The 72,089-nt window shown below is 45.7% G+C and overlaps 2 protein-coding genes across 2 annotated transcripts in view; both read right to left on the bottom strand.

Moving 5' to 3' along the window:
• Positions 1 to 22,871, bottom strand: part of LOC129385379 (uncharacterized) — a 23,445-nt gene extending 574 nt beyond the window's left edge. The window contains exons 1-5 of the mRNA XM_055072016.2: positions 22,771 to 22,871; positions 19,573 to 19,702; positions 8,099 to 8,251; positions 6,503 to 6,634; positions 1 to 19 (exon numbers count right to left, since the gene is read on the bottom strand). The exon at positions 1 to 19 is cut by the window's left edge and continues 574 nt beyond it. Of these exons, the coding sequence (XP_054927991.1) occupies positions 1 to 19; positions 6,503 to 6,634; positions 8,099 to 8,251; positions 19,573 to 19,683 (415 nt within the window). The 5' untranslated portion in view covers positions 19,684 to 19,702; positions 22,771 to 22,871. The remainder of the gene's footprint in view (positions 20 to 6,502; positions 6,635 to 8,098; positions 8,252 to 19,572; positions 19,703 to 22,770) is intronic.
• A 3,247-nt stretch (positions 22,872 to 26,118) lies between these two features.
• LOC129385542 (uncharacterized) lies at positions 26,119 to 69,926 on the bottom strand. The gene is made up of 6 exons (XM_055072187.2): positions 69,691 to 69,926; positions 69,138 to 69,245; positions 47,631 to 47,699; positions 35,578 to 35,791; positions 27,063 to 27,234; positions 26,119 to 26,142 (listed from the first exon to the last, which is right to left on the bottom strand). The coding sequence occupies exons 3-6, from the start codon at positions 47,653 to 47,655 to the stop codon at positions 26,119 to 26,121; spliced, it is 435 nt and encodes a 144-aa protein (XP_054928162.1). The 5' UTR covers positions 47,656 to 47,699; positions 69,138 to 69,245; positions 69,691 to 69,926.
• Positions 69,927 to 72,089: the final 2,163 nt, after the last annotated feature.

Raw genomic sequence — 72,089 nt, 5'->3', positions numbered from 1 at the left:
TGTCAAGTCTTGACTGAGCCTGCATGGAACGGCACGTGGTTGAAATTATTGGGAGAGAAATATGCCTATTTGACGAATTGTCGCTGAATCATCAATACTAGCTGAACACACGGCCGGTTCCTGACGCGCTCCTACTCTGATCGCAACGGTGCGGAGCGTGGTCTAGGCAGGTGCCAGAGAAGGCATAAAAAAAGTTCAAGTTTAAGCAGCTTATGATTGCAATATATGAGACCAGAAGCAGAAACGCGTAGGCACTTTCCAGATTTTAACAAATATACCACATGATCTAATGGGGCACTCGCCGTGGTAGGTACCGTGAGAGGAACTGAAGTTGGAGTAACCACGTGACCCGAAATTGTGTCAGGTCTCAGAGCTGGGCTAATAGGTTTGCATCCATCATAAGCAAAGCAGCGCAGAAGGTATAAGGACAAATATGGTAGTAATCTGTCCGTGGCTTCTTGCACGACTTTTCAAATTATGGACCTGAACTCGATTTGGGTAGCAGACTCCTGCCTAAGGAGGAAGCTAGTGCCTCTGAATGTTCTGAGACGGGTATTGGGTCCTCGGATAGAACCAGCATATTGCATTGCGAATGCTCAAATTCGTCAAGTGAAATGTAACGCGCTTGACGAGTGCGCTATTGGGGCTCGAAATACACGAACGAAATCGACGTTTGTCATGTGGCAGTTAACAGACATACATGCTCGTGTTAGTTGGTTGTACATAAAGGGCTTTAAGGCTTAAAGGTATTCTAAACTATTTCCGTTCCATTTCATAAATGTGCTTTCTACGATGGGTGACGCAGTTTTCGGGCCGCGCCCACATCACTTGTCAGTTAAACGGCATCTCGAAAACCAGGAATGCTCCCCACTTGATAGGATTTGGAACCAGTAACCACACATAATTTGGATGAAGGAAAGAGAACTAATTATTTGGGATTGTACATTTCTTTTTTGGCCATTACAAAACCGCGAACCCTAACTCTTGAAGCTGACGATCCCGCATGTAAAGATGAATCATCATGCCGTATGAAACTGAATTGCTTTCGTAATAGCTGGACACTGCCCAGTTCCAAAAGAAATAGAACAAGGTTGTCCGCCAATCCATCTGGCACTGGCTGCTTGAATCTGCCGTGGAAAGTAGTTTTATTTGCGCGGAATATTTTTTTATAACAGTATATGGTTATCGAGCCCCTTCGGCCACATATGCAACTTTGCTCTGCCAACACATCCTTACTGAGGACCTGTTTTAGTAGCATTTATGAGCTCCTGTTCCATGCCGCCGCGATTTCCCACCCGACACCGTAAGCTAAACAAGGGGAAGCGGACCAATCGATGCCGCCGGCAGCACACCTCCTCATTCGGTTATCTACTTTCACTACGCTAGTTTGACCCACAGAAACGCTCTCCAATTCTGTGCACTTCTCGCCTGTTGTCAGGCAATTATTTGAGAAAAACCAGTCAAAGCAGGAAATTCGTATAGTTGTGAATGCAAGCAATAATTGCCTCCTATAACAAGGAGAGTATTTGATTGGACTCTTCATACAACACGCGGGTCACCGCACGTTGCTCGCATCGGCGGGCACGTAAATTGAACCTCAACAATTTAAGCAGATTAAAATAGATTTATGTTACAGCGCGCCAGGAGCAGAACAGCAGCGCGAAAATAGGCGAAAGGAAGCAGTGATTCTGCATGGCTTGGATCTTCCTAAAGTTTATTGAGCTACTTTCTCATTCTTAACCTACCTCGCAACACTTATGCTTTAATTAACCATACACTTTCACATAGCGTCCCGAAGTGTCACACTTGTGGGGTGGGCACTGCGCAATCCACAACTCTAAGGCGTGGAAGCAGCGTTGCGAATTTCACGACAAGGCAACCAGGATGATTCCGCTGCTTGAATATTTTTGCTTCTGAGCACGAGGGTCACCGGTTCGATACCCGCAAGCGGCAGCGCAAGTTTTAGGGCCTGAGAGCTACGGTTCTGTGAAAGTTCCGCAGATTGTGTTTTTTTTTTCTCTGAGTGGGCAGGATATGACGACTTAACTACGATATGCGTGAAATTTAATCTTGCAATGTGGTGACGTGTTGACAGAAGGCTAGAAAATCGAGCCTAGAAACATTAGAAAAGGTACTGTGATGTCTATGACACACAGCAATATGCACCTTTTCTCAATATCAAGTTAGTATTGTTAATATAATTGTTGAGAAAATGTTCCTGTATATATATGAGTGTGAAGCGGTAACGCGTAATAAGGCTTTGTAGTATAGCAGCTCCTTTATTCAGGAATCAACGCAAGAGCTTCTGCCACGTCTCTGTTTGCTGAGGGGCATTGCAGTCGATAAGGTACCAGTTTTCAATTTTACCGAAACGATGAAAGGAATAAAAAAATGCGAAATATTGAAGAAAAGTTTTTTAGTGACTGGGGCTTTAAGTTTATTATCCTTAGGCCTTAAGCTTAATACCTGAAGCCTTAATAGCTGGGGATTTAAGGTTAATGCCACGACCCCCTACGATTTGCTAAGTACATGTGAAAAGCAGAAATACCACACCACACAAGAGCTGCTGCATGAAAAAAAAAAGTATCCTACCGACTCTATGAACGAAAATTTTGATTTAGTTCTGCACCATTTATAAAAAACTGGTGAAACTTGGTAACTTTATTAAAAATTTACAAATGCACAATAGTACCAAACCAGCTACCTCAGTTATATAACTGAATCTGTTAGATACTCGTAAGCGAACATCTTATGGTATATTAGTTTGTTCACAGATTAATGGAAATTGATACAAGATGCTTACACGAAGATTTTCAATATATTCTGCTATGAAATAATTGGAATACTTGAAAGCAAAGTATAATATATCTGTTTTCTCTGCTTTAAATGTCTCAATGACTGAACCTTACAAAATTCAGATTTCTTTTTATTGCTGGGTGCGACGGTTTCAAAGATGGCGTTGCGATTTTCTCAAATTTTGTTATTTTTATATATGGTTAAATGGAAACCGCTGGGCAAGATTAAAGATCTGGTGCGTGCTGCTGTTATATTTAAAATATTACTTTACATTTAGCGAACATCGTAATACTCGGTTCAGTGGATGCCGAAAAGCACTATTTTTCCGTGACAACGCATTTAAATGGGTGTTCTTGCCGTGATGCGCCTCAGAGGGGTCCTACACCTCCTTTCGGCCTCGGCAAAAAATAAAGGTCACCCATAGCGTTCGCAGCACCGAACATCTCAACCAAATTTGGTCACCGTGCGCGGCACACGGAGCTAGCAAGCGGAGCGCGAAGCTAGCTTTTTCCGGATCACTGTCTTCAACATAAGCCTTCTCCTCCCTTTTTTCGGGCTACCTCTTGTTACCCTAGGCTCACAGGCAATACAATGTTCAATAGAATCACAGGCAACGCAAATATTCCCTTTGGCGGCTGCTATTGGCCAATGGATGACATCAATCACGAAGGGCGCTTGGATCAGTGCACTTCTTTGTTATTTTAATGCGTATATTTGTTGACGCAGTTTAAAAAAGAGGCTTAAGAGAAAAGGAATCAGTTTCGAATTTCGGTGGGAATCGCGTACTTCCGAAAGTTCGACTATCGTACTATCGGTGACTATCATCTACTAAACATTGGTCGCGCCCGGCTTCGGCGGGAATGAAACTTCGGCCGCAAGGCTTATCAGTGACGTAGCTGTCCCGTCACGTTAATTTCTATTTGCTTTCAAAGCTCAACTAGTCTCGAACCACACGAAGCATGTCACACCAGACGTAGGCTTGCCAGTGCGCTCTCACTCCTGGCCGCTCCTGGCTAGACGTCTTGGCAGACGTCGCTTCTTGTCGAGCAATTGCGGAAGTTGCGAAAGTTGGACGCCACTTTGGTTCAGCTGGCGCAGGACAAAGCTGGTTCGCACGACATGATTCGGCCAGACTGGCATTCGGCCAGCGCCAGCATTGACGAAAAGGCCGTCTGCTTCTCAGATTGCACATCATGCAGGTGTTGCCATCATGGCCGAGGTTCCCTACGTTGGGAGTACCCTTTCGAAGCGACTCCGTAGCGCGGCATTCATTGCTAAAGCGATGTACAGTCGCAAGCAAATGTTTGGGGTCCAAAGGTGCCGCAATTTTTGTGTGTGTATTTTCTTGAATTTTTTGCCGCTTGGGCATTCGGGCTGAACTCTAGAGCGCAGGCCTACGTGTGCGTGTTTGACTTATACAATGTATTAAAGAAATGCAGGCCGCGGAGCTGTCTTAGAAGATGTTTAATTTTTTGCGGATACCGTTGTCTCCAAACTATGTTTCCTGACTGTACGCGATGGTGGCATACTCGTACGAGCGAAAACGAAGATTGAAACTTGTTCGACCATTGGAAATTATGTTAATAACTTATGTTATTGGGTTGTGTTATTGAGTTAGCTTATTGATCATATTACAGACAAGTGGGAAAGGAAATGTGCTACTGATGTCACTCGGTGGGAGAACAGCTGCGGGTAGCTATTTCGTACACAGCTCCACAGCAAAGGGACGACACACCCTCAACTCAGCCGCAAGCTTAGGTTGTAGCCCCTGAGCTTTGCGCATTGCCGTCGCCAACATGGGAAGTAGTGGCGTATGTGCGAACATCGAAAATCAAATTTGAACTGCACGCCATGGTGACATTCCGTACGCATGGATTTGTGGGGACCACCACGCTTTGCCCCAGCCTCCGCAGTCGAAGTCCTTTGAGAAAGAGCGGGAACATCGCAAGGGGATAAAAGACGATCTTTGATTCCCTACAACTCCGCTTTTGCCGAATGCATTGAAGGACTCTTTTGCTGCAAAAGTATATCAAATAATACCTTTCACCGTAAAACGTAATTCTCAACTTCGATAAAGAATGATCCGGAACCCTTCATTGCATTACTATGATGAACACCAGGGTCTCGGAACGGAACGAAAAGAAAAGAAACAGTGCGATACTTTTGACCGGAACAAAAACGTAAGAGAAACTCACGTATCATTTTGTTCCGGAGCGAGACAGACATATTTTTTGTCAGTTTCCGGTTCACGGCGAAAGTCGGCCATTGGAAACAACCAACGTTAAGCAAAGTTTGCAATAGCGCGTATCTCAGGTAGGGATAGTGCGAGCAAGAGCCGGTCGAGTGCTCTATTCCGCTGAGCCGCTACGTGCACTACGAGATTGGGATCGCACCGAAACCCCGGGCTTGCCCGCTGAAGAGCTTATGGTTTCGTTTTTACAGGTTCAACGCTTTGTTACGGAAGTTTTATCGTTTGTGTACGCTCGTAAAAGTACCTATTATTGAAACAGCGGCCTTGCATTTCGGCATGTACACTCGATGACGTGCAGCTTCCGAGGCGATGCTGAGTGCCGTGACTCGAGGCACCGAGCATGATCTCAGAATTCATAATTCATTTATTGAGAAAACAACGAGGGTGAGTCATGAGACATCTGCCCCTATTTTTCAGCAGCCAATACAATGTACATAAAGGTAACTCCAAATATACCTATTAGTTTATGTACTTTACACTATTTTTCCATGTAGTCGCCGCACCTCTTCAGACATTTGTCCCAAGGCAGCTGTAAATTTGAGGTGCATCTGTCGTCAGTCAGCGATGCACGCAGCCTCCTCGAAGGCTTATCGTCATGCAAGTTTTTTACGGGTTTTTGCGAACTCAACAGCACCACCTCACGCTTCCGTCAGTGAGACACCTTTCCCCATATATGGGCTGCATTTGCCTGCGGATATCGATGGGCGTTCGTTCCTTGCTCCACAGAAAATTAATCACATTTTGTTGCTCGTACGCAACAGACGTGTGAAGCACAACCACCATCTTCAACAACTGGCAGCAGCGCCGTGGCGCAGAGCTGCGGGTCGATAAGGACGAGCCGGTCCAAGAAAGGTGAATTGCTGAGAATGGATATGCTGACTTCGCATTTAGACCTCTATTTGGCTAAAAAAGAAGGGGGGGAGGGGAAGACTTTTTAAATCGCCCTATGTGCAACACTGAGCATCCTTGCTTCGAACATTGTTGCGTGCGAACAAAAACGTTATGAAGCATTAGGGATAACTTTTTTTTCTCGTTCCGGAGTAGAACCGGAACGGTACATTTAGTTTCAGTGCAACGAAAGTGAAACCAGAACGAAAAACTTTTCGCTCAGACACCCTGACGAGCACTCTCCCTAGCTAGACAGGACTCGAGCCGCACTACGCAACACGTCGTCAAAAGCTAATGGCGAACCTCTTGTCGTTACAATCGTTTCTTACGCCGCGGTTACTTGAGGACTGTGCTGGTTCAGGTGTTGAGCACGCTGATGCGAGTTCTATTACCAGAAAAGTCGCGCGTATTCTGACTGGAATTTCTGAAAAAGTATGTTTCAACGGGAAATGCCTTTCTTGACTTCGATAAAAACTTATTGAGGACCCTTTTAAGCTTGGCGGATATTGGGTAATTGGTACAGTACCGAGCGTCATTAGAACACAACGTTGGTAGAAGGGCATTCACCTTTTTCTTTATCTGCATGGTGTCGTCAAAAAATGTCAGCGTGTTCTGGCCCCAACCAAATACTGTCGCATCCACTTTGTCAAAGTCGCCACCCGTGCGTCGTCCACACTCTCCAGCTTCGCACTTGCATACCTGAACATGCAAGCAAGAAAAAATTATATCGACTGAAATACAGGCGACCTTCGAGTAATTGAAGATTTGGTCACTATAGGGGACGTGAGTTCCCGATTAACAGCTGGCCCCGGGACCTAATGTCTTCTGGTACTTACTGACACTGCAGCACGGTTCGTTGCTGAACCTCATCGCAAGGCTGGTAGCGTCCGCTTGCAGGGCGCATTGAGAAAGTCATCCCCCACGTGTATTGATCATTACTATGCAGAGCAGAGGGCTCCAACATGCTTACATATAATAAAGAATTGCAGGCTCTAAGTGCACTAATTGCTGCCTCTAACCCGCTGCCACAGTCATCTAGTGATGGCCCTTTCGACATGAACTGTGCGCATCAAGTAATGCGACGGCATAGATCATGTCATTTGCTCTGAAGCAGTTTGTTGCCACCAACGGACGTGTTGCTCTGCATAATACGGCCCCCAGTGGCGAAGATTGCGCTTCACGGTGAAATTCGGCACGCTAATTTATTTACTCCCACGATAAACAGTAGGAGCCTACCGCCGGGGCCTATATGAGAAAAATGGACACCGCGTGGGGCCATGACGTTTTCAGGGTCCCGTGACCGCTCTCTGCTGCTTGCAGTATACGAGATCAGGCGGCGTGCCCGTAAGCAGCGCCGTATCTTGCAGGTCGTGTTTAAACACAGCAGCTTTCTCCAGCATCCACTTTTGCCGCTACATAGGACGAGTAGCGCTGCTAAGGGCCGGCAGAGTATGCAGCCGCAGTGGTCGCGTGCTAGAGGGGCAACCTGAACAAATGAACTTACTTCCCTGCCACACATTCCCTCGGCACACACACACTAAGCGAATTTTGGTGCATACGTTTTGTCGCGTGAACACTGGCGGCTGTTACTGCGTGATATGGCTGCCTGATGTTACTGCTTGATATTCTTCGAATATTTGGGCACACCACGTGTACGCCACGTGTATGCACGTGTAATGTACGAGAACACTTATTATGCCATTCATTTTACTTGTCACTCTTACGTACTTCTTACTAAATATTCTCTACGTTACTGTAAGGTTGTTTCTCTTGTACCAACGTGTACTGAAAAGGAAAGATAATTGCAGGAATTGTAGTTGCTGATCCTGTTCGACCCCTGTTGCATTTATGTTGACTCCATCTTTCAATCCTTTTTTTATGCTATGCACATAAGGGCTCCGGAGCGCCCAAGTGAAATGCTCTCACTTTTTCACGAGTAAGCCTGCATCGTAATGATGGAAATGGGCAGAGTTTGAAGACGAACCATTTCGTCAACTGCTGTAGTGATTGAAAACTTTCCCTTTCTCTTCTTCAGTTTCTATCCTCCACATTCACAAAAACGGTTGCAAACTGATCCTTTTTCTCTGCGATGCATATACAGATGGTATAAGACAATAGAATAAGTACATATAGCTGGTATAAGTATCAGGATGTTGCACTCACCGAAGGGTAGTCCAAGACGACACTTTTTACAGCGACGCCAATAGTTTCATTGTTGGTCCAATAACCACGTGCGAAGAGACCCAACGAGAGCATCAGATAATGACCTTGCCTGGTGAAGGATTCCAGGGAATTCAGAAGGCCCGCGACATCCGCCTGTAGGCACAGTGTTAAGATACAATCGCCGAGCGATGCACACATTGAAGTATTGGTCTCACGCGAACTAATAATTTTGCACTCCTTTGGCCATCCAGCTATTTACAAAACGCACATCGAATTGGAGCTTTCTAGAAGGAATACTTCGGAGGCCTAAAAGACATTATTCCATTACATAAAATAGATACAATATACCGTTATTATTACCAAAGCGGATTAGTGAACGATTTACAGTGCCGATTTGTCATAGCAATTTCAAAGCCTAAACTAAGAAATCGCTGACAAAGACTCTTATGGAATTATTAAATTTTAGTTATTCAATAGATGCTTATGCCATACAATATAAGCACACAACTGCCAGCCTTTATTTGCTTTCTGTTTCTTTTTCTTTAGTGAAAGTTCTCATTTTATTAGTTCAAAGGACACATATGTGTGGTTCTTAAGATTACGTTCGTCGAGTAGTCCTAATTTCAAGAGTCCGAGAGGCCTTCGAGGTCAGCAAGGAAGAGACGGGGAGAGAAATAGCAAAAAACTTATACTGAAACAGAAGAATAGCGAGCTACTCGAACGTAAGTCGTTAGGCACGGGAGAGCGATGCGAAGCGTCCCTACACAACGGGCATTGCACGCTGGCCATTGGGCGTTCTACGAAACTGACGTGACGACGTCACTGGATGAATTGACCCAGCAGACACGGCAGATAGCCATCTGCTGGGAGACGGGGGCGGAAAGCCTGTCGCTTCCAGGTTACATTGGGCGTTGTCGCGCAACCGGGTCTCACAAATAGGTGGTATTTCGAACTTTGGCGCCCGACCAAGCCAAAGCGTCTTCGCTGCTCTTTTCAGCGGCATCTCCGCTAGGCGATTTGGCAACTCGACAGCATGGTCACATGTGTTCCTTGTTATCCGGTCAAGTGCGTATTTTGTTCAGAATGCGTTAAACGTAGTGATAGAGTGTCGCACATGGCGGCAATGTAACAACTCGAGGGGAGAGAGTCCTAATTTGATGTGGAGCATGCGGATATGCGAACAGGAGATGAGTAAGATATATCTGTCACGGCGCATTGGCTGCTATTGCCATATATTTCACAGAACATTCGTTTCTGCACCCCATTGAAACGATGTACAAGGCCATTGTACAGACTCTAAAAACAAAGAGAGTTCCGGAAACTCCCTTTGATGAGGTAACTTCTAGTCGCATATTTCACTCCCTTTTCGAGAGTAGATCGACTCCCTTTGAGAGAGAGTAGAATAACTCCCTCGACAGAGTTTTAAACCTCCTCTGCAAGGGAGTTTACTCTTCCCTAGAGTTTTAATACTTTCCCCATAAGGGTAATAGCACTCACCCAGGCAAAGAGCTTCTACTCCTCCACTCCAAGTGTTCGCACTCCCCATAAGGAGTGCTTGCACTCCGTATGGGGAGTGCACTCCTCCAGAATTGCACTCCTTCAGGACAGAGTGCTAGTATTCCTCCCAATATTGTGAAAGTGCTCACAATGTATAGCCATGGTCAGGTTAGAAGGTATTCATGAAACTTACATATGTGGAATATTTCATTATTTCATTAGCAGCTCGTTCACTTATGCTTGGTGAATCGGATGTAATCTGTACTCGCCAAATTACTCAAATGAAACATCTTTTTCTGTTAAAACGTCAAAATCTTTATTGCTCAGTCAAGGTATACTGAATAGTAGGTTCAGAAACATAATGGCCGCATAAAATCATATTACAATGATGCCCATAAACTTTACAACAGATCTTGTAGTAATGAGTATATGCTCTAGAGTTTCATCCGTATTAGTGTAGAAATAACCTTTATTTGCAATTCGCTCTATCTTTTCATTAATAAAGTATACAATGGGAGGTTAAACATAGAACTCAGAAATATTAACACTACGATCGAGGAGAATTATGCGCCAAATTACTGAACAGCAAGCGCATTTCTAGCACAAAACGCATGCACGTATATGGCGGGGGTTACCTGATGAGCTGCTAAAAATGAAGCCGGAAACATAGATAAATTGTGCAGAAAACTTTTTGGTGCCCCATACTAAGACAGCAGCTCATTTGATAATGTCCTCTACAACGTATGGATCTTCCTGGCGGAGAGTACAGATCATTCTGAAAAAGGTGTAGTTTATTCTCATGTGAGGTCGCTTCTACATTTGGTTAAAATATTTTACATCAAAATATTCATGTATGGCCTGCACTCCATTGTTTCTACGCGTGTCTTGGGGTTCTGCAGCTGTATCCCACCCAGTATCAAAGTTGTCCAGAGGCGTATCATATTTTCTATTCTGATGGCGTCCTCACGAAAGTAGTGTCCTGATGCTGTTGGATGGATTCGTTACACTTTCTCACAAATTAGTAAAATTAAATTTACAACATTATCTAGTGTGTAGCAAATGAGTATAAGACTGCAAGTAGCATTGGTATAAAATGTTGTGCATCAGATTTCTCGTCATATATTGTAGCTTTTCATTCGGTATTACGGTATGAACACTATACTTCTGAGTAACAGCTTGCAGAATTACGTGATCAATTATTGTGACTAGTTGAAAATGTAATCGAAGTAAACTATAGCATGGCTTGAGATGTGAACCAAAAATCAGCTGCGATGAATATCGTCCATCAAAGGCGACATAAGCATAAGCACAGGCAGGGCAGTGCAGAAAAAAGAAAAAAAAGCAAAGCATAAATCGGGAAAGGCACCATCCCGATTTACATATCCCTTTCATGCACGTGGATTTCGCATGCGGCTATGCATATAATTGCACAATGAACCGACTACCTGTAATCAGAATGGTATAAAATGTTGTGCATCAGATTTCTCGTCATATATTGTAGCTTTTCATTCGGTATTACGGTATGAACACTATACTTCTGAGTAACAGCTTGCAGAATTACGTGATCAATTATTGTGACTAGTTGAAAATGTAATCGAAGTAAACTATAGCATGGCTTGAGATGTGAACCAAAAATCAGCTGCGATGAATATCGTCCATCAAAGGCGACATAAGCATAAGCACAGGCAGGGCAGTGCAGAAAAAAGCAAAAAAAGCAAAGCATAAATCGGGAAAGGCACCATCCCGATTTACATATCCCTTTCATGCACGTGGATTTCGCATGCGGCTATGCATATAATTGCACAATGAACCGACTACCTGTAATCAAAGTTTTTTTTCCTAATAAGGTGATTAAGCTGTGCTAAAGTAAGAAGAATTATCGCGCTTCACCGAGTGGTCGTCTTAAATCAAGTACATGTATGTCTGCGAAGGTGAAAACAGCGACTCACCCTGCATGCCATCTTAAGTCCAGATATTTGCTCTGTTTAAAAACTATGCTATTTTCCAGATATTTACTGTTTAAAAATTATTTATGTTATTTTGTTCTATAAGAATTATGTCTGCAGGAGCTATTGAACTAAGGGGATTTTTCTTGATTAACACTATATGTTCACATCGACGAAGTGGAGAAGTGTTCCACGCAGATGCTCCCAGTTCTTTAATTGAACCTATCCTTGCCTCCACTAGCATACTTGGTTCGCAAGTAGGCTGAGTCACCTTACTCAAAATCTAAATACCTGCCAAAAGTACACATGACTATTTCACAGGAGAAACCACAATTTTACTTGTCAAATTAATTTTTCAATTCCAAGCGACTCTGAGGCTTCTAATTAAGATGTAGGTACGCACCGGCGCCTACACAGTTAAAGGCCTTGCTCCCGCTTCGGGAGCCGCGAGTAGTTCTAATGAACTGTTTTCTTGAGCATGCACGTAAACAATAATTGCTTCTCAATCCGAGGTACTCTGCCCCCAATGCTTTCCTTTTCTGGGACCGATGAGGAAGCCATACTTCTAAAATTAGGTGTAAAAAACACATGAAGGCGAAGATAACAAAATCTTTCGGCTTCATGTCAGCGTTTAAAATATAGAATGATAGTGGTTTGCATTTGGACCCTTGCATCTACATGGTGTTAAATTATGTCAGCAAGTAACCAAGCATGAGCTCTTCTTATTTTATAGTGAACGCAGGTACCGTGGTCACTGGAAATTTGTAATATGTCACTAAGAAAATCTGCAATGTTATTGTACTATTATTTCTTTTTTATCGCATGGATATATCGGAAGAGAGGCAAGACAAAAAGCAGTCACTTCTGACAAAACTAGTCAGCTTTTCTTCAGAACACATTTCTAACTATTCAGTGACATGTGCTCCCATGTGCTTGTCTCCATAGAGCATTGTTGATCTTGACTTTCCCATCAAATACATTGGAAAAAAATACAAAGTTAGGATGACTGCCTAGAGCACGTGAGAATTTTCATCTTGGTGTGACATACTGGACGTATGAAGCTTGCTGACATTTAGTCAAACCGTACGCGCATATACTCATATTCGAGTTTTCTCGTCCAAATTGCATGGCGGCAATGTATTTTGATACTTTGGAATGCGCTCCTCTGCTCCACGTGGAGTCGTGCCGGGCTGGCTCTTTGACATTCTTGTATCCTTGCAGCAGCCTTCCTGCGTTAGATAAAGCGGAGGCCTGAAAATATCGTGTGCAGAGATCAACACGAGGACATGGCGCAAAAAACATCAAGACTGTCAAGAAATAAGGTCACTGCACTAGAAGAAAGTCGTAGATATTAATCTTTCTACTGAAATGCATGCAAAACGTCTAAATGTGTGCAATAGTCAACTTCTAAGGTAACTTCAACTTTTAGATGTAAAGAAGAAAGAAATAACCAGTTTTACAATACTACTACTCATAATTACAATATTGGTCATTGTCAGATGTCAAAAGTCTGATTAGTCCAGTGTGTCACAAACACAACTTGTGAAACTTCCTAAGCACGTGCGCAGTTTGCTGACGCACCATCTCTTCTGTCACTGCTCAAGACATAATTTGAGGATTGTATCTGCGAACATGATGCTCTGTAGGGATGGAAATGTAGTACTCTAGTTCAAAGGATATTACTCGATGTGCCTATAAGAACAGGCAACAAGGCTTGTTATGGCAAGCTTACCCCCATTTCCCGAATAACAAGAATCGCTTCACGGTGGCCTGCATCTAAGCGTACTAAAAGGCATGAACACATATCCATGTATGAGGTGCGCAATGGGGTTCATTTTTGAAAGACTCTATTATTGCTCGTTTAATGGCCGGCATGGTAGTATCGGCCTTTATATTTTAAGTGTTCTAATAATGGCCGACATGTTAAACATTACGAAAACTCAAGTTCATGATATCGTTACAAATGATATCGGCATGCGGAATATGTGCGCAAAAATGGTTCCAAAAGTGCTCAATGACGACCAATAGTCAGGCTGCGTTGAAACGTGCCAAGAAAACCTCTGCATGTGCAAACGTGATCGAAAATTTTTGGACATCATCATTAGAGGGGACGAGACTTGGGTATTTGAATGGGACCCCAAGACAAAAAGTCAATCATCAGAGTGGCACACGCACTCGTCTCCCCGACAGAAGAAAGCCAGGATGAGCAAATCAAAGATCAAGATGATGCTCATCATTTTTTTCTAGATCCGCGGACTGCTTCATCACGAGTGTGTGTAACCTGGAATCACTCTTAACGCCAAATTTTATATGGAAGTCCTCAAGAGACATTTAACGCAGGGCTCAACGCATCCGGAAGGGGTGCAAACGATCGCCCAGCCCCAGTAGAGATCTGACTTGGCTGCCCCCAGCTTTTTCAGTTTCCACGCTTTAACACACCGCTGAAATGGAAGCATCTTGGGACAGTGGACGGGATCAAAACAGCTTGCACCGCAGAATTGAAGGCCATTCTGGAGAAGAACTACCGCAACGCATTCTAGCGCTGGAAACCTCGCTGGAGCCGATGTATCGACGAAAAAGGAGAGTATTTTGAAGATATTTAAACGCTTGTAGCAATACATTGAATAAATGATTTTTAATAGCCTTACAGATATTACTTTCAGGACAGACCTTGTAGAAGCAGAAAGTGCTCGTAAGGTAGAATTCACTTACCGTGGAGGATTTGATATTATATCCAACGAATGACGAAAGGCTGTCCTGCTTTCGGGGCGACGTGAGATGGCTGAGAGAAGGTCTTCCTTGGATGGCCTTCCTTGCTCCTCGCTGTACGGATCACTTTTCTCCGGCGCTGTGCTGTTCCGCGATGTCGTGCGCGAACGCCGTGAGGTAACTCAGAGTGAAAAAATAGATCGCTGGCTCCGCTTCGCATTGCACTGTGGCTGCCCGTTCTCTTTCATGCAAAACGCTGTTCTCCTTGATCAGGGTGCCTGACTAATACATCGCCATGTACGGGGCCAGCCTCCTAATGTTGAAGCAGTAACTTACGCTACGTTTTGTTCTCTATTGCCCCAACAGTAAAACGGGTATTCTACTCTCCCTCAGAAGTGTGGAGTGAAAATAACATTTCACTCTCTGCTTGAGTTTGGAGTGAAGAATTCATTTCACTCCACTCGACATTCTCAGACACTAAAACAATGCTTTCAAGAGGAAATCGGCCCCTTTACTGCTGCGATACCCTCCCTAGAATTCAAAGTGTATAGGTTGATATGAGTTTGTAGTTATCTGATCGATGAAAAGTAAGGAGTTTGTCTCTACCATTAATTTCGAATTAAATATTCTGCTCCCAAAGCTCGAAATATATCGAGGGAAGCTGACCCTAGGAAGCATTTGTAGTAGCGCCCCTGCCACTGCTTTTATTTCTCTTGCTTGCAAAGTTACAGCATCAGTATATTGCTTAGCAAGTCGACCGTAGTCAGAACATGCTTTTTGTCACTCTACGAACATGGCACACACATATGATCTTGATAGCTGTGTATTAATCGGTCGTCTTACTAGGGGGATTAAGAATGTGGACTTGGTGCTCTGAATCGGCGCCCATCATGTGGTCATGGCGGCAGTGACGATGCCCTGGTGGTCGCTATGGTATACATTGATCGGCTCTGGCAGAACGTCACAAACATTCTTTGCCAGGGTGAGAACTATGCACGACCATTGGTGTGTGGTTGGAGTCGCACAACTTGTGTGGCAGTCCAAGCCAAAGCGTTCGAACGCAAACTGTGGAAGCCACTTCCTTTCCGCCTCGAGTTATCGATGTTGTAGTCGCCGACGACGATAATCGGAGAGGTGTTATCTTTGCTGAAGGAAGCAAAGTGCGACGACATGAACCTCTCGATGTGGCATTCGCTTGCATCCGGGGAAATATACACAAAGTGTATGCCACGACCCCGTCCGTTGTCCGCACGGCACACACAGGCACATTTGGTGACACTGTCCTGCGGTGGTTCATGGAGGCTGTATGGTCGCACACCCAAATTGTTCTTCGCTCCTTTGAAGTTGCGCAATGTATCTGCGGGGTACCGACGTCTTTCTGATGCAATCTGCGCCTGACGGCGTTGGGCGTCTTGCCTGTCTTGCCACATGCGCTTTGTGTTTTTGCACGCTCTTCATCGGTGGTATTTGCCGCTAACCGCCGCCGATCACATTCTTGTTTTTGTTGTCGTCGTCACTCTTTGTAGGCGCGCTGTTCCTCGGGAATGCGCACTATACGCGGCCTCACCATGGCAAGGAGAGAAGACACGCGAAATTGAAAACGAAGAACGACAGCTTGTCTTTGTGGTTTTGATCATGTACCCGCGCGGTGAGACTGGCCACCGGAGCCAAGTAGATACGACGCGTATGACGGTGCCGCCGATTCACCAGATCGGAAGGAAACGAGGTGCACATGAGCTTAGAGCGATGGCCAAGAGACGGCGGTGTGAGCATAGGTGAGGCCGACCCGCGTGGCATAGCGGTAAATGTTTCATAAGCATGTATTATCTACCTGAGAGTCTAGTGAAAATGAAAATGGTGCCTATTGATAACTAATTAACTCAACATGCATATGCAAGTGATGAGGCATATATTATTTTGCATGGAATGAAGCGGTTTCTCTTCAATTTTGAGACTAGAATTCTTGCTCACACTTATGAAAATTTCACGAAAGGCTCTCACTCTCAGCTTCATTGTAAAAGTGTTTTAGGGACATTTCATCATCATCATCATCATCATCAGCCTGGTTATGCCCAATGCAGGGCAAAGACCTCTCCCATACTTCTCCAACTACCCCGGTCATGTACTAATTGTGGCCATGTTGTCCCTGCAAACTTCTTAATCTCATCCGTCCACCTAACTTTCTGCCGCCCTCTGCTACGCTTTCGTCTCCTTGGAATCCATTCCGTAACTCTTAATGATCATCGGTTATCTTCCCTCCTTATTACGTGTCCTGCCCAGGCTCATTTCTTTTTCTTGATTTGAACTAAGATATCATTAACTCGCGTTGGTTCCCTCACCCAATCTGCTCTTTTCTTATCCTTAACGTTACACCTATCATTCTTCTTTCCATAGCTCGTTGCACCGTCCTCAATTTAAGTAGAACCCTTTTCGTAAGCCTCCAGGTTTCTGCACCGTACGTGAGTACTGGTAAGACACAGCTGTTATAAACTTTTCTCTTGAGGAATGATGGCAACCTGCTGTTCATGATCTGAGAATGCCTGCCAAACGCACCCCAGTGCATTCTTATTCTTCTGATTACTTCAGTCTGATGATCCGGATCCGCAGTCACTACCTGTCCTAGGTAGATGTATTCCCTTACCACTTCCAGTGCCTCACTACCTATTGTAAACTGCTGTTCCCTTCCGAGACTGTTAAACATTAATTTAGTTTTCTGCAGATTAATTTTTAGACCCACCTTTCGGCTTTGCCTCTCCAGGCCAGTGAGCATGCATTGCAGTTGGTCCCCTGAGTTACTAGGCAAGGCAATATCATCAGCGAATCGCAAGTTACTAAGGTATTCTCCATTAACTCTTGTGCCCAATTCTTCCCAATCCAGGTCTCTGAATACCTCCTGTAAACAAGCTGTGAATAGCATCGGAGAGATCGTATCTCCCTGCCTGACGCCTTTCTTTATTTGGGATAATGTTGCTTTCTTTATGGAGGACTACGGTGGCTGTGGAGCCGCTATAGATATCTTTGAGTATTTTTACATACGGTTCGTCTACACCCTTATTCCGCAATGCCTCCATGACTGCTGAGGTTTCGACTAAATCAAACGCTTTCTCGTAATCAGTGAAAGCTATATATAAAGGTTGGTTATATTCCGCACATTTTTCTGTCACCTGATTGATACTGTGAATATGGTTTATTGTTGAGTAGCCTTTACGGAATCCTGCCTGGTCCTTTGGTTGACGGAAGTCTAAGGTGTTCCTGATTCTATGTGCGATTCTAAGGCAACGGACAGTAAACTGTTCGGTCTATAATTTTTCAATTCCTTGGCGTCCCCTTTCTTATCGATTAGGATTATATTAGCGTTTTTCCAAGATTCCGGTACGCTCGAAGTCCTGAGGCATCGCGTATACAGGGTGGGCAGTTTCTCTAGAACAATCTGCCCACCATCCTTCAACAAAGCTACTGTTACCTGATCCTCCTCAGCTGCCTTCCCCCTTTGCTAGCTCCCAAGGCTTTCTTCACTTCTTCCGGTGTCACCTGTGGGATTTCGAATTCCTCTAGACTATTCTCTCTTCCATTATCGTCGTGGGTGCCACTGGTACTGTATAAATCTCTATAAAACTCCTCAGCCGCTTGAACTATCTCATCCATATTAGTAATGATATTGCCGGCTTTGTCTCTTAACGCACACATCTGATTCTTGCCAATTCCTAGTTTCTTCTTCACTGCTTTTAGGCTTCCTCCGTTCCTGAGAGCATGTTTCATTTTATCCATATTATACTTCCTTATCTCAGCTGTCTTACGCTTGTTGATTAACTTCGAAAGTTCTGGCAGTTCTATTCCAGCTGTAGGGTTAGAGGCTTTCATACATTGGCGTTTCTTGATCACATCTTTCGTCTCCTGCGATAGCTTACTGGTATCCTGTCTAACAGAGTTACCTACCGACTTCTATTGCACACTCCTTAATGATGCCCACAAGATTGTCGTTCATTGCTTCAACACTAACGTCCTCTTCCTGAGTTAAAGCCGAATACCTGTTCTGCAGATTGATCTGGAATTCCTCTTTTTTCCCTCTTACCGCTAACTCATTGATCGACTTCTTATGTACCAGTTGCTTACGTTCCCTCCTCAGGTCTAGGCTAATTCGAGTTCTTACCATCCTATGGTCACTGCAGCGCACCTTGCTGAGCACGTCCACATCTTGTATCATGCCAGGGTTAGCGCAGAGTATGAAGTCTATTTCATTTCTTCATACTCTGCAGCTGCGTGAATTAGAGATCTGACCGGGGCAGGAGATGCTATTCCAGTTAACAATCAGAGGAAAAAAGGAAGGAAATTAGGCAGTACACCCAGTGCATGTTGCCGTTAACTAACGGTCTGTTAAAGATTTAGAGTAGGTACCAAGGAAAGGGAAGTGTAGGGGGCGACGGCTACAATTAGGTACTGGGATCCAATGAGGAAATAAATTCACAAGTATAAATTTGTGTCAAGTGGCAGATCACTGAGATAAAAAGGACATTGCGAGGAGATGGCTTCATCTCTTAGGAAACCTAAGTGTGGCGATAATGAACACGATGATGCCGATGATGATAACGAATCGAGACACCCTGCAGTAATTTAACACCAAGCTTTGCTCGCACTTATGCGTGCCTATTATTTCACGCTATAACCAGAGCCATTTCATATTTTTGTACTGGCTACACAACTTCTTCACCACACTTTAGCAGAGCTTCACCCGCTGCCAGCAATGACCGCTGAGTGGCGTCACCTGTTCAGAGGTGGAACTGAGCGAGCGGAACAGGCAATGACCGGTTCGTTCTTGCGCTTTTTCTGCCTCATTTTACCATGTGCACAGGAGCTCGAATGGTTCTTAGGAGCTTGAAGAACGTTGCCGAATACGTTTTATATACAGCAGTGTCGTTCCGCCGAAGGATGAGAGGGGTAAAATGATCCAATTTACCTTACCGTCCAAGAGGCGTAAATCAGCCACAATGTTTCCACGGCAGCCACGTCGGAGCGGGGGACCTCCGTGTCGTTGTATTTTGAGAACAAAGTCACGTGACTTGCATGCCTACAACTTCACCCCCAGCGACACGGCTGCTGGCACTAAGGCGAATGTCGCTCTATTGTAACCTCTCCTAAATCCATCTGCCAAACAAAAACAAGCACCCAAACAAGCACACGATACTAGCGATCGTAGCCTCCTCATCTGCAGTGGCGCCCCTAGAGGCAGCTTCTGTGCCTGTCCGTGACCAGTAGAAAAGTATCGTCACTGCAATAGCAGCGACGACACTTTGGCTGGTTTTTGGAAAGCGTACGCAGACTCACCAGTGTGACCATGCCACCCTTACTGACGACTGCGCTGTCGGGGTTAGGCGCGATGGTGTGGACCTGGTTTTGGGTGGGTGACTTCTCGCTGTGAACTTTGATGATAAGCATCGTGATTTCTGGGAAATCGCTGTTGGAAAAGAACAATTATAATTGTATTTTTCTTGCGTGCATTTACGGGTGAATTCAGTCCGTCTTTCGACTGTTTGGCGCTGTTGAATCATGTAGCAAACGCCAACCATTGTACCATTTGGGCAATATAAAAGAACATCGTTATAACGAGAGTAGAATGAAGTCAGAAGTCAAGTTCGATACCCCTGTACTTGGAAATGCAGCGCTCGTTCAAGGCTAAATTCACGAATAAGGACAAAGCTGTTTTTGTTGCTTTTAAACAATGGTGAGGCGTTCTTTACCAGCAACCTTCATGGATTTTCAGTTTTCCAAGTCTTGCGTATTTCCGCGTAAAGCACTCGCTCATGTAATTGCTGCGTTACGTTTACTCGGACCCAAGAACACCGTTTTACTGCAACCGTAGTTAGGACATATAAAGAAATTGCGTCGGGTGTATTTATTCAAGCTTGCGTGCGTCCGGTTAACTCGGCAGGTTTCCGCGAGAACTTCGCTGGACTCCTCGCAAATGACGTGCAGACGCTTGCACTGAGTGTGGACTTTAGAAGTATCAAAGTGGCACTTGTACTAAAGGAACACCAATACAGTTAGAGAAATACCGAGTCAACTCAGAATGATAGAGTGCTAGTTTTCTGCATTATATTGATTATTTTACACTGGTAAGTCTAATAAGAAAGAAACAAAGGCACAATTATAGTTTTCGAATTTTGCGAGGAATTAGGTGAGTGTCCCGTTATAGGTTTCAAAGTATACGTTCCTGGATTTCGGCCTTTGTGGCTCAATAATAGCATTTCAAGCTCGACTGGGCAGTTGATCGTTTGCCATTTTCAAATGCGGTGAGCTCCCTTTTTACCCATAAAATATTTACCTAAACCCCAGTAGAAGATATCAATGTCAATGAGCCACTGCGAGACGTTCAAAACGTAATCACTACCTTTCTTTTATTATTTCTCGCTTATCAAGCCTCCTTTGGTGGTAAAGCTGGCTTTTCTTCTCGCATTGCAGAAATGGTAAATAGTAAGAGCGCTAAAATTGTTTTTATCTTCAATGCCCTTCGAAACGCGTAAATCCTACGCCGATAGCGGTAACTGTTGGGCGAGCTGGCACGTATACAGTGACTAAAAGTGCGCTTTTCTGTGCTCTTACATACCTTGCGTGTAGCTTTTTCGCACAGTTCGTCCCAACGTGTATTACATGTTGCTTTATTTTGGAGCGGGAGATTTTTTTGCCTAAAATTACCGGCGAGTAATACCGCAACTTTCTACTCCTAGAGCGACTTTGCTCGATGTATGCGGAAGTTACCTTTAGTAAAAGTCGAAATACAAAGTAGATTTGTTTGCGAATACGCTTTTAGTTATATTTCTAACTATATTTACTTTACCTCACTTATCGCAATTCACAAACTGTGGCCGGTGAGTTAGCAGATCATGTCTTATAAGAAAGAATCCTCAGGTTCACGATGTTTCCCAAGTTTGGCGAAAAGCTACGTGATGAGCAATTAAGATGCGATACGAGGAGCGCGTTGAGGTGGGTGATTTTGCGCTGCCGCTGAGCTCTTGGAGGAGCGAGCTCGTGCCTTAAGATATACTATGAAAGCTAGAGCCTTTGGACCGCTCTGTGATAGATCGCTCGCAGAAGCGGGAAAAAAAATCCGGCCACGTCCGAGTTCCACGTCTAGATCGTTCTACACTACACAACGGTGCCGCAATAAAATTTGACCTGGGCTGCACAAGAGTGCGCTCTGTACTTATGTCCAGCACGACTCAATTTTACTTTACCTTTGATGGCGCGTATCTAGAAACTAATTGAAGCTTCATGTCACCCAAAGGTATAACCTCGCAGGTAAATCCCCGCCCCACATATTTTTTTTTGTTTTGTTTTTGCGTTCTTACGCTGCTGCTGAACTAGATGTTGCTTGCTTCTCACATTCGCATTGAATGGAATTAGGTTCTACGTGCCAAAAACACAGCTTGATAATCAGGGACGCCATAGTGTGGGGTCTTCCGTTTAATTTTGACCACCGGAAGATAAGCCGGTGATTTTGAACAAGTTGCGACTGTGCTGTCACGCATGCAGTCTTGCTTTTTACGGTGATCATCTTCCGCGTGGTTGTCATCGTCCGTAATTGACCTGTCGGCGCATGACGCACCTACTGCATATACGTATTTTCTAATATATCTGCAAACTTTGTAGTGAAATGGCTTTGTTTGACGAGATTGAGCGCGTCACGGCAGTGCAGCGGTGCATCCTAGAATGAAGGTGAGCACGGGTGATTATTTGAGAGTGCACTTCTCTACGCTATAAACATCGCCGGAAGTTGACGCGTGAGATCTGATTTAGACTACTGACACCTGTGCTCGCCGGTATCCTCGCGGTATGAGTGTTGCTTACGTGTGAAGTTCATTAGGTAAAGACACACATCCTAAACTAGCGCTTTTGGCTATGTTTGGTTTTTCACCTTCACTAAGACGCGGCATTACCTATCTCTCCCGCCCCCCCCCCCCTTTTTTTGTGCATTCATGTATAGGTAACCACAAGAAATTTCTCATAATTCTATGTTTTGTCGGTTTAGGATTTCAGTTTCGCCCTTGCAAGGTTCTCTTCTTGCAGTTCCAGTTCCTCGAAATGATATATCAAGTGGCCCCATATTCCAAATAAGACGTTGCTTAGATAGACGATGCTTATGCAGTCCTTAACTTCGTGTGTGGCCCTTTCGTTGGGCTGTCTCCACGAACACAAGGTAGCCATAAAGGAAAACATAGACACTATAAAAGTACCGGCATTAACCCTCCTCTTATTCCTAGCCTCCCCTCCTCTAGTCATATCACTTCAGCCCACGTGGACACGGATGGTCAACATTGCTCGATCAAGAGATGCATTCACCAATGTCAATGAGAAATTGACAAATCAAAACGCTGGCTAGAACGAGACCCATCTCTTGCTTGATCCGTGCTGACTATTTTAATGTCCCCGCTTAACTGCGAAGCTCTCTCTTGCATGGTAAACACGTATTCACACAACCTCACCCTGAAATACTCAAAGGAATGTACAGCTAGTGCCACCACTTACGTAGTAGCCGACTTCGCTGCATTCACCAGGGAGGATCCATCACTAGCGTTAAAAATTCCTAGGGCTAAATGATGCTCTCCCGTTCTTCCTTGAAGCAGTTCCCCGAAGAGCTGCAAAGTTCACTCTGCGTTAGTTGAGATTTCTATAAGGTCAAGCACGCGCGCAGCTCCAAAAGCCCATTTGTCTCCTCGCATTGTGTCGCCTTGCCTGGCCTCTCTACAGATAGGTATTTCTCCACCTCTTTTATGGAGAAAAAAGGAAGCTGTGGAATCTCGAGATATCCCTTGAGATGTAACGCATGGCTCGCGTACTGCTTGATTACGCAATGCCTTCATGACTGTCCTTATCTCTATATAATCAAACGTCCTTCTCTAATTCATGAAAGTCATAGAGAGAGGTTGATACAACTCCACAGATTTTCAATTGCCTCTTTGATGACGTGGACCTAAAGTATTATAGTACATCCGTTCCTGAAGCGAGCCTCTTCCCTCCCTTGATCCAATTGAAATGTTGCCTAAGATTGAAGTGCTCCCTAAGAACAAACTGCGTGGTTTTCGGCGCCTTCTTTTGCATTACGGGCCGTGTTTCAGTTAGTCTTTTTTGTTTATTTGGCAGTATGCGCGCGCACTATGGATCGAGGAAGCCATGGTGGAACGTGCATACTATAAAAAGTAAAAAAGTTGTTTGCCTGCTACCTCCACTAATACCACTGAAAATGCAACACGATAAGCTCCAAGCGCCACTCGGAGTATTTGCATATGAATGTTCGTTACATTTCTTTGCGCTTAGGCGATGCCTTTACACCCTACTTTTTTTCGTACGTGTTTGTTAAGTGCTGCTACTACGTACGTTATACATTTACCCTTCTATTTCCAGTAAAGAAAAACGCGCTCAGCAAATTGAATGACGAGTCCGTAAAGCTGTATTAATTTTGACTGCTGATTCTTTCCATCTATACTTTCTCTTTAAACTGGATACTTTTCATTTCTAAACAACCGAAGGCATGAAACATGGGTAGTTCATTGTATCAGCAGATCAAACGAAGTACGTTAAAATTTGTTTAATTTTATTCTCTTTATTACATAGCTGGCGACACCACAGCTACTTTGAGGCCAGGATTTATCAACCACTGAGGAAATAACCAAGAACGCTCACGAGCGTCTTATAGTCACCAGCTCAAAACTCGCATGAATTATAGCGTGGCTCCTTGGAGTTGAGTTCGTTGACTAGGGATCCTACACGTGACCCGTATCATAGAGGCATCGATAATAAGGTTAACACACCGGTGACTCATGCATCTGTCAGCCTGGTGATGAGGTTGGTAGCGGATACAAATTAAAAAAATATATACCCGAAAGCTGGACGCACAGAGGTCAGTCATTGCTATTTCACTTAGGGCTTTTTAGCATCTGACTAGGAAAAATGAGCTCGCAGCGCCTTCTATCAGAATTAGCTGCACCGTTATGGCCTCTTCCCTTTTCTTGTCTCAAGCGTTCGACAAGACGATCATAATGCGACATTGACGACTGAATCGACTCGTGCGTCGGCGGTACCTAGGCATCACCACGCCTGCATTTCAAGACGTCTCGATGAGCCCTTTTGTCAAGCCATTCGTAAAAAATTCCGCACGTTATTTTGCACATGTTTTCAATTAGTTGGATATAAAAGATGGCATGGATGGATATTTATTACGCATTTGCATAATTTAGGTCACATAACATCAGTACGAAGTTATCAACTACTTCAGGAAGCAAAAGAAAAGCAAGTAAATATGTTGTGCCAGTACTCCTAGAAACAGAAAATTAAGCTTTATATTTTCGCAAGGGAACACATTATATGTGTCACAGGACACCATGAAACCTCCGAATGAGCCGTACGATTTATATGTCATATATTACAACAAATTCTCACCTTCGTCCAACCTTAAATATATAATCTAGCATCGCTTCAATCACGACACCACAATGAAAGCTTGAGAGATATTTCTTTTTACACTCATCACGTTAGTCTTTCTTAGATTATGCTAAATACTCAAAACTTTCAATGTCAAGGCACCACAACAACCTCAACGTTTCAGCACTTCGTCCTTGAAGGAACGTTCAAACGTACTTTTCTTTCCCTAGAGCTAGTATAGACAACTGAAATCTGTTACGTGGCTGCAGCAACGAATTGCCACCTATAGCGTTCCTAAAATCTTTTGAATGTTATCGCGGCGCACCTTGTTTTCTTGTCATCCGAATGCCTTATACTACAGTGTTTTGTGTGCTTGCATTACTTCACTCCTACTCTGGCCCAAATTTCGACCACGGAATATAAAATTAATAAGTAAATATAAAAATCAATTGTCAAATTCCGACAATTCGAAATGAACAGTGCACGGAACGTCACTTCTCTAACGAGTTTTTTTTTTATATGAAGAAACCTATGCTAGAGAAAACGGCAGGGCACTTGTACACAATACCGAAGCGAGCTTGTATTTAATTGCAAGGGCTAACCGGTGCCACGACAGTCTTTCTTCGTTTTTAAACCAGTTTTCACACAAATAATCCGGTTCAGAATGCTCCGGACCGATTCAAATCATAATAATTTTCACCCTGGAGCTAAATCTGAACGGAACAGAAAAGCTTCAAACCAAGCCTGAAAGGAGCCTAAAAAAATTTCGTTCAACACCCTGGCGAAAACCATTGCGGAACACTTTTCATTTATGTATAACTCCGAGTACTTTTCGGATGTGGAACTCAATGCATATGGTTTAGGATACAACGGCAGGCGAGCGTAAAGCAAAATGCTCACATGCCATAAGTAAGGGCGAACAATTAGGGGCCCCGGGTGGCGTATAACCAATTCGGGGCCTTATAACTACGCCCTCACTAATTGTGTTTTTACAATTTGAGATGTTAGGGTTGTCACCTTATAATGTGAAATTTTCTCTCAAAATTGATTTTTTGACCTTTTTATGTATGCCCAAATGTTCAGCAACATGTAGCAAAGAATTGTCTTGCTTCCATTACTTTGCGAGTTACATTGAGTTTTCCAACCCATGCCCTCGCATTCCGAAGCTGAAAACCCAGTACTATTTATTTGAAATAAATAATGTTCAAAATAGATTTATCATATCATATTGTCACCGAGCAGTTACCCGAACAAAAGGAAACTATAGAGCATCTCATGGGGGATCCTAATATGGAGCTGGTGCATTTAGGCCTCTCTGTAGCTCTCACAATTTTCACACGGTTTGAAGTTTAATTTACGTTTTTCTCAAAACATTTTGCTCCTACTCATTTTACGCACATCTTGATAGTTTTCTTTTGAATGAAATTTTTCATATGAGTTCTGAACACTCATTTTTCACATGCAGATGTACACCGCGAACTAGAACAAAAAAAAATTGATGCATGATTTTCGCACATATAGTTCATCTGGCAAATAAAATTTCTCCCAAATGGCATTTTTTTCGTTTCCTTAGTTTTTCGAACAGTACATTCCCAATAATTATCCCATTGCATTTTTCCTAGTTCGTTGGACAGGTCTCCCACGTAGCTAAATAAATGCCGCAGCTTTACTGAATTCAGAAATACATCAGATAATTATCACTGGTAGTGCCTGAAGCACTTTTACCATATCCTATGAGAAAAATTACCTGCCTGAAAATAAAATTACCCATTTTATGCAGTATTATTACTTTAAAAAGCTGAGTTCGACAGGCTTATTAAGGAAAAAAGCTTTTTTATATCCGGTCTTTTATGTGTGGCCTGCCACCAATAAATTATCCCCTCAAGCAATGCATGGGTATGTCGCTGGTTGGTAGATAAACATGAATAAATACAATCATTACTATGAACATCAACAGAATGCACAAACAAGTTGTAGTGCTTGTTCTGTTACACTGTCTTGCGTTGTTTAGCAGCCAACATGTTATGCGATAAATAGCAACAAGGCCTAGTTCAAGTTCTTCTAAAGTAATACTTGAATATTGATAATGTGCAAAATAATGCTTGAATACTCTTAGTTACAATCATGCTACTCTACAAATTTCCCTTTACGTGCTTCAAGTATCACGAGTGCACTGCGCCTGCTTTCGCCAATTCACTGCGCAAAGCGGGCCCAGAAGCAAATAAAATTCACTTCGGCATTCAGAGCATGGCAGGCTTTGGACATGCTTCCGCCTAAATAATCTATTCTATGCTCAGAAGCTGTACAAAATATTTGCATCCGTGTTGACACGAGTGCCTTGTTATTGTGCGTAGAGAATGTAAATTCGTAGAATCTAATTTCCATGGCTCCAGAAGCACCAGCTGCTGCGAAGTACTCGCCTTGAGGTACTGCAGCCCGCCCGACTTGGCGGAGGGGTAGTCGCGGACATCCACGTCCAGGGCAGCGAAGTGCTGGAATCCATATCCAAATTGTGATTCCAAGACCTCTTTGAGGGCATCCTTGTGGTCTGGTGGAAACGCGGGCATGAGGCTGCGCAGAAAAAAAAATCCACTAATTGTCAGATAGGAAGCCATGCGCCGTGGTTAAAAAAGTTATCCGGGCAGATATTAGCACGAACACCTCGGCTATGTACGTCCTACAGCGAAGCTCTCTATTGGAATCATCCTCGACGTTGTTGGCGTCGTCTTGTCCAGTACCTGAACACGGGGAAGCGCATGCGTACTCAGTCGACTTAAACACGGTGTTCTTGTTTTAGCTGCAACCAATGTTTCAAAATTGGCAGTGGCAGGTGGCACAATTTTAACCATTTCTCTAATTTGCACGATTATGCTGTCTTTTCTTCTACAAAAACAATCAAGATGCCTATTTTATTATATGACATAATTAAGCTAATTACCTTAAGTTGAAGCGCCTCATCGAAAAATTTGTAGGAAAAGTTAGAATTTTGTTATTTATCACGTGATATTTTAGGCATTCGGTGCAGCTACGAAATAAGCTCTGTAGCCATATGCAGTATACGCCTGCAGTCTTGCCGCTACCAATTCTGTTTCCTACAAAATTATTTCTGATACTAAATCATACTAAATTATTACTTGGACAAATACGTGCATCTAGGCGCATAACTTTTCTATCGGCGCGAAGGCACCTTTCTTGGGACCCCTTGGGTTAGCATGTCTGCTCCACCGATTTTAATTTGGAGCGATGACGGATGCTGCACGCGTTGAATAAGTGGTTCGCAACAGGAAAGAATGAAATCAAATCTCGTCAGATCGCGTATGCAGCGTAATTCGGGAAAGCCAGGGTCATGTGAATCTAACTGAGGGAGTATCCGTGCGGTGACGGCCTGTATGATAGGCATGTATTGGATAAGCTACAAAACTCGATGCTGAACAAGCGACCAGTTACATACGCGGGATATAACAAAACCAAACGGCACAAAACGTCTGTTTGAAATTCAAGAGTTTTGTGCACACACAATCTTGTGATCTTGTGGCCAAAACACGCGAATATCGAGCGGATGTCATGTCATCATATTATAAGGTCTAGAGCTAGCAGGATGTAAATTATAGCTAGCATGGAAGCCCCATATACCTACCCCTATAGGACATTGAAACCGGTGGGGTCCATCGTGTGGTGTGCAGGAAACCGGCTGCTTAGCTGTCGTGCGCTGTTGCCGCCGTTTCTCCCCCAAATGATCACGATTACTACACTGAAAATTACGGGTGGGCCAACTTCAAATTTTGGGTGGGCAAATAGATGTTTGGGCATGGGCCAGCTTGGAATTTTCCAGCGGGCTAATTGAAATTTTAGGTGGGTCAACTTAATATGAAGGGGTTGGCCTGAGTAAATGAGTAAACTGAGTAAATGGGCGAAATATAAATTTGGGGGTGGACCAACTTCAAATAAGGGTGTGGCGTAAATGAAATTTGGGGGTGCGGTATTTTAATCATGGGGTTGGGGTAATTGAAATTTGGGGTTGGGCGAACTTGAAATTTGGGGGTGGTTAAAATTGGTGGTGGGCCAACTGAAATTTGGGGGTAGCCCAACTTGTCAATTCGGGATGGGCCAACTAGAAATTTGATGGTGTCCAACTGACATTAGGTGGTGCGCTAACCTAAAATTTGGGGTGGTGTAGCGTGGGTCAATTGAAATTTGTTGTGGTCCAACTTTACAATTGGGAGTGGGCTAAGTTGAAATTGAGGGTTGGCCAAATTGACAGTGGGGAATGGGCCAATTGAAATTTTGCGCGGGGCTTACTGAAATTCAGGGATGGAACCTTTTGAAGCTTGTAGGTGGGCCAACTTGAATATAGGTATGGGTCAGTTTGAAATTAGGATGTGTGCCGAATGGAAATTTGTGGGTGGGCGAAGAGAAATTTCGAGGTGGCAATCATGGTTCCACAAGCACGCAGGATTGAACCATGTTCGTAGCAACCGGGCTGCTTGCATAAGAAGGGGCTGCAGGGGCATCTTTGTCCGGAAAATGTCACCATGCTCTGCAGTCACAACACACAATCGGGCGGATGCCGAACTTTTCGCCCACCACACTACGGCGGTGCTGGCTTCGCTTGAAGAGCGTCCCTTCCATTTGAGCACCTTTCATACTCCACTAGGTATAGATGTGGCGGCATCAGCGACAGTATGCGCAAGGGCCCGAAACACTCCGGCATGAGCATCGCCAGCTTTGTTGTTCCCATCAGGAGGACACACACCCTAAAGCGTCATCTGTGCAGTTGTGCTTGTGAAACTGCGGTGCGAGAATAGATGTGCCTTAACATAGCTTCTCTGTAATGCGGTTTCCAATTGTTCCGCGTTAAACTGCAAGCAGCGCATTTTCGAGGGAATAACGATAACAGAGAGAGAAACCTTATGAGCACATCGCACTCCTAGGAATAAAAAAAAACAGAAGCACTGATCGCAAGTATTCGTAGCGGCGCTACCTGCGTTCCGGTCCCGCATCTATACGTTTAACAGCGGTGGCACGAACTCAATGTGTGCCCAGGGATGTCGGACCTATACTGGCTTCCCCTTTAAAGCGGGATGGTGACAAATTTTCACCTAGCTTCCTTGACCCTCTCGGACGGTGTTCTCATAAACGTCCTGCCATGGTTTCATCGTGTCGCATTCCGATGGGGGGAAATGCGATAACACCCGTGCTCTTAGATTTAGGTTCACGCAAAACAACCACGGGGGGGGGGGGTCCAAATTTCCGGAATCGCCCACTACGGTGTGCTTAGTAATCAGATCGTGCATTAGGGACGTAAAACACCATGATAATTTCTCTCTAATTAAACGCGGGTTGGACTCACAAGGACGTGACACGAGCGGGTGCAGCAAAACCTTTGACACCATTGTAAAAAAGCCCCTTAAACTTCGTAAAGTAGCGCCACGCCTTGAAGAATGTCGCTTCCCCGTCGCGCCCTCTCGCCGAGGTCGACGCCGCGTGGCTATTGGCTTAATGCCATCACGTGAGTCGTCGCGCCGGCTTCGTTTGTTTACAGTCGCGCTTCAGCGCCGTTTAGTTTGAGAAGCGTGAAGGCAGTAGCGAGGAGCGCATGATAGCGCCGTTGCTGTTGCGTGTTGCTTTGGTTTGCGAACGCCTTGAAATAAGTTTTGCGGCAAGTGCGACGTCGCTTCATGCCATTTTCTACCACCATAACCTGCTGCGTCTTCGCATGCCAAAACAGTTTCTGCTAAGACAAGAAGCTGTTCTCGATACTGTCCGGTAAGCGCTGCGGTTTAAGAAGAAGGACATGAATTCATCGAATTGGGAAGGAGAACATCAGACCAACATTCTCCACCTGACTATACGAGGTAGTTGCGAGTCTCATAGCATAGTATCAGTTAGGCTTGCGTAATTTTTTGCGGGCCATGACGTAGCAGACATTGCACGGTATATTTATTTATTTATTAAACATGCCTTACAGGCCCCTTGACAGGGCATTGTGTAAGGGGGTAATAAAAAGTACTAAGTAACTTGTCAGTGTAGAAACGTTCGGCTCAAATCTGCAATTTAACACAAAGGAGAGGAATCGATGATAATGTGGTACGACGGCAAATATACTGTTGGGCGGGAAAAGGATAACACGAAGAAAAAAAAAGAACAAGAAAAAATATTGCCTGGCATTATACATAAGGCAAAACTGCACACAATAACTATAACGTATACCGATTACAATGACAACAGTAAAAAGAAAAGAAACTACAACCAAACATAGACTGACAAATATGCGGATTCTAGGCGCAGGAACAGTTGGCAGGGTTTCAATGACGCACAATGGTAGGGCATGATAAAAACGCAGGAACTGACGACGTGCACAGTAAAAACATTTATCAATATAAGAAATGCAGTCGGGCACAAATTGGGATACTAAAAAAACAACAAAAAAAACACGTGCAGTGGTACGAAAAATAACGAATGTCTTTGGTCTTAAAGCTGTCAAAATAACAAATAAATACATGGGTGGTATACAGAACATGGCATCGGAAGTAAAACAAAAATTGGAAAGAATAGTGGCAATTTTTTATTGTGAAAAGAAAGTTTGCAGGAGTTGACGGAAACTATCGTGGTCTGGTTCGGATGCGAAGTCGTCTGGCTGGAAGACCGTTCCACAAACGTATGGCGCGAGGAAGAGAGCAGATGAGTTGAAGGTGTGAGTTGACCCATATCATCGCGCAAAAATTAAGTGAATATGCAACCGACGTGGTGTGATGGAAGGAGCATCAAGGTGAAGTGGGAATGGTCTGTTGCTGTATGCGTATTCGTGAAAAAGGCATAAAAGGGCAATGTCGCGACGAGCGCTAAGGGGTTCGAGTGAAAGATTGAGCAGTTAACTGAGGTTGTTACCATTTGTTTGCACGCTTTACCACGATTCCTGCGTGGCGCGTACTTTACTTATACAAGCAGCACGTGATCGTATTTCGTGCTCTAAATGGTATTGTACGCGAACAGGCTTCAATTCGCGGGTACGCGAGGCTATGTGCGAAAACGCGATTACGAGGCCTTTGCGATTCAGCGCAATTCCTTTTTGCGAAACTTGAGCGTCGAGCATGAAAACTTACCTTGGGAAGCCACTCTCTGCATTTTTGTGTTTACTGGCCAGCCTTCTTTGGCGCCCATAGCTTTGTTTGCCTCTTTTGTTCGTGTGCGGTGGATTTGTAACACAAAGGAAAAGTGTGCGTGCTCTCCTGAAGCCGCGATCGTCGCAGAACGACGCCATAATAGGCCTTTGAGACGATTGCGTTAATTTGTGTCAGCTTTAAGTTGTGTGTAGGTTATGATGCGGTGGTGAAACACTCGCACAGAAAACGTGCGGTGGTCCGGTCGTTCACTGGCGGGTTTAGTCGGTCGTCGTTCGCTCGTTCGTTTAGTCATTCGCTTACTCGTTCGTTCAAATATTAGCTGGATCGACCACTGTGTCTCTGAGGCACATGTAATGAGACAACGAATCGTGCCTCAATATGAACGACTGCATCATTTAGCTTACCGAAATTTCAGCCGCGTCATGGCGCGGCGATTCTTTGCGCGGTCACCACATCATTAAAGTCGTATCTCGCAAATGTTACTTAGGAGCGAGCGCGACCACCCTCAATGCATCCACATTGGTGTAACTCGGTTCGCGACAGGTACGTCACGTGGTCAGCGGGCGAGCTAACGCGCACGATGAAATGTTGTTCGTGGTGAGTCACTAACCTGAAAAAAAAAACAATGCACTTGTTTGAGCCTGACCGAAGCGCTGTTACCGCGGTCCCACTTCGCGAACGAATACTGAAACATTGATTTCATTTTTTATATACGCAGAATCCCGACTCGACGATGGGCCACGCGTTTTTTGTCGACTTTGAGGGATGAAAAACATAACACAAGCGCCTACCTATGAGCCTTTGCGCGTGCTTAGAAGACTGGCAAACACGCACGTTGGCGCCACTGTAGCTTCTAATACTTTTTCGAATCTGCAGACCAGCGTTCGTTCGTGCCCTCTGTCAGCCTTTGTACGTCATAGCTGATACGCACCGCGAATTCACTTGACAAGGACGGCGCCGATTATTCGGGCTACTGAGGGCTTGCTGGAGGCCAGGATGTTGGCGTGCAATTGTACATGTGTTGTTTACAACCATTCACGACAAGATCCTGCAACACGCACATGACAAATGTTGCGCACCTAAGTGTAGCGCACGCGATACATTCGGAGTCGTCATGGCACAGCGTTAACGCTCGTTCAGGTACCTTTTGAAAAAACAGTTATCAAAAAAAGGAGAAAAAAAAGCTGCCGCCGCTAAATAAACACCTGTGTCGAAATTCTATGGTGTATACGAAGTTACTCGAAGCTACAAGTGCGAACGCTTAAAGCGCACCGCCTTGCTATGCGTGCATTCACTCTGTGAAAGGTCGCCTGCTGCGCTCGAGCAGTGTAGGGGGCGCCACGGTCTTGGAGGGAGCGTGAAGGACTGGAGAAACGAGGAGGACTGAGGCTGGAGAAGGTGACTGCCGCTACTTTACGATGTTCAAGGGGTTTTAGCTTAAAAAGCTTTACCAGGCTGTCTGCCGTCGAAATGAAATCCGACAGAGCCATTACGCTACCGTAAAGAGCTGCACCAGCATACCCACATGGTTTAAGTTGGAGCGCGCATATTGTTTTGCACTTGCAATGCATAATAGAATCACGTGTTTGTAATAGAATCACGACATTTCTTTGTGCGCTGCCACTCTCAAAATTTTCGACAGAAAGTTTAATCAACAACGTAAGACCTGACTAATGTGACCACTTTTAGTGACTGAATCACGCGTCGAATTCCGTTGAGACACTTATAACTACTTACGTCTGGGCGGTGCGAAAGCATTATACCATGGGTAAACCACGGAACGTTATGAAGGCGCTCATTTTATACACTCATGGCGTGGCGCCACCTCCTTCCTCCCCATTGTCTGCGCCGCGACTTGCCCAATGACGGATGCATCAGGCCACACCGTGTGTTAGCCAGATAGCTGCGACGTGACGTGTGCACATTTAGTCAGTCAGAGACGTGGAGCTGCTGCAGCGTCGGGAAAGCATGCTCATCTCGCACACCGGAGGCTTGGATACGATTCCCACCTAGTCCGAAATCTAGTTGATTCCCTTGTCAAAGCTGTCAATTTACGTCATCTACAGGAACCCCCCTGCGAAACATGACGTGAATACCCGTATTGTTTGACGTCGCTTTTACTCTTTGGCTATTAGCCCATTTTCGGTACCATCTTCTGGTTACGCCAACTACGATGGATTTTCGCGTTATGCGGCATATAATGCTTTCGAGTTACTTTAACCGGTATATACTGCAGGGAGGAGCATATATAGCCAACATAAATGTGCCTCTATATAGGCGGAGCCCCAAGCTAAGTCGAAGCGCACGGTGACAGCGGCAAGGATTCGCCATAGAATGAACCGAAAAGTGCCAGCTTCGCCTTATTCCAAGCGTTTGTCCCATCGTATCTGAGCATCAGCTTTTGTAACGCGCCACAGCATGCGTTCGGGCGTGTCGTGGTGTCTGTTGTCGCCAGATCGTTCTACGAGCGCTTTTTCGAGTTGTCGAGGTTCACTGCATCTTGAGAAATGCTTTGCTTTCAAGCATTTGTGCTGTATTCACAGTATGGCTCCTCTGTGGACAGGCTTCTGCTGTCTGCCAACACCTCAATTTAACTTCCTGCAAGCCTGCCGTGAACCTTTACTACGTATTCTAAATGCGTGGATGGGCGACACGTTAAACATCCACTGGCGGTCAAAATTACCACGGGGTCCCCCACTATGGCTGGCAGCATAATCACATCGCGTTTTCGGCACGCGAAACCCCACAAGTAAGTTAAACCCATTCTATGAGTGTGCCCGTAGGATAATGCAAAGTGTCTCCCTTTCTTTTTCACAAGAATCAATTTTCGTAATAGTCCTACGTCGTGAGAACGCAATGACGGTTGTGGATGATTTTTTTTTTCTTGTAGAAAGCGTTGCAAGACATTCACGTGCGATCGAAAGCAGTTTAACCCGTCCCGTGACTTTACTAACGCCCACTAACGTCCCATTGCAACCATTCATTCCAAGAACTTGTATACGTCCCTGTCTTCGTCAAGCTACATCCGCTATTACATCCAAAGCGGAACATAATAACGTTCGCGCATAATTAATCAACTGGCACTTCGTAATGACGTCGGCTATAGAGAGCTTGTACGGCAACCGCACTTCCTAAGCAGCGAGTGCTGGTGAATCGTCAAGTGGAGTAGAACTTGCCTTGTAGGAAGTCAAATCGTAGAGCGCACTGAAGCCGGCCCGAGATGAGCTATAATATCGAGGGCAAAAGTGCTTAATACCATGGCCTAGTGAAGAAAGTGCTGACAAGTCAACGCGAGCGATTATATGTTCTGATAAACATTAAGTGCTACGCGGGATTGATTGGAAGAGCCTAGCAGATGATCCCTGGACATGAGATGCTCTACGTGACTGCGCGTAAGCTGTAAATTAATTTCCCCCCTTTAAAGTAAATGAGTGCGCAAATATATTTATAGCTGACAATCTCACAATCTTTTTCGGGGTAACGCTGTCAGTTTTATATGAAATTACAAATTTGCTCACTTTTATGGCCGTATAAGGTATTTTGCAAGCCATCGCCACTACATTCGCAGGTGCGCTCTGTCTAACGGCGCTGACTGGCGTGTCGGTCGAGTCTACGGTGAAGGTAAAATATTTTAGAGCTGTACCGCTAAATTCCTAATGTTTGATTAAGCATACGCGAGACACCCGGTAAATGAAACGCCGCATTCACGCCTGAATTGTCCGCATTGTTGCTATGACAACGAAACCAGCTTACGCCTTCGTTCCGTTTGCTGCGTTTTAGCGTAACTTACCTAAGGGCGAATGAGTAGCCGAATGTCGTAGTGCTGTAGGATCCCACAGCATTGATAAAAGCAGTGATGGCAAATGCTCCATAGATAGGTCTGATCTTCTTCAACCTTACGTTGTAGTATATGTGCGTGTAGAAGATGTAGTCGCACATTTTGTCGGGGGGCAGCTGAGTCTCCAGCACTCCACTTCTGCCGAAGGTACAGGTCAGTTTGATGTCTGCGTAGGAAGATTGAGAACTCGTATGTATGGTTTGTGCAGAGTGGGATAAAGAAAGACATACAAAGCACGTGTTGTACTTTCGGAAATATTTGAATACAGCTTTGTACAGCTTTAGCGAGTGGATGCTTCGTTAACTGCGTTTTTTTTTTTCACATCTTACATCAAGCTAATGTTTGGAAAAATAACAAAGAAGAAGGCACGCGCTGTGAGCGACGCTACACCTCTGCACTCCTGGGTGACAAAAGATGGCTTATCCACCAGTTCTTGCTCACTATGTAGGCCGTCTTCTCTTTGTTCTTGTTCAACATTTGGAGCGTACATTCCTTAAGGGCACAATCACATCAAATATTAGAGTGCAATAATGCGTCGCATAATAAACTGCAGCCCCAAAGCAAGCTCACAGATGTAGGCGCATTAGGTGTGGTAGAAAAATTCAATTTGTATTTCTAAGGACAATGTCATTTTTTAGCGATTTACTCCCATTTTCCCGTGGTGGTGCCGCTTCTGTAGTGCGTATGCCAAACGCAGGGAGGCCGAAAGCATTGCGGCAGATTTCATCTCTCTATAACTGTTGACAGTAATGTAAATAGGATTCGAGCAATGTAGCACGAGGCCATATTCCTCAATGGGCGCCTATGTAAGACGTGTTGTGTTAATTATGAGGCTAAGCGTTTCGGCTATATGTCAATTAATCCAGTTTTGTCCAATTCTACTACGGCAGTCGCTAACCTAGGTTGCCCATAAATAAGAAGGCGTGCCGACGAGTGTAGAACGCCGATGAAGCGACGAACAATATCGAACAACGAATTTTTAGTGCAGCAATAAAGGCGTATAACGAGGATGGTATGACGAGAGAGAGTTTTCGATTCATGAATTATGACAATGTCATAGCGACAGCAGCGTGGTGACGACGTCACGAGGACATTGCGATGGCGACTACTGTATGACAACGATGGCCTAGTGACAATTGTCCTTCCCCCTTATTCATGCGGTTAACCACATGAATAAGTGGGAATGGCGACAATTGCCCGACCATGACTCCCAGGCGACGATAGCATGATAACGGCACGAGGACAATAGAATTGAATTGAATTGAATTGACAATAGAGTTGACTGGCCGACATGCAAACCCGTCGAGGGGGCAAGAAGGCATGAATGTAGGCAATTTCTTGATTTTCTTTCTTTGTTGAGTTTTAGCCAAACGGTATCACGTCCCACGCGCGGTGATTCAGTTCTAGATCGCGTACTGACTACAGATCCACAGAGTATGTATCTACGCGTGCTTGACTGCATGAGTGACCAAAATGTTATCCACTGCGAGTACACCATAAAATTTGAAAAACCTCGTAATGCAACGAAAAGCATATACGATTAAAACAGAGGGCATGTACGCGGAGTAAATAATGACCTACTAACATTTTCTACGCACTTTTTATTGACCTTTTCTGAGCGTGATACAAACGCAAATTGGCAGATCTTTCAAAGAACGCTCACTGAACTTAAGGAAAGATATATTCCAAGAAATACTATCTCATCTTCAAATAAAAACACGTGGTTTATAACACATGTGAAGCGGTGCATTAATAAGAAGAAAAGAATGTATTCAAAGGCAAAGCATCCGACCTTTGCCGAGGACTGGGAACACTATCTCAGACAGGCAAGAGTTTGCAAAGCAGAAATCGAAGCAGTGAAGGAAAAGTTTTACAACTACGACTTATCATAAAGGTTAAACACAACTGTAAAATATTTGGGGAAGTAGTAAATTGGAAACCATCGTCATCATTGCTTCTGTCGATAACGAAAGATGGTGAGCCTCTTCTGCAGTCCGATGTTGCGGAAGAATTAAACACTTTTTTATGTTCGGTTTTCACATCAGAAGAACCAATGCCACCAGATCTGAACATTTTCTGCTTAAATACTTCAATGAATGACCTCATAGTCACTCGCGAAGGTGATGAAGCCGCTATGGGGCGTCTACCAGTCAATGCGGCACCCGGAGCAGACGACATTTGCGCAATGTTGCTAGAACCTGAAAAACCAGCTCCGTCACGTATCTTGGTTGCTATTTTTCGACAGTCAGTTGATACAGGATGCGTGCCTGACGCTTGGAGGTGTGCGCGCGTGATTCCCATTTTTAAATCTGCTGATCCCTCCTTAGTCTCAAACTACAGGCTCATCTCATTAAAAAGCATGTGTTGTAAATTACTAGAGCACATCATATCATCCACCGTCATGAAATTTCTATCAGATCGCAATTTCTTCTCTAGCAATTAGCATGGCTTCCTTCGTGGTCGTTCCTGTGAAACCCAACTATTCGAATTGGTAACTGACCTCCACGAAGCCGTTCATGGTGGACTAAAATAGATGCTATATTTATTGATTTTGCAAAAGCATTTGACAAAGATCAGCACATCTGCTTATTAATGAAGCTAACGAATCTTAACATAAGCAGTAGGATTACAAGCGGGATAGCTAATTTTTAACCAACCGAAGTCAATCAGTCTACGTGAATGGGCACTCATCTTCACTTTCGCACATAAAATCCCGTGTACCACAGTGTTCGGTCCTGGGTCCACTATTATTTCTAATCTACATTAATGACATAAGAAACATTTTATCTTCTACCATAGTGTTATTTGCAGACGACTGCATCATCTACAGACAAATTAGTAACACCGAACACGTGAACTCATTACAGGTAGACCTTGATAAACTCGCATTTTGGTGTTGCCAATGGCAAACGGAAATTAAGATTTCTAAAGCTAAGGCCACGACGTTCACGAGAACACATAGTCCAGAATTGAGCTACTACACGATTCAGGGCGTCCTGTTGAGAAAGTATCCACATTTAAATATCTCGGAGTTCATTTATTCTCTGATTTATCGTGGAATGGGCACATCGATACCACAAGCAGTAAGCCATCCAAAACACTCGGCTTCATTAAACTTAATTTATACTTTACGAACTCTGCTAGTATGTTATTAGTATGCACTTCGCTTGTTTTTTCAAAGGTAGAGTACGCATCCATTATTTGAAATCCGCATAAACCTATCTGATCGATCAGCTCAACGCAATAGAAGATAAAGCAGCAAGATAGATCACAAAAAATACTTGCGAAACTACAGTGTTACGGATATCAAGGAATCACTTTCATTGCCCTCTCTTCAAAACCGCCGACTAATAAGATTTTTATCACATTTTCACGTGCTTTATTATAGTAGAGCCCCTTTCCGCGAATCTTACATCAATGCAGCTCATATTATTTTTCAGCGTTTTGATCGCCCATTTAAAATGTAACCCCTTTTTTCTCGCACTAACATTACTTTTGGCAACATATCATTGGAATAGACTACCGAGGGAAATTGTATCTGTCATTAACCATGATGTGTTTGTTAACAAGTTCATGGTTTTCCTAAATGTGTGATTATTTCTGTGTTGAGTGCTTCTTGCGTATGTTACTCTTTCTGTATTAATTATGTCACTGTATCTTACCAATGTTCTTTTTTACACGTTGGTAAGTGTAACTCGCCCCCCCCCCCCCCAACCATGTAATGCTCGAATGGGCCTTTGAGGTATATGAATAAATAAATAAATAAACATCTAATACAATTGTCAAAGCTATTACACAACTTAGACCACAGCGTCGGAGATGCAGACCGCATGACGAGAGTCAGATCACTAAGCTAGAATGAAAACCACTGAGCGAGCATAACGGCACCACTATGGCGGTGTGGCAACAAATCCATGACGACCGACCGTATGACGATGGTGTGTGTGCGACGACCACGGCATGAGGAGCGCATTTAGAGAAAGCTGTAATGGCGGTGCTGCAAAGACCACGACGGCATAACGGCCACGAGCTGATGCCTCGTATCTCAAGTTATTAGACAAGTTGGGCGACGTGATCAGGTTCGAAGGCGCGATGACGAAGTCGTGAAGGGACTAAGGTAACGAAGATGGAATAACGACAATGAAACGACCGTGATGGCATCTTTACGGCGGTGTGACATCGAGGGAATATCGACTGTATACAACAATGGCATGATGACGACGGCATGGAGCTAGGCGGATGACAAAACTGGAACGACATCGTTACAATGACCATTACCGCAGCACGAATTCGAGCACTTACCTAGTGGTCCAACGTCTTAGACACCGTGGGCATGTCGGTATGCGTGACGACTGTGGCAGGACTATAACAGCATCTTGAAGCTGGTATGACGACAGTGAAACCACCAGGACGGCATCGGGATCATGAACATTGTGACGACTGGGCATAGTGGTGGACCTTTTGGGCCGCACCGCCAAAGCCAGAGTTGGAAATCGCGGACGCATCAAGTAAGCCAAGCCGCTTTGAAAATCGCCGAAGAGGTGGCAGCTACGAAAATACGTTATTTCGTACGCGCGCTTTCGCTCTCTTCCCAACGGCGCGCGTGATACCCTCATGAATGCGTTAGCGCTCCAGTGCTGCCTGCCTTCAGCGAGCGGGACGGTTAAGCTTCCGACGGTTAATTAAACGTTCATTGTTCTTTGCTACGTCGCGCCGCCGTTTCCTATGCATGAGCCCCTGACGACTCGTTGGCCGCGGCAAAGCGGAGTAGCTGCCCGCTCCAGATCAACTGGCGCGCATATTTTAACTGGTGGCAGCGGTGGGATGCGACATCCAATGGTTGTCTGCGTGAGATGCAACAGTGCGTCGGGATGGCCTACGCCGGATTTTTGCCTGCCAGCCTTTCGGAGCGCGAGGCTTTCTCGACTGAGTTTTAGTATGCGTTTGCCAGTATAGGTAACAACGCGGGTAAATGCTGTTGTAGTCGCCTACCATGTTGGTGAGCGTCAAGGCAGTAGTGTGTCCAGTTGAGGAACAGCACTGAACTCAGCCATGAATTTTAAGCAATTGTGAAAAGAGAATTGCTGGAGCTTGGGAGTTATGCCTGGATGTGTCCGATACATTAAAGGAACCCGAAGTGATCGAGGCCATAACTCCGTCGGAGGCTGAGGGGGTGTCGAGCTTTCAGAATGCTTTGAGACGATTCAACAGAGGGCACAAAGACAGGCACGAGAGCACAAACGTGCAAGGCAAGAGCCTGTATGTGAAATAGAAAAGCGCGAATTTGAAAGGTAAAAGCAGGAGTGCATAGGGCAGGAGCATGAATACGCACTACAAATAACGCGACTTGATACCGAAGTAGAACAAATTCGAGCTGCACGTTTGGGCAACAAAGCGCGCGGGGCACGAGAAACCGCTGAGCAATGTCCACTAAACATGTGCCTTCGAGCTAGGAGGTTACGAAAGGCAGAGCTGTCTGGGTTGTGTTGGGATCTTGACCCAGATGTAGCAGGAATGGAAATTTAAAATAAAACGTGCTAGAAGCCTAATTTCGCATTAATACATCATACATTATACATTATAGATGTTACGAATGAGTTCGCACCAGGGTAATCTGCCGATTATATCGAGTTACAATTTTGGTGTCAGTACTCCTTTAGGAGTTCTCAGGGTTAGCATGAATAAATCAATATTTAGGCTGTTCTTGTTAACGTGCACCGAGCATTAATAATAAGTAATTACGCACGAATAAGACCCAGTTCGTGTTGTTGGGAGCCAAGCTGAGAAAGCACACCAAGAGATTTCATTCTCCTTAAGGTTAAATTAGTAATCTGAAAGCAATGAGCCAACTTCTATATTGTTTCGCTAATCGTCCATATATTAATTAGGGAATTGTAGATAATTGTGCAAGATACGCACATGACGCAATCTTTCCAGCAGAGTACGTACACTTCGCGTGTTTATTTTTTCAGCCGAGGACACACAGTATGCGGGATATATTACAGAGAAGGATTGGAACGGCATACTGGGTTGTCCTGGTACCACGCATAGACGCCGCAATCGACAGTCTTCAAGGTGCACAATTATTTTCATCGCTAGATTTGCGCTAAAGGTATTAGTATTGGTACTGCTATACCCGTGGCAGACGCCGATCGGCTGAAGGCAGTTTTTCTCACACCCAAAACCTTATACGAATTTGAAGGGATGCCTTTAGGACTTGGCAATGCATCAGCAACTTCCGAGCGCATGAAGGACACAGTTCTGTGCTGCTTGAACTGGCACACATGCTTGCGCTACTTGACCACGTTGTAGTTTTTGCTCCTGACTTCACCACGCACCCTGACTGACTGTTGTCTTTTGACGTGTTCAAGAAACGCTGGCCTGCAGCTAAACGTAAAGAAGTGCCACTTCGAAACTCGGCAGCTGAGAATTATACGTTACGTCGTATCCAAGGTTGGAATACTCTCCAGCCCTGCCAAACTTCGGGCTGTCGCCGAATTCCCTAAGCCAACGTCCCTCAAAGAATTGTGCCGTTTCGTAGGTCTCTGTTCCTACTTCAGACGCTTCATCCGCAATTTTCCCGCCATCATATCGCCCCTGACGAAGCTCATTAGAAGCAACGGAACCCTCACTTCGTGGTCGTCCGAGCGCGACGACGCCTTTACAAGGCTCCGTCGTTTGCTAACGTCTCTGCCAATTTCGCGCCATTACGACCCGACAGCCCCAACCGAGGTGCACACCGCTGCCTGCGGTGTTAGTCTTCGCGCTGTGCTTGCCCAGCGCAATACAAGGGTACAATGCAATACAATAAAATACATTACAAGTCGTACGCTTACGAAAGCTGCAACCAATCGCACTGTGAAAGAAAAAGAATGCCTGATCATCAGCTGGGCTCTAAGTTCCGGCCTTATTTGTGCGGCCGTCCATTTGATGTAGTCACCGACCACACTGTACTACGTTGGTTGTTGTCCTTGAAAGATCCCTCATAGCGTCTTGCCCGATGAGCGATTCGCCTGCAGGACTACGATATCTGCGGGCTGTCCCACAGAATTCTGATGCTAGCGCTCTCGATCTCTCCCTTCCCTGACGACAATGCTGCTGCCCACTATCCAAGTTTACTGTTTCTTCGCTTGACCTTACCACCATCGCTCCTGAGCAGGGCAAGGACATATCGGAATGCCTTCCTTATAGGCTTGCTTTCTGGTTCAACAGCACAACTAACCACTCGCACGTTGCGTCGTCAAGCCCACCATTTCACCATTCGCGACAACCTGCTCCATCGACGCAAATATAACCCCGATCGGTGCCAGTGCTTATTCGTATAGTAAGTACCTGGCTGTCTCTGAACCGACATATGCGCAGCTTTTCACGCCGATCCACAGGGTGCGGTCTCGGGAGTTTTCAATATGCACCAGCGCCTTCTACAGTGGTACTACAGGCGAGGGATATAAAGCTAGGTTAATAAGTTCGTTCGCTCTCACCCCAGTTTCTTTTCAGATTTTGTTTTAGCATGTTAACTAGTTACACATAGCAAGTTCGTTTTCCATTGCCGCCACCCAAGAGATTGTCTTATCCTCTCTGACTTTCCGCTACACTTCCCGTTTCATGTCTTTTGTTGCCCTGTTGCTATCAATACTGGTCGCAGCCTTCCTGGCAAGCTTCCTACATTTTTTCCTCCACTGTGAATATATGTTTTGCTTCGACAAATATATGAACACTCTCGCAGCCCATCTACATTTTCCGTATTCCTCAGTCGTCCTTCATATACAATTTTACCCTGAAGTTCCCTCACTTCAAAACTGGTCCTGCCCATATCACGCTGCACAGTTTCATTTGTTGTTCTCCCGTGGGCGCCCAGTGCGAGGCGTCCCGCTGACCTTTGGTTCGCTTCGAGTCCTGATTGTACTCCTGACTTGAAGCAAACAACCGGATTTATTAATGGTATTCCTGGAACCATTCCACCTGTCCACATACCACGGAGCACCTGGTATCTGTTGTAACCCAACAGCGCTCTGCGTCATATTGGAGCCGCATTTCTATTCCCCGTTGCTAATATTATATATATATATATATATATATATATATATATATATATACATACTATGAATATTATTACATCTATTGCTTTTGATTATCTATTTACCAAGGTATTTAAATTGTTTTACCCGAGGTTTTTCCTGGCCCTGTGTTTCTACTGTCTGTTCACGGTTTTTTTTTTTTTTAATGGCACACCACTCGCATTTTTACCGCAAAAATTCAGACCTAAATTCTCGCCTTCCTGTCCACTGGTATCAGCCAGACATTGCACATCAATTTGCTTGTTAGCCAGCAACACAATGTGACCCGCATAAAACAAACGAGGAAGCTGCTGCTTTACTATTGTATCCGCATGTTTGTGTGAAAGATTAAACCCGACATGGCTTCCCTGCAGCGCGCGTTCCATCCTCTCCGTGTACATCGTAAACAGCAGTGGGCAGAAAGGGCGCCCCTGCATCAGTCTCTTCCTGATATCAACTTCCTTCTAGCTCCTCATCCCTTCCCATTCAACGCAAGTGACACTTTCTAGGTCAGTCTCTCCGAAATCTGTATGCAGTCGTTGCATATGCCTTCGCCTTCCCGAATATCCCACAACATATTACGGTTTACGTTGTTGTCTTAAAGGCCACATAAAGCGGTCTCCTTTCTTCTCTGGATATTTCATTACACTTAGTGAGAACAAATAAGTTATCAACGACATGCCTATCGATTCCGGAACCATTATCAAGTTCTCCCTATAAGCTACTATTCTTCGCCCATGCTTGCAGCTTTAATATATTCACCAGTAACGCTAACTTATCTATTATCGATGTAATTGTCAACGGTCTATATGAGTGAATTTTATCTTTTTCCCATTTACCTTTATAGATGACATTTTTTTTACTTTGTTGCCAACTGTGTGGTATTCGTCTTTCTTTTAAGGTTCTTTTTATTTCTTTCGACAGAGCTTTCTTACTTTTTGATAATACTTCCGTAATCAGGCTGACGGGAACATCGACTAGCATTGTGGCTGTGCGCCCAAGAATTTTCTCTTGAGCAGTCTTCCGATTGAAGTTTGTGAGCACCAGTTTCTTTTCCACATGGTTCTCTTTCATACTCTTTTTTCCCTCAAATAGAACCTCGTCGTTGCCTTGGAACGATTCGGCAATTACCTTTCGTTTCTAATTTACTGCCGCGTCCCCTTCCAATTGGTTTTCCTCTTTGTCTAAGATAAATGTTTTTATTGTTCGAGACTTCCTGTATAATACATTTTTGTGGTTTCAAAATATTCTAGGTGCGGTGTCCGTTTTCTCACGCATTCCTGACAACAACTTTCACTTTTCACATTTTCTTTTTGATTAAACAACTATTGCAACTATAGCGTTTGTCTCGCGGCACATTTCTCATTTTCCGGCTACCTCATTCTTTGAATGCGCTCACGCCCTCTCTGTTGTTACGATAAAACAAGACAGAAACCGTTGATACGTTTTAATGCTGTTCCGTACTTCAAAATAAAAAGATTAGTATGCTTTGTGGTCGCTAATGGCGTTATGCACATTAACAATTGCTCCGTGCTCAACTTCAGGGACGCCGTCAGAACACCTTGTAACATATATGCCGGAAAAACATCCAAATTCTACGGCACTTGCTGTCTGCACACCCAAAATAACACGATCGCTATGACTTCGCGAGGAGATGCGGCGATTACAACGGTCGTGGAGCGACAAAAAATCGCTGTCACTTAGTGAAATCGCGCCACGTGAAACTGCCTTTAGAAAAACCTAATATGCTCAGACAAGATACACTGCAACGATGCAGCTATAACTGGCAACGCGACAAGATACCATATAAGAAAAGAAATTTATAGAAGGGCGCAAACAGAATCAGGCATGTGATAACACAGAAAGAAAAAAACAGAATTGCCGTAACAGTGTGCAACTTCTTCAGCTGCTTTTCAAATGACAGGAAACAAACCTGTTCGTAGGCCAATAAAGATCTTTGGAAACTAGGCGCATCTGCTGACTTTCAAAATCGGTGCAGTAAGTGCAGAGAAAATCCATTTCTTCGTTCATATTTATACCAAAAGCAGCTGCTGAGGTAAAGATTCCTCGTAAGTAATCGTCATCACCACACTAATCATCATCAGCGTCAGTTATATCCTTTACTTCTTGTTCTTCCTATTTTATATTAAGGTTAAGTAGAATGGATCTGCTGCCCGCTTAAAAATGTGCCAATACGTAGAAGCGTAAATTATCTGTCTGGTGTCAGAAGATGATAAGGCGATGGCATGAATACGAGGGAGCTAAATTCATATATTCTACTTGCGAGAACACTTCATCATCATCATCATCATCATTATCCGCCTATATTATGTCTACTACAAGACGAACGCCTCTCCCTGTGATCTTCCGATCACCTCTGTCCTGCGTCAACCGATACCAACCAGCCCGTCCGAATTTCTTAATTTCATCATCCCTCCTAGTCTTCTGCCATCCTTGACTACGATTCCCTTCTCTTGGCGCCCATTTTCTATGAAACCCTAATGGTCCACCGCTTATCTAACCTCGCAATACATGACCGATCCAGCTCCATTTATTCCCCTTGATGTCAATTAAACTATCGGCTATACCCGTTCCCTCTCTGATCCACACGGCTCTTTTCTTGCCTCTTAATGTTACGCCTAACATTCTTCGTTCCATCCCTCTAGGTGTGGCTCTTGCTTTCGAGATTCTTTGTCAGTTTCCAACTTGTTGTCCCATATGTAAGCGCCGGTAGAATGCACTGATTGTACACCTTTCTTTTCAATGATAATGGTAAGCTTCCAGTCAGAATCTGACGATGTCTGCCGGATGAACTCCAACCCGTTTTTCTCTTCTGTAAATTTGCTTCTCATGATCAGGGCCCCCTGTGAGTATTTGACCTGGGTAAACGTACTCCTTCATAGACTCTACACTCTGAGTGCCAATACTGAACTCTTGCTCCCTGGCCCGGATATGGATCTTTGCTTTTGTCTTCTGCGCAGTAATTTCCAACCGCGTCCTTAGACTCTCTCTGTTACAGTCCGCAATAATTTGTTATAACTTTACCCCAGTGTTGCTGAACAGTTCAATCTCATCGGCAAATCGAAGGTTGCCGAGATATTCGCCGTTCATCCTCACTCGTAAGCCTTCAAAGTTTGATAGCTTGAATACTTCGAAGGACGGAGTGAATAGCATTATAGAGATTGTCTCTCCTTGTCTGACCTCTTTCTTTATAGGTATCTTCCTACTGGTGGATAATTAAGGTAGCTTTGGAGCTTCTGTAGATATTTTCCAAGGAAATTAAATAAGCGTCCTGTACTCCCTTAATTCGTGGTGCCTGTATCCTTGCTGGTATCTCTACTATCAATGAAATCTATCTATAATCAATGAAAGCCATATGGAGAGGCTGATTGTACCTTGTTGGTTTCTCGATTACCTGATTGAAGACATGTATGTGATGCATTGTTGAGTACCCCTTCTTTGGTTTACTAAGTCGAGTGTTACCCTTATTCTATTGGAGATTATCTTGCTGTACATTCTATATATTACTGTAAGTAAGCTAACGCACCAATAATTTTACAATTCTTTAACGTCTCCCTATTTGTGGATTAGTATAATCTTGGCGAGAACAATTAACGTCAAAGAAATAAAGATGTCTTCATAAACAAAGATGTGGAGGTTGCAGAACTGTGGTCTCGTGTTTATTGCCGAGTTGCAGAATTCTAAACTTCATGCTTTAGTTGTTCTTGAATGTGCAAGTTATAAAAAACGTTTTCTAACAAATTATTGAATGCCTACAAAAATTGGTCTTTTTGAGTCGATATGTTTAGGTAGTTCCTATATTTTAGAAAAGTTCTAAATTTATGGCTCATTAGAATTTAAAAAAAAGATAATTAGGAATGGTGGGTTTGGGAAGCCATTGCGGCACTTGCCTTTGATAAAGTGCAATAAAATTTCGCGACCACGTACTTTTCAGAGGGGCCTCGGTGGTCATGGGTGCCTCCGTTGTCGTGGGTGCCTCCGTGGTCTTGGGCGGAGCTAGAGAAAAGCGGGTAATAATTTCGTTCGTCACTGACTGAGTTTATTCCAATTCGTATAAAAGGAACCATCACTAAACACTGTTGAGCAGAAATTGTTGCCCCCATTCAAGAAAAAAGAATTACTATGCGGCCAGTACACACGTTCACCTTTGTGCGATGCATTCCAGCTCAAATATAAGCAGACCGGAAATAAACTGAATGCGCAGATATGATCTCCAAACGCATTCACTTTCGGCTTAAGCTTTTCGAGGCACAACGTGAGGCTCGGGAAAATTGGTCCTTAATCAATCAATTTGTGGGCTCCGCCACGCGCGCCGATGTCCGTGGATACTTCCGTACACAGTTTTGCCACGATGGTGAAAACATATACGAGGTTTCAACTGTTTTTTCACGACTAGCTGGTGTCCAGACCCAGCAATCAGATGCATGCACTTTGCGGAGCAGCAATTTAGAATAAGCCTACAAGTGATTTTTGTCAGGAGATGAACATAGGAGAATTCTTTCTTGCTTACGTAAAGGCCTGGGATTGATAGCGTTAGCTTCGACGATTTCCGAAGGAAACTTCAAACTTAAAAATTGTATTCTTTGAAATCATACATACAGCCATTTTAAATGGCCTAATTTTGCAATTATTGCACAATGCCAGAACTACACCCTTACATATCGAAAGTGTTGGAAACAAGCTTGAAAATCGCAGATCGATTCCAATATCCCACGCTTAGCTCAAGTGCTAGAAGAACGCTTGTTTCTTATTATGACAAGCTTCATGGATAAAGCTTCATGGAAAAATTGCACAATACCGTATATCTCACTGCTACATTATTCTCACACATGCACGTCCCATTGCTCGTTATGCAAATGGGAACACTGAACCTTACGTCTACAGTGAAATATTTCAGTTTTTTTTTTTCGGCAGCGAAATTCGAGGGAGCCCTCACCTAGCTGACATATTGTCTCTGCTTTCGTCCCTTAAAGATCTTTCGGGGCGCCTTGGCCACTGGGCTCCGCGCCTTCAAGAATACAACTATTCAGCTGTATGCAAGACTGGCCGGGTACATGAAGATACGGACTGCATGTCCCGCCTTCCTGTCGAGCCACCTGACGTCACTGCTACAGGAATACCTGTCACTGTTCTCTCTCTGACAGTGGAACAACGTCGGGACGGCTCCTTACACGACCTTATTCTAGGCTGTCTTCAACAACGACCGATCCTTACCTTTGCATCTTTGAAATTCAAGATGTCATATTGTACCACTCTAACGTGCACCCGGACCGCCCTGACCGACTATTTGTTGCACCTGTGCATCTGCGTCAGACTTCTCTCGCTCAGCTTCATGATGTTCTGACCTCCAGTCACTTTGACGTGTCATGGGCTTATGACCCCGTTCATCGGCGCTTCTCTTGGCCTGGTCTTTATTCTGACGTCTGCCGTTATATTGCTGCGTTTGACCTTCGTCAACGATGAAAAAAGCCGATTACACTACCTGCTGGCCGACTTCAAGCACTTGACGCACCATCTGAACCATTCTTTCGTGTTGGTGATGACGTTTTCGGTCCTTTTCCTACGTCAGTTTCGGGAAATAAGTTGATTGCTGTAGCAACAAACTACGCCACCTGCTACGCAATCAAACGGGCTCTTCTGACACGCTGTGCAGCCCATGTCGTCGACTTCCTCCTAGAGAACGCCATCCTTTACCACGGTGCCCCTCGAGAGCACATCAACAACCGAGGCTGGTACTTTCTTCCTAAACCTCTTAATGCCATTCTACACTCGTGCGCGACTGAACATAATCTTGCTGCTGCTTACCACCCACAAACAAGCGGTCTAACCGAGTGTGTCAACCAAACCCTAACGGACATGCTGTCCATGCATGTCTCTGCAGACCATTGCGACAGGGAGACTGAAAATTGCCGTTCGTTACTTTCGCTTATAATTCTTCTCGCCATGATACCGCAGACTTCTCTCCATGCATCCTCTTAATTGGCCGCAACCCTACGCTACCTTTCGACACCGTTCTGCTTGCTAGTCTAAATATGACTGCTGAGTACGCCTGTGAAGCCACACTCAAAACACAAGAACCGTGCCACATTGTCCGACGCCGACTTGTGGAGTCGCGGAAATGTCAGCGGCGCTTATATGACGCCCGCCATCCTGACGTCCACTACACACTGACAGCCCCGGTTCTCCTCTGATCACAGTCGCGACCCGTTGGCCTTTCGGAGAAATTACTTTCACACTACTCTGGCCCTTACCGTGTCTTCCGTCAAGTAACTGACGTTACGCACGAAATCGCACCTCTTGCCCACACCTTGTCTCAGCATCGTTCCAACGTGGTCCACTTCACGCGTATTAAGTCGGATCATTCGACAACTTCCTAAGCAGCACCGCGTGGGTGCCGGGGTTTATGTGACAGGCTGGCGGAGCAGACATTTTAAGATTAGTCCGAACGAGACGACGATCTTAACATCATGCGCCGTCTACCATCTTGTCAGCTGCTACAGTTATTGTAATTATCCTGAAACATACTTCTTACTTCTTTTACCCCGTGTTGGAATCGCACCGCTGGCCCGAGTTGTTGGGGTCTCGGTGCTGACGCCCGTTATTGCCAATGGGTCGCAAGCCCCAAGGGTAGCGTTGGCCTGGCGGCCTGGGGCACTGGAAGCATCCGAAGGTCCCGGCAAAGCATGAGAAGACTGGTAACAGAACAACTGGTTTATTCTAACATAGCAAAAGAGCGGCCGGTCAGGTCGACCGGAGTGGAGAGACGGGAGAGCACGTAACTCAACAGTACAAATCGGAGCCTCTGCTCTGGCGTCCGGGGGCAGCTGCTCTTATACCCTCGGCGTCGCGGTCCAAAAGGGAAGGAGGGAAGGTCACGGGATGAAGGTCACGGGACGGCGCAGCAGGGGCCCACGACGGCGCGAGCGGTTGAGCCGAGAGACCTCCAGGCCCCTCCTTCGGGGAACTCCGCTCCCCGGCTGCCGCGCTTTGACAAGCGAGGGCACACACACACACACGCACACACGAAGACACGTGGCACTGAAACACGCCTGGACACGCTTGGCGGGTAGGCGTCGCGGCGGCGTCGGACGGGCCAAAATGTCCGCCGCTTTGAACAAAGCCCCGGCGTCCGTTGCATCCGCGCCGGCATTACCGCGCGTTGTAGGCGAAACGTAACAGACCGCCCCGCCGGGGGAAGGAGATCCCGATGGTCAGGGGACTGCATCCGCTGTCCGGAGGGATGTCGCTCGATGATGCTCATAACCGAAGTTGGGCGTCCCTGGGCGTTTCTTGAGCGCAGCGCACAGAGAAGGCCTCGTTCTCACGTTCAGGTGCACACAGGACACTGCAAAGTGACTTCGGGAGAGGTGACATTTTTGTTCTCGTTTCCGGCAAGCGTTAGAACCACGCCTGAAAGTCAACCGCTCAGTCAGCAAGCACGGCACAACCCTCACTAAGCCCTGCCAGGCTCTTTCCCCTTTTATACTGCTGCCTAGTTCCTTACAGTAGTCCAGCAGCACTCAGAACGCGTCCATAAATCGGAAAAATTGCACTAAAAAGCACATCATCACTTTGAAACACTACACAAAAGCAATAAGTTAAAAAAAAATCCTGCCTCAGGAAGAAAAACATCAGTAACAAGCAATTTTGAGGCTGATTCCCACGTTAGGGGCTTCGACTTAAGCCATCGGCGTTACCGTTGAGACTCCCCTTTTTGTAACGCACCTCAAAGGAATATTGTTGCAAAGCGAGGCTCCAGCGCAGGAGGCGGCCATTTTTGGGAGAGATGGTCTGCAGCCATTGGAGAGGGCAGTGATCCGTTTCAATGATAAACCTCGAGCCAGCTAGGTAACATGACAATTTCTGAACGGCCCACACGATACACGCACACTCTTTCTCGGTGGCGCTATACGCCTGCTCACGACTCGTCAGCTTACGACTAGCATACAGGACGGGGTGTTCTACTTCTCCATTTTCCCGTTGGCACAGTACAACGCCCATGCCTCGCTCACTAGCATCACACTGAACAACGAACCCTTTTGTGTAGTCGGGCGATCGTAGCACAGGCTGGCTTGTTAGGGCGCTCTTTAGGGCGCTAAAAGCTCTTTCCTTCGTCTCATCCCAGACGACTGTTTGCGGCTCTGTCTTTCTTAGAGCATCCGTCAAGGGAGCCACGATATCAGAGTACCTGGGGATGTACCTCTGATAGTAGCCGGCGACACCTAAGAACGACCGAATATCGGTCTTCGTGCGCGGTTGCGGGAAGTCTCGCACAGCGGCCACCTTTATTTCAGAGGGGCGGCGACGACCCCGACCAATCACGTGTCCGAGGTAGACAACCTCGGCCTGTGCTAACTGGCACTTGGGAGCCTTGACTGTCAAGCCCGCATCGCGCAGGCGGGTTAGCACTGCCCGCAAGTGCGCCAAATGCTCAGGCCAGGATGCGGAGAATATCGCTACGTCGTCTAGATACGGTAAAGCGAATTCTTGCTGTCCCCGCAACACTTTATCCATGAGGCTTGAAAAGCAGTATGGCGCGTTCTTCAAACCAAAACTCAAAACTTTAGGACGGAATGTCCCCATTGGTGAAATGAACGCCGCATACCTACTAGCCTCTTCTGTAAGTGGAACCTGCCAATAACCCCTGACAAGATCTAGGGTGGAAATAAACTGAGCGCTACTCACTCTCTCAAGGCGCTCCTCGATGTTAGGGATCGGATAAATTTGATCCTTAGTGATGGAATTAAGCCTGCGGTAGTCGACGCAAGGACGAGGTTCCTTGCCCGGTACCTCAACTAAAATCAAAGGGGAGGTATAATCACTCTCACCCGCTTCAATAACACCGAGCTGTAGCATTTTCTTTACCTCAGCCTCCATAATATCGCTCTGGCGGGGTGACACCCGGTACGCCTTGGATCGTACTGGCTCTGGGGAGGTAAGTTCTATGTCATGAGTAAGGACAGAAGTCCTACCAGGCCTCTCAGAGAACAGACCTTGAAACTCTTGTAAGAGCTGGTGTAGTTCGGTTTTCTGCTCAGGCGACAGCGATGCTTTACTTATTGAGTCACTAATGACTTGATCGGTGTCTTTCCTGTTCGTCACTGAGCCTAGTCCCGGAAGCTCGACCGGAAGCTCTTCTAACTTTCCCGCATCGGAAATTTCCTCTCCAGTATCTGGTGCCTTTAACGCTACAGGCTCAATTTTATCCCGTTCGGGCGTGCTCTGAATACCAGCTTGCTGCGCCTCTGACCCTTTCTCATCGTTCAACAACGTCGGCCCCGCAACTACCGCCTTTGCAGCGAGCTCCCGAACCTTCGATCTGGTTAAGGCCTGAACGCTAGCCTCACCAAACAAAAGCCCCTTCTCGCGCAGGAGGTGATCGGACCTGTTCGAAAATAGGTACGGGTACTGGGGGGGCAGCATAGATGACACTGCGGCCTCCGTCTCAAGTGCTCCGAAAGGTCCTTCAATAAGCACTTTTGCTACCGGCAGACACACGCTATGAGCTTCCACTGCTTGCTTGATCCATGCGCACTCGCCCGTGAACATATCGGGTTCTACGTAAGAGGGGTGAACTACATCCATTGTAGCTGCGGAATCGCGAAGCACTCGGCACTCTTTCCCGTTCACGAGGAGGTCTCGCATGTAAGGCTCGAGAAGCTTCATGTTCTCGTTCTATCTGTTCTTTACGTTCCAGCTCCTGTCTTTTTGCCGTCTCCCTCTCCTCAATGGTCTCAAGGCATTCCGACAGCTCGTCATCCTCAGCTTCTAACTCAAGAATAGCCCTTAGCAGTTCTGGTTTTCTGAGTTTGTCTGAGACATCCAGACCCAACTCTCTCGCAAGCTCCAACAATTTCGGTTTGCGCAACGACTTCAAATCCATGGCTGCTCTGAATGCTGCTTTCTCTACTGCCTACTATTGTCTTGCCGCAAACTAACCCGGTAGCAACGACAACCACAATTACCAGCTCTGTTTCTAACACTAACAAAAGCCTGGCAAAACTCAGAAGAAGAAAGTCCCGCACTCACCAAACCTCGCAGCCAAGACTTCAGCGCAGTCGTTCCGCTGCAGGCAACCAGTCATCACACAGGGCTCGTTGCGCTGCTCCCGGATGGTCGTTGTGCTGCTCAGCATACAGTCAACCGCATCTCTTCGCTGCTGGCCTCCGTTGTCGCGATCTCACCGCTGGCAACCAGATGTTGGAATCGCACCGCTGGCCCGAGTTGTTGGGGTCTCGGTGCTGACGCCCGTTATTGCCAATGGGTCGCAAGCCCCAAGGGTAGCGTTGGCCTGGCGGCCTGGGGCACTGGAAGCATCCGAAGGTCCCGGCAAAGCATGAGAAGACTGGTAACAGAACAACTGGTTTATTCTAACATAGCAAAAGAGCGGCCGGTCAGGTCGACCGGAGTGGAGAGACGGGAGAGCACGTAACTCAACAGTACAAATCGGAGCCTCTGCTCTGGCGTCCGGGGGCAGCTGCTCTTATACCCTCGGCGTCGCGGTCCAAAAGGGAAGGAGGGAAGGTCACGGGATGAAGGTCACGGGACGGCGCAGCAGGGGCCCACGACGGCGCGAGCGGTTGAGCCGAGAGACCTCCAGGCCCCTCCTTCGGGGAACTCCGCTCCCCGGCTGCCGCGCTTTGACAAGCGAGGGCACACACACACACACGCACACACGAAGACACGTGGCACTGAAACACGCCTGGACACGCTTGGCGGGTAGGCGTCGCGGCGGCGTCGGACGGGCCAAAATGTCCGCCGCTTTGAACAAAGCCCCGGCGTCCGTTGCATCCGCGCCGGCATTACCGCGCGTTGTAGGCGAAACGTAACACCCGTAACGATATGTCAAACGCTGCATGCTGTGCCATGCAGCGCGTATTAGATAAAATGTCTTGCGCTGTTATCGGCCTGAAAAGCAATACGAGATAGTAGAAGTGGAAACTGCTCCAGCAAACTTTGAAATGTTTCAGACCTTTCGTGACCGGCTCGGTTCTCTCTTCAGGGAGTGACTCAACCAGTCGAAGAAACAGCGTCCTTTAGGCTCCAGTCTTCTTCCTAGCGTCGCGAAGGCCATGGGTGTGTACACGAGGAATGGTCACTCGCGAGCGATTGGTGTTGCCGTGAGATTTTCGAATTGGGAACGACTCAATCAAGGGTCTTCTCGCCACGTTGGTTGTCATGTCGCTCGCACTGGCACTGCCGAAATCGATTGCAGGGTCGTGCTTGTCGCAGGGTTCGAAGGGAGTACTGGCCTATGCTTACAGTTTCTCTACGCCGTTTTTTGTGCTGGCGTATTCTGCCAGAAAAGCTCTTGGTTAAACCGATGTAAGTGACGCTACACTGAAGCTGCGACACTTTCTAAACAATGCCCTGGCATTTCTCCTTAGATGGTCGGTCGTTCTGCCATGGGAGAAACCTGGAAAGCGTTGGCAATGACTTGTACGCGAGGTTGCACCTTCTCACACCAGCACCCGCGAATGTTCTTCGCTAAATCTGGGAACAAATGGAATGCCGGCACGACGAGTTGGCTTTGTCGCTTTTGTCGCCGGCATATAGGAGTCGGACGGGTAGGGCAGGAGGAGGCGGATGATCCTGCCGGTGCTACGTCCGGCGAATTATACCTATTGTGTACCCATTTCTCCATTTCTCAGTGGTTACGGTGCCTTCGTCTTTACTCCTATCCTCCTCTGATGTGAAGATTGTTTTCGCACAGAAACGAAGCGTTGAAAGCACCGAGGCCTTCTGGGCTCCACAGTGATTGAAAGTAAACTACCAATACTGAACGGGGAGCACTACTTTATCGACAGGTAAAATGTCCCCCGCTAATAACGTTGCCGGACCAAATCATCCACAATGGCAAGATATCATCTTCACACTCCACGATGAACTAGATCAGCTGGTCTATGGAGCTGAGGTGGGCGAGGAAGCCTTGCCAGCGGCTGACTTCTTAATGACGCGAAAGCAATTGCCAGCATACTGGCAAATAATCTCGGCTTGTCTAGAAAACGTTGCAGTGCCTTCCCTTCGATATGTTATATTGCATGTTTCGCAGCTGTAGCGAAGATCGATGCACCCATCGCAGTTCCGCTTGCTCTCCTGTAGAACTCGCTCTTGAAACCAAAGGTAAGTTCCGCTCAAGCAGAACTCTAGCAATGGACACATTCTGTCATGTTTAGGCTGGTCCTCCCGCTCAGAAGTTTCTCTTCGTTTGAGCCGACTTGGGCAGCTGAGACTGCAAGTGTAATAGGCACATTTGTGGAAAGCGGAATGACGCCGAATGAGGTGATACACTCGACACCGCCTACCGCCACCTTCTTCAGGCGTTCCACAAATTGAGCTGCATTGCGTGCGTGAGAGGATGCTTTTCACACGAGTGGAGCCAAAGTCTTCTGAATATGCTTGGACAAAGCCAGAAGTTCGGAGGCTGTGAAATGCACTATTGGGCGGAGAGGAAAATTGGGCTCGGGGATCTGGAAGCCCATACAACTGCAGCATGAAGCCGTTTTGACAGATGAGCCGTAGGTACGTGGTTCTTCAGGCAGGGTATTCTTCGAAGACGCCAGCCAGGAGCTTGTTCAGTTCTTTTTATATTCTTGGCGTGGAGTCTGTTTGGAGAGACTCGTAGGCAGGGCTTTGCCTCGCTCGCACAACGCAAGCTTTCAAAACGCACGTCTCATGTTTAAAGGTGCTACAACGTGGAGCGCAGCCACCATGGTTAAGGCATGTTAGTTGGGTGGAATAGCCTCCATATGGAGTGTCACATATCTCCTAGTGAAAGTAAACATGTCGTGTCTGCCTGGGCGGGAAACGTCGGGAACTTCTTTACCTTGGCTTGAGATGTTTTCATTTCTGCCAAGGTTAAATTTACCACTCAGCCAGACAGATCTCTGCCGAAGATGTTGAAATTTATTAGGAGATATGCATCATTCGGCAAACAGATCTTCCCACACAGCTAGACGACGGATTTGTGCGACCAACTGTGACTACTAAATCAATTTCTGTAATACCATACACGTCAGCGAACTCACCGCAATTTCCTTCTCTCTCCCTTTTATCTTTGTTTTCCCCCTTTCCCATTCCCCCGGTGTAGGGTAGCCAACCGGACGTTATTCTGGTTAACGTCCCTGCCTTCTACTTGTCTCTTTCCCTCTTCCACCCAGCTAACTTGCCCTGACAAAGACGGCCGCGTTCCAGCTAGTAGAACTCTCAAACCTCAGACGCCTCTTTCCAAAGCTTGTGTGCTGTGAGGAAGGGAAGGCTATAGAAATATTGCCAGCAGCTCGTGCGCTGACACCCTAATTACGATTGTAGTCTGATGTATACCACCGTGATTAGGTGAAAAGAGGGGCGTCGCAAAATCTGCTTACAGAATTTCGCTTACACATAGCTTATTTTACATATCTATATATCAACAAATCTATATATCGATTAATATTACATACAGAGCGTACGTATCTTAGTTTACGCCTTGTTCGTACGGCATAGCAGCGTACAGAAGTTTCGATATTGGATGGCAAAACACTGTACTTTCTTTTGGGTTCCTTACTGAAATGATAGTCTTCAATGTAGATATCTCACGTACTGCTTTTGCCTGATTTCAAGCCACTGTTAAAGAACACAGTCAATTCGAGGCCCCTATGGGTAAGCCTCGTCAAGGTGTCATACATTGTTGCTCGCGACATTTGGCCAAAACAACGCTATTGGATTCGTATACTCCATCTCACATGATTTTCACCACTGTGGAAGGCGTAGTACTCCTTATACAATCGGGAACCCGAGTGCACCTCGAGGTGTGTTCATCCGCGCCATGTCATCTGCGCACCACCTCAGCAATTCGAGGTATACGACGTGTATGTGCAGAGGTCCTTGAATTTCACGTGTCGCTGTAACGTATCATATACACCAAGCAAAAAAAGCTGACTAATCCTACCAATGATGGGTCATTCACGTCAGGAACTATGCACTGGAGCGCGAGTATGTTATCACTGTACGCCCAGTCGCTTCAAATGTTTATGTAATTCGAATGAAGTGCACTCGATGACCTTGCTTTCTGAAACTTGTTCAAATGCGGATGATTTTTCAAAATCTGATGATGATCCTGCCCAATTAGTTACGCTAGTGTATAGCAGTGAAGTTCAACAGAGTTCTAAAACTCACGGGTATGGAATTTTCCCTGCTGATTTCTACAGATGGCGTTTGCTTTTACATCTGATTTACCTATTGCTAGAATGCATTTCACATATTCGAGGCAAAGATACCCTACTGCGAAACTTTCCGCTTTTGAATACCCGATGTAGTATACATTTACTATACATACATATTTACATCTTCTATACATCAGCACCTACAGCCACCGTTCGTGTTCGCTCCAAGTACAGCAGATGCCGGGTAGCAATTGCTGACATTAAATGATCAGGAAATATTGCAAAGCACACAGATTTTCCCATTTGAGTAGCGTCGCATCGCATAGAGATAGCTGATACGAGCGACCGGGCTTCTTTGATAGCGGCTGTTACTACATGGTTGTACCGTTCTCGTTTTGGGTGCTTTTCGTGCGTTTTGCGGCTTTCCCCTGTACGTGCCGCGCAGTGTACGAAGTGAAAGGTGGCTTTTTTCAAATTGCAGTGGACAGAAAAGCACTACAAAAACAGTTTTCTTCATCGTGATTGCTTGCGATTTGGTTTATGTGTACCAGCAATGGCTGCACGAACTCGTCGGCCCTAATTGCTAGACTTAACCTCCACTGATCGTGTTCGGACGCCACCTCAACGCCAATGTGGACGGCTGATAAAGTCGGGCCTCCGCATTTACTTTTCTTCTCATTCAATAAATAACGCGGGTCTCGAATCCCGCAACATCACTGCCTTCTAGTTTCATGTGTGGGTTTACTAACCAGTTGCCTTCACCGAAATAGACCACTTACTCGTTACGCCTGCGGCCGAAACGATGTTTCGCATCTCCCGCCAAGGTTTGTGTGTGGTGGCCTTGGCTGACCCTGCCAGGATTAGTTCTAGTAGTAAATCATATATACTCCGGAAAGTGGATGGGAAAACGGTGCCGCGGTAGCTCAGTTGGTAAGTGCATCGCACGTGTAACGCCAAGACTTAGCATGGTTCGTCACTAGCTGCCAGTTGTTTTTTATCCATCTTTATTTCCACTGATTTGTCATTTCTCTGATTCAGTAAGTAAGTACAAGGGGTTGCCTCTACGTTGCCCTTGCTGTCTTTATTGGTTGGCTTCTCGTGATATGATCAACGGAAAGTCGGGTCCCTCGGTTCTCTTCCCTCTCGTTCTATGCATATATATCCGCCAATATGACAAAGGCTGGAGTCCTATTATAAGGTATGTTTATTCCAATTTGTTCGTAGTCCGATCTTCTGGCGTCATATTTATGTAACCGCCACCGCAAGCATCGGGTGGTGACATGCAATGTTATTTGGACTGACATGTATAGCCCCTTCCTCGTTTATAGGAGGTCACATTTGTTCACTTTCAAAACGCGTACCAGTGGCCATCTTGACAATCTTTTTATATCTGTGTAGCTGACAAGGTATACAAGGTATACGAGGTATATCTGTGTGGTTGACAAGAGGGCAGGAGCAGCCAGCCGTGTAGAGGACTTCGGTGGGCCGAACTAACCCAGAACGAGGATAATAATGCCGGCCTTTGCGATTGGCCCGCTTTCCTTTGCTTGGCTTGCGGTGGCTCGCGTTAGGCCTGGCAGCGTGCGAAGCAATGGTAAAAATGACCCTAAACGGATATTCAGCTAAGAGTTGGCAGAGCGATGTCATTAACAATATGCGCAGATAAATTCGTGGTCCCCGGCAGTTCCTTGTTGTCAGTGTGCTAATGATCATCGGGCAGACTTATTCCATTTCTTTCAGAAAGAGCGAGCCTCCGGATATTTGGGGAAAAAATCAGTTTGCGTCAGCATACTAAAGAATATTTTGTGTGTACGCATGAATTTCCCGTGGTCAATTTTCACAGTTCTTTGACGTCGTTTGACAGACAGGTGAAGGCGGTGAAGCCCCACAACTTTTGACCAATAACGGAGAGCTGATGGCAGAAACGTGTATATTAGAAATTAGTTACATCTCTTTTGTTGGGTCAAATTACGGATAGCGAATCTACACAAGTAATATCAGATTGCAAGCATTCGGGGATTTTGTTACGTCGTGTGACAGGCAGGCGAAGTAGGGGTAGTCCAAAAACATGTTTTGCCAATCGAGGAGGGCTGATTGTAGCAATGGAATACAAATTGTTTGGAATAGCTTTATGTTGTAGTGCGCCTGGCCAAATGACGCTCGGCAGATTTGTTTTGACGGGGTTGGCGTCCCGAAAGGTTGTCACACTACGACGAATCGCAGTCGTCGGTCGCGTAGGCACCGTGTTCGGTCTTGTGTTATAGAATGTTTCTAGGTGACACAGCCTGCATGCTGACTACTCAGACAATCGCCGACGTCTGTGTCTGGTCGGCATCTTGCAGATATAGTTTTCGGGTCTCGCTCAGGGTGACCTGATCTTAACTGTTTGGTACCACGTCTATAGAAATCGATGAAACTGAATGATAGATTTTATACTCGTTGGTAAATTTTCTGTTGAAATTCTTCGCCTGGCAGCATACACACCGGCTGAAACCACAGGTGAGCTTTAACTGTTTTCACATTTGACCAATTTCGGCAGCTTGGGGCATCTGGAAGAATGAAACTTCGAAATATGGTATTGTCAAAATTTGCCTCCAGGACTCCTAAGATATCGTTAAAAAAGGAGATAGAGATAGCAAAGAGAGGAAAGGCCGGGAGGTCACCCAGACGAGCGCCCGATTTGTAACCATACGCAAGGGGTGACGAAAAAAGGAGAAAAGAAGAAAGTGATGGCTTTGTGTGCAGTGATGCAGCGTGACACCAAAGTGGAGTTCTATAGCTGGTGACTTGCCTTGATGACATCTCATTAAAAAAAGGAAAATTTGTGCTTTGGTCGTCGAGCTAAGTTGTATTAACAGCAGCAGTTGATACACAAAAGCTTCCTTCGGGTTGCCAATTTTTCCACCCCATCTATAAGCTGCTTTAACGATGACTAAAGAAGTGGTAGATGCTCATGAGTCCTTGTTAGTTTGATAAGTCTTCGACTGGTGTGAAGTGCAATTGATTTTCACCACCGTGGACTGCTTTTATATAGCATAATTTCGACAGCTTATGTGCAATTTCTTACTTGTAGGGTTTTTACTCGCACAAGAGAACGTAGTCGGTTTCAAACCGAGTTTCGGCCGAAACGGTACTAGCCGCCTAATATTTTCGATTATGAACATCGCCTGTGCATGCGCAATTATTCATCACTCTAAGTGAGATCTTCTGTAACACTCCACATTACATCAAAGCCCTATACAGCAACTGAACAAACCTTGTGGTGGTTCCACTGTCAGTTGTACGCAAACTAGACCACCTCGCATGCACACAAAACTGACCGAACGCAATTACCAAGTATGAGGAGGCTTCTGCATGCTCCCTCACCTGACAACAATTCCTTCGTGAGTTTAAAAAAAATGCCGTAAAGAACAAATCAGGTTCCTGCTACTATAAGTAAAAGCAAACGCTCCCTGTACAACACCAACTTACGGTTTGCACATTTGCGGAGGTACTGCTTTCCGGCATATGAGTGTATCACCATGACTAGTATTGCCTATAGCCTGTATTGCCTATAATAGACGCTATAACGTAAAGCTGCTCTCAACTTTTCTATTCCAATTCTGCAACCAACCCGCCACGACTGGTCAAAACATTTTGGAGCCACCACATGCGCCTGTCTGTCGCGCGTCGTCAGAAGAACCGCGAAAATGCCCCATCTGATATATGGGCGCGCTGATTGTGCTTGATTAGACCGAACGAAAGGAAAATAATAATTTCCGATTCGACGCCTTTCTCGGCAATAGTGAAGAAGGCATTATTTGACCAATTGCTATTGGTCAAACTTTTTCGGGCTGCACCCACTTTGCCTGTCTATCACGCGAAGTGACAAAATCACAAAAACTCACCGCGTCAAAGTTACGTGTACGCGTTAAAGATTCAATATATGCAGAATATCCACAAGGCACCTTACAGAGATGTGGAGAGCTTCGCGGCCGGAACGAAGCCTCCCTTCTCCGCCGGCAAAGAGGGGGAAACGCGCTTTCCAATCGCTCAAGGTTGCGCGGACAAAGCATAACTCTAGCGTCTAGGAAAAGCTTAACCAGGTGCGATGGCGGCACGCATAGCGTGGGAAGCTAGCCGCCAGAATAACTATACCAAGGACTGCTGCTGATGAGGGCGAAATACCTTCGTGTAATTATAATAACCTCCTGCGGGACGCGCCGTGGTTGCTCAGTGGTTATGGTGTTAGACTGCTGAGTACGAGGTCGCGGGATCGGACCCCGACCACGGCGGCCGCATTTCGATGGGGGCGAAATGCGAAAACACCCGTGTACTTAGAATTAGGTGCACGTTAAAGAACTCCAGGTGGTCGAAATTTTCGGAGTCCTCCACTACGGCGTGCATAATCAGAAAGTGGTTTTGTCACGTACAACCCCATAAATTAATTTTTAATTTAACTCCTACGGGGACGGTAGAGTATCCGTCTCCAGTGCAAGAGGACCGTGATTCAAATCCCGGTGCCGCGCTATTCTCCACCGGAAAATACAAAAAAAAAAACGTGTGTTGAGAAAATTGCACAAACAGGCCTGGAGTGCGGCCTGATCCCGGTGACCTAAACCGGTAACGCACTCTCTCACCAGAGCAGGATTGGCCACCCTGGTGCAGTACTTGGCCACAACCTCCTATATGAATACAACAATCGAACCCCGGCCCTCAGTCCCCAGCAGCCACGAAGCAACTGACCACGGCGGCGGTCAGATCTGTGACGCTGCAGAGGGTGCTAAGAATACCTGGCTCCGGACAGGCCGCCATTGGAATCTGAAACTGGCAACGTTTAACGTTAGAACGCTATCTAGTGAGGCGAGTCTAGCAGTGTTATTGGAGGAATTAGAGGGTAGTAAATGGGATATAATAGGGCTCAGTGAGGTTAGGAGGACAAAAGAAGCATATACAGTGCTAAAAAGCGAGCATGTACTGTGTTACCGGGGCTTAGCGGAGAGACGAGAACTAGGAGTCGGATTCCTGATTAATAAGGAAATAGCTGGTAACATACAGGAATTCTATAGCATTAACGAGAGGGTGGCATGTCTTGTTGTGAAACTTAATAAGAGGTACAAAATGAAGGTTGTACAGGTCTACGCTCCTACATCTAGTCATGATCACCAGGAAGTCGAAAGCTTTTATGAAGACGTAGAATCGGCGATGAGTAAAGTCAAAACAAAATACACTATACTGATGGGCGACTTCAATGCCAGGGTAGGCAAGAAGCAGGCTGGAGACAAGTCAGTGGGGGAATATGGCATAGGCTCTAGGAATAGCAGAGGAGAATTATTAGTAGAGTTTGCAGAACAGAATAATATGCGGATAATGAATACCTTTTTCCGCAAGCGGGTTAGCCGAAAGTGGACGTGGAGGAGCCCGAATGGTGAGACTAGAAATGAAATTGACTTCATACTCTGCGCGAACCCTGGCATCATTCAAGATGTAGACGTGCTCGGCAAGGTACGCTGCAGTGACCACAGGATGGTAAGAACTCGAATTAGCCTAGACTTGAGGAGGGAACGAAAGAAACTGGTACACAAGAAGCCAATCAATGAGTTAGCGGTAAGAGGGAAACTAGAGGAATTCCGGATCAAACTACAGAACAGGTATTCGGCTTTAACTCAGGAAGAGGACCTTAGTGTTGAAGCAATGAACGACAACCTCATGGGCCTCATTAAGGAGTGCGCAATAGAAGTCGGTGGTAACGCCGTTAGACAGGAAACCAGTAAGCTATCGCAGGAGACGAAAGATCTGATCAAGAAACGCCAATGTATGAAAGCCTCTAATCCTACAGCTAGAATAGAACTGGCAGAACTTTCTAAGTTAATCAACAAGCGTAAGACAGCGGACATCAGGAACTATAATATGGATAGAATTGAACAGGCTCTCAGGAACGGAGGAAGCCTAAAAACAGTGAAGAAGAAAGAAGGAATAGGCAATAATCAGATGTGTGCGTTAAGAGACAAAGCCGGCAATATCGTTACTAATATGGATGAGATAGTTCAAGTGGCCGAGGAGTTCTATAGAGATTTATACAGTACCAGTGGCACCCACGACGATAGTGGAAGAGAAAATAGCCTAGAGGAATTCGAAATCCCACAGGTAACGCCAGAAGAAGTAAAGAAAGCCTTAGGAGCTATGCAAAGGGGGAAGGCAGCTGGGGAGGATCAGGTAAGAGCAGATTTGTTGAAGGATGGTGGTCAGATTGTTCTAGAGAAACTGGCCACCCTGTATACGCAATGCCTCATAACCTCGAGCGTACCGGAATCTTGGAAGAACGCTAACATAATCCTAATCCATAAGAAAGGGGACGCCAAAGACTTGAAAAATTATAGACCGATCAGCTTACTGTCCGTTGCCTACAAAGTATTTACTAAGGTAATCGCAAATAGAATCAGGAACACCTTAGACTTCTGTCAACCAAAGGACCAGGCAGGATTCCGTAAAGGCTACTCAACAATAGACCATATTCACACTATCAATCAAGTGATAGAGAAATGTGCAGAATATAACCAACCCTTATATAGCTTTCATTGATTACGAGAAAGCGTTTGATTCAGTCGAAACCTCAGCAGTCATGGAGGCATTACGGAATCAGGGTGTAGATGAGCCATATGTAAAAATACTGGAAGATATCTATAGCGGCTCCACAGCCACCGTAGTCCTCCACAAAGAAAGCAACAAAATCCCTATAAAGAAAGGCGTCAGACAGGGAGATACGATATCTCCAATGCTATTCACAGCATGTTTACAGGAGGTATTCAGAGGCCTGGAGTGGGAAGAATTGGGGATAAAAGTTGATGGAGAATACCTTAGCGACTTGCGATTCGCTGATGATATTGCCTTGCTTAGTAACTCAGGAGACCAATTGCAATGCATGCTCACTGACCTGGAGAGGCAAAGCAGAAGGGTGGGTCTGAAAATTAATCTGCAGAAAACTAAAGTACTGTTTAACAGTCTCGGAAGAGAACAGCAGTTTACGATAGGTAGCGAAACACTGGAAGTGGTAAGGGAATACATCTACTTAGGGCAGGTAGTGACCACGCATCCGGATCATGAGACTGAAATAACCAGAAGAATAAGAATGGGTTGGGGTGCGTTTGGCAGGCATTCTCAAATCATGAACAGTAGGTTGCCACTATGCCTCAAAAGGAAAGTGTACAACAGCTGTGTGTTACCAGTACTCACATATGGGGCAGAAATCTGGAGGCTTACGAAAAGGGTTCTGCTGAAATTGAGGACGACGCAACGAGCTATGGAAAGAAGAATGATGGGTGTAACGCTAAGGGATAAGAAAAGAGCAGATTGGGTGAGGCAACAAACGCGGGTAAACGACATCTTAGTTGAAATCAAGAAAAAGAAATGGGCATGGGCCGGACATGTAATGAGGAGGGAAGATAACCGATGGTCACTAAGAGCTACGGACTGGATTCCAAGGGAAGGAAAGCGTAGCAGGGGGCGGCAGAAAGTTAGGTGGGCAGATGACATTAAGACGTTTGCAGGGACAACATGGCCACAATTAGTACATGACCGGGGTAGTTGGAGAAGTATGGGAGAGGCCTTTGCCCTGCAGTGGGCGTAACTAGGCTGATGATGATGATGATATGCAGAAAAAGATTGAAAGCCGTTTTGAGTACCTAACAATGCCCCATTGTGAAAGAAATAGAAGATGGCCACGCACCGATTGCTGTGGCACTGGCTACTTCGAGCTGCCTGGGAGTATGGATTTATGTGCGTATTAGAAAAGATTTTGCGTGGCAGTATAATGTTATAGACGCCTTCCGGCACACATACGACATTGCTCTGCCAAGTGTACTTTGCTGAGGATCCATTTTTGCAGAAATTTTGCCCTGCCGTTGCACCCTGTCGCGATTTTAGACCAGCCACTGCAAGTTATGGGGAAGCGGACCAATCGCAGACGCCGGCACCACCCTTCTCATCCGGTTATCTACTTTTTCTGAACTGGTTAGCCCCAGCGAGACTATCTTCACTTGAGCGTGCTCCTTTCCTTATCTCAGACAGATAAGAAAAACTGCTTAATATAGGCAATGATTTCGCATTGAAAGCAGAAGAAAGTGACATCCTATAAACGAGAAGCGCATTTGATTGGGATTAACAAGCAATGCTACCGCCCGATGCTTGCGTCAATGGTTGCGCAAATCTGACGTGAAATTATTGGAATACAACGACATAGAAACAAATCGCCCCAAATCTTCTTAATAATTTCATTTGTGCCTCATCTGACTTGGAAAACTTGAGAACGTCGGAACCACGTGCGTATTTCGTTTATTTAAGGTTTACTTCCCTCTTAGTTTATACTAAAAATAGCAAACTATTCGTTTCTTTTGTGTTCCTTGATGTGCTTCATTGAACTTGCTCATAAGAATTTTCATCAATTACTTCAGCAACTGTTAGTGCTACAAATTCATTCAAAACACTGACGATTATTAGTTAAAGCAACAGAAGGGGCTAGTTTGTGCGCGTTCATGATTGCGTTGCCCTGATCTTTGCAAAGGCAAAAAATAACGAAGAATGCGTGGGAGGCGGCGCTAGCATGTAGCCGCCGCAGCCGCGCATTATTTAAGCGGGCCAGGCATGGCGCCGCGGGATTTCTGGAGCGGCCGATTACGCGGCCGCTCAAGTCGAGCATGCCAGCGTGTTCTCGCGCTAGATGCTCGTGAACCAGCTTCTTCATCGGTTCTGGAGGCCACAGTCGCGCCCCCTCCTAGTCCTATGCCCGTTTCAGAGATGTGCAAATGCGCGTGCGTTGTATTGTGCGTTGCCACTCAGCAAGCAGAATTCAGGTGTACTGGTTGGTTTATGGCACGTGCCGAGAGATCAGGTTGTTTAGAGGAACAAGGCTTAAGACGGTGTCGTGGAATGGCGTGGAACGGTGGCAGTGGCGCTGGCAGTGTCCTTCGTAATGAGCAGTGGCAGTCGGTTTTAGTGTCGGGTTCCACAAGCCGGGATAGATGTACCGGGCAGCACCGGAGCGAAGGTTGTAAAAGAGGCGCAGTCATAATCATGCCGCAGTGCGAAACCACCTCATGCCGAAGGCTTTGCTCGATGCCTGGGCCTGTAGAAGTCGGAGCTCCGAGAAAAACATCGCTGTTCGGCGCGAAAGGCGAAGCACGCATTGCGCTATCAAACTAGTAAATAAACTGTACGAAGTAAGGATAGTGGTATATCAGCCGTGTAAGTAAACTTGTAAACATTCGTTTACTAACGAAGATAACAATGATACGTTATGTAAGCGCGATTCAAAGAGGACGTAGAAAGAAACAGACACACAGAGACAGTCCTTTATGCGCATGTCCGCTTCTTTCTACGTACTTGTTCAGTCGCGTTTCGCCATTCTATAACGAAATCTAACAAACTAGCCCGCTCAATGACAGCGGAAACTCACTGTTAAAGCGCTGGAGTTAGGAATCGCGGCAGAAGCCGCGATACAATTGACCTCCGTGCATCTGTCGCTTCAACGAGAGCAATGCATCGAAACGACATTCCATACGAAGCTGCGTGCACTACACGCACTCTGCAAACATCGCAGGTCGCTTTGAAGATGAGGCCCGCGCAGGGGCGCACTTTGGCCACGTCGCATATTGTTTTCAAGACACACGAGAGCCGGCAACGCGTCCTTACAGCATCCGCCAACGTCGTCTATTACGACGTCCACAATTTGCGCGGCCTACGCCGCAGTAGACGCCGCAATGTCTCCACTCTGTACGGAGCGGCGGGCGAGGAGGACATGGAGACACTCCTGCAGCCGCCTGAGAAGTACGCCCCTCCTCCCTCGCCAGAACCCCCTTGCCTCGCGCGCCACACGAGAGGGCGTGCATCCGGCCCGCGTTCCTCGTTCGCGCACGCGAAAGTGAACCGCCTTCGCCGGCTTACCCTCCCAGGCTCTAGCCCATACAGAACCTCACGGCAACGGCGAGGCCAACAGCAGACATGCAACTGGAGTGTCCATATAATTGCTGTCGCAATAAAAGGATCGTCTGGCAGCTCGCGACTTGCGTAGAGATAGCGCAAGTGTTAGTCGCTTGTGTACGTACAAGTGATTCTCCAGCTAAAGGATCCAGTTGGCGCAGCTTCTCGCCAACTTCGGTTAGCCATGAGACCTAGGACGGTGCGAGTAAAGAGCAGCTGTAACTCCGGTTTTTTAAGGCCAGCAGGGGATGGCACCGCGGGATCCCAGGAGTGGCCGACACCGCGGCCACTCTGGATGAGCGCGCTAGCGTGTTCTGTTCACGCTCTACAAGCGCGTGAACCATTCGTCTTCACCGGCTCTGGAGGTGACATTCGCGCTACTACAAGAGGAACAAGGACGTGGAAGGACGAAGCTTCATTCGCACGAGTTCTTGTTTTCTTCTTATTTCTTTTGGCCTATGTCAAGTTCAGTGCAACGTAATGATGGACCAGTGATCATGATATATATTTAAGTATCGCAGTATACATTGTGAAGGAAAACGTCCCGCAATAAAATATTCCAACATAAAATGACCAATATCAGCGCTTTTCTAGAGGAAACGAACGAGTTTAGAATTTATAAAGGTGGCTAAGGTTACTTATTTTCTTTCCCAATTGGGTCGCGGATTCCGTTGCTTTGCGACGCCGCCGATAGCGCAACAAACTTCGCGCGATGCATCACGATGTCTTTTCTTTGCCAATGTCGCAAAAAAAAAAAAATATTTGTGCGCTTTAACATTTCGAAACACAGACAAAATTACGAATCACGCTATAGCGGGGGAACTCGGTGTAACTTTGGACCCCCCCGTGATTTCTTAACGTCCACGCGGTGCGTGGTACAGTGGCGTTTTTGACTTTCGCCTCCATCGAAACGAGGCCACCGCGGCCGTCGCTTCAATCCGCACCCTTCAAAGACAAAGGGGAACCTACGATAGGCATCATGCCTTCGCAGGTCTTTATTTGCGAATGACAATGAGTTGTTTACATTCGCTTTTTTGTAATGATGATTAGCGGATACCGTGAAAGGTTGGGGGATTCTACTGACCGCCTAGTGATCACCAAAATGCAGGAAATAGTAATTAATAAGTGATACGTGCCTTCAGGACAATAAGGCACGGAGAGGGGGGAGGTGGGGCCGTAGTTTTCAAACCCCTGTAAGCACTTCGTTCTCGTGTCCAAGGCTTAAACATACCGTTTGATGCTTCACGAGTCTGAAACACCAGCTGAGGTACCATAGAAAACAACTGCAACAAGAACGGAAGGCGTTCAGCGAAAAACAAAAAAACAAATTACTCACCAGGTTGATAAGAGCCTCCACCTCCAACTCCACCTCCAACTCCACCTCCATCTCCGCCGCCGACGCCGCCGCCTGAGCCATCGGCCCCAACTTCACCCGTCACGTTGTCTGGATGTGTGTACAAATGCAATAACGTAGAATCAATACAACTGGAGCCATTTATGCAACACAGAGCACTTGGATTGAGCTACACGTTGTCAAAATCATCGGCTGGTAAAATTTTGTCTCCAATTTCTCCCCGATTCAACAGCTTTCGTATCTAAGTTGTGTACTCGAGATATAAAACTAGAAACATTGGATTTGCTCGCTAATTTACTCACTCGCTCGCTCGCTCGCTCGCTCGCTCGCTCGCTCACTCACTCACTCACTCACTCACTCACTCACTCACTCACTCACTCACTCACTCACTCACTCAATCAATCAATCAATCAATCAATCAATCAATCAATCAATCAATCAATCAATCAATCAATCAATCAATCAATCAATCAATCAATCAATCAATCAATCGGAAGATCCGCTACTTTTTGCTGCGTTCTAAGAAACTCCGTACCGCTTTCCCCGCCGGAGGCTGTCACGAAATAAACAATGGTGACCCCCAGGACCAGCAGGCATAGCAACACTGCAATTACGGGAGCCTTTGATTTATCTCGGTCTCCAGGCCTGCGAAGGGTTAAAGAAACAGTGGTGAGGATTGAAAAGGACGGACTCGTGGGCTACTTGGTATGGTATTATTTACACGATCGCTAAGAAGCACACGGACACGGAAGCGCAGCGCTGTGTCCCGTCTTTTCCTTTCATCGCCCTTGTGCTTCTGCGCGACTGTGCAAAAAAAAAGTGGAGAATCAGTCGGATTCCATTTACTCTTTTAAGAGGGAAGTCAGACGGAAACCAATGTGACACGTATACTGCATGTTGCTGGAACTGTCCTCGTCTTCCGACAGTGGATCAGATAGAAGCGCTAGGAACATCGCATTATAACCTTACTGGAGGCACGGACTGAGCCGCCACCTGATATTGACGCGTTAGGAACTGTATATTTTCTTTGGCATCTCATTACGCAGGCCAGCTTGATCAGCAGGTCATGGGTGTCCTCTTGTTTTATTTCGTTGTTATTTTTGTGCATGATCCTCACCTGTGACCCTCATCCAATTGTTTGGCCTTTAAACCATCCGTACGATGAAACTGCATTCTGGCTGCATTAGGAAGGTTTGGTTTGAAGCCAACTGACTTTTTGTTCAAATACATGTAAAATGCCGAAATATTCTGAGTATCCCCAACAGCGAAAGAGAGTTGAATAAAATTTGGTGTGTTTAAGCAAACAATTCCAATTCTACTATATGTAGCAAGCAGAGTTGAGATTGGGGGCTACGAGTCCCTGCTAGATTCGTCGAAAACCGACTCGTTAAAAAAGGTTAAGTGATTTTTTTTTTTTTTAATCCACTACTCCGCACTAAACGCAACCATCGCTATTTGGTCAACTGCATGTGCTGGAGCGAAGAGATCTGATACACAATAATTAAGTTGCTTTAATGCTTACTAGAATTTCGCAAAACCGAAACTCACGTAATATTGGTGCACCTGAAGAGCGAAAGCAATGTACATTAATTTTTTTAAGCTTTAGGATATATTTGTATACTTATAGTGATGTTTTTACGTATGTTTGCAACACTTACTGAAAAAGAAGACTGAAGGCATTATTAAAACTTCTGGCAGAACTCCCGTCCCGATGACTGTCGACGGTAATGCGATTAGCCTTCAATCAATATAGCGACACGCCATATCGCTTATAGCAAGTGTATTTAGTATACGTAAGAGTCTTTCTGGGGCTTCCTTGATTCGGTTACACGCTAAATACACTGTTTCCAGTATCGGCCAAATTACCTATTACTGACCCTTCCCAAGGTAGGCCATGAGCATGAGCATATGAACACGACGCCGACTTCCTGGCGATAACGGAACGACGACAGAAGAACGACATCGACGAAACTATGAAAGTGCTATGACAATGACGGCTGGTGGATAACGAGATGACTATTCTGAAAGGAAGACCTTAGTACGACGATGACAGCGTGAATACGACGGAATCACGACAATGGGATGAAGCTGAGTGTGTGAAGACGATCGCATGGTGCTGACTCTATCACGAAGACTATATGATGACGTATGGGAAACGATGACCGTATGACTACAACAGCATGATGGAGCTCGAAAAACCACGATAGAACGACCACGGCGGCATGACGACGACTCTCTTGCAACGACAAAATGATGACGATAACACGAGAAACTGTGCTACAGTCACGATTGAACGACGAAAACATGATTACAATACGATAACGAAGAACTAATGACGCCGATAGGATGACAACGGCGGTATTAGGATCACTGCACAATGACAATGGGACAGCGTTAGTGAAATGACGACGTTGGTAAGATGACAGAATAATGAGAATGGCATAACAGCAGTGGTATGACAACTGTCTGACGATGACGGGATGAAAAAAGCCGGTAAGCAACGCTAAAAGGGCGATGAATAAACGATCACTACGGCATCGCACAGTGGTGTCACAACGAATGAATAGTGACCAGTGTATGACGACGAAAGACTGACGAACATGGCATGGCAACTAGTGGGGAGAATGTAATGACGACAAGGGTAGAACGACGATGAAGTGACAACGGCTGTGCGACAACGATTGTATGGCGAACATGGCACGGCGACGACGCCGTGACGAAGCCGGCACGGGGATGGGATGAAGCAAACGACTGACGATCTGGCAATCACCGTGATGGCATCATCATGACGGAATCAGAACGATTGCGCTAACGAGTGCGCGACGATTTCGACATGACGAGTCAGAAGACAAAGCTGGAGTGAGGACGCTGTAAAGGCTGTATCATGGCCGCGAGCATGTAACAAGTGCACCAAGCTATTCGACAACTTGGGAC

The sequence above is a fragment of the Dermacentor andersoni genome, chromosome 7 (genome assembly GCF_023375885.2).
Source record: "Dermacentor andersoni chromosome 7, qqDerAnde1_hic_scaffold, whole genome shotgun sequence".
Classification (NCBI taxonomy): Eukaryota; Metazoa; Arthropoda; class Arachnida; order Ixodida; family Ixodidae; genus Dermacentor; species Dermacentor andersoni.
The sequence above is the reverse complement of the archived record's forward strand: the minus strand, read 5'-3'. Positions and strand labels throughout refer to the sequence as shown.

Excerpts from the sequence above, each read along its gene's own strand:
- LOC129385542 (XM_055072187.2), bottom strand. The coding sequence starts at position 47,655 with ATGACCACCGAGGCCCCTCTGAAAA. Across the intron at positions 35,792-47,630 it reads CACCGAGGCCCCTCTGAAAA|ACATCAAACTGACCTGTACC; the intron begins GTACGTGGTCGC and ends CTTCCTACGCAG. Across the intron at positions 26,143-27,062 it reads CGAGTACTTCGCAGCAGCTG|TTCGCGGTGTACATCTGCAT; the intron begins GTGCTTCTGGAG and ends TTTTTGTTCTAG.